The sequence below is a fragment of the Lactuca saligna genome, chromosome 5 (assembly GCF_052625555.1).
Source record: "Lactuca saligna cultivar CGN05327 chromosome 5, ASM5262555v1, whole genome shotgun sequence".
NCBI classification, from domain to species: domain Eukaryota; kingdom Viridiplantae; phylum Streptophyta; class Magnoliopsida; order Asterales; family Asteraceae; genus Lactuca; species Lactuca saligna.
Window position 1 is genome coordinate 65,877,114 of NC_136421.1, and position 72,089 is coordinate 65,949,202.

At 35.0% G+C, this 72,089-nt stretch overlaps 1 protein-coding gene across 2 annotated transcripts; it reads left to right on the top strand.

The window, feature by feature from the left end:
* Positions 1-7,567: 7,567 nt before the first annotated feature.
* On the top strand, positions 7,568-12,714 carry LOC144998601 (ATP binding/leucine-tRNA ligases/aminoacyl-tRNA ligase). Of its 2 annotated transcripts, none has more exons than XM_078958342.1 (5): positions 7,568-7,727; positions 8,474-9,719; positions 9,791-11,816; positions 11,972-12,033; positions 12,463-12,714. In XM_078958342.1, exons 2-4 carry the CDS (start codon positions 8,496-8,498, stop codon positions 11,980-11,982), a joined length of 3,261 nt encoding a protein of 1,086 aa, XP_078814468.1. In that variant the 5' UTR covers positions 7,568-7,727; positions 8,474-8,495; the 3' UTR covers positions 11,983-12,033; positions 12,463-12,714. The 2 variants fall into 2 exon arrangements, with proteins under 2 accessions (XP_078814468.1, XP_078814467.1); XM_078958341.1 differs by having other exon boundaries at positions 12,480-12,714.
* The last annotated feature ends 59,375 nt before the right edge of the window (positions 12,715-72,089 follow it).

Here is a 72,089-nt window from a genome sequence, read left to right on the forward strand (position 1 = left end):
AAAATTTCGATCCTAGCAAGTCTCCTTGGTAGATCTCGAGTTTAGTGACTTCTAAGGTGCATGATCACAAGTTGGAATAGATTTAGAAGAGATTTTTGATGAAATGAAGTAGCCAGATCATGGATTAGTCATCAACTTACCTTAGATGATGTGTTTGTGGGAAAAACCTCCTTGAAAAGCTCTTGATTCTCGAAACTTTTGAAGAAGGAGGAAGGAGATGTCCTTTAAGACTTAGAGAGAATGAAATGGATTTTTGTGAGTGTGTGTGTGTTGTGTTCGGCCGAGAGCAAGAAGAGAGAGGAGAGGAGGTGACCTTTGAAGTGCTATGCATGGAGATATGGGATGAGTTGCATGGATATCCAAAAGGCAATAATGAAGTGGCAAGACAAAGTCAACTCTCATCTTATCCTTGGGTTTGGGCCTTGGACCGAGATTTTTGGAAGGAAAAAGGGAAAATTTGGGCTTTAATGCCCACAAGCCCATGTGTATATTAAGTTGGGTGAGTTTTAACCTAAAAAAAATTATAATATGATTCTTACACTTTGTTGGGCTAGTTTAGGTTAATCATGGTTCAAAATTTTGAATTTATTTCATTCTAGGCCCAATATAGCCCAAAATGTTGAAACAAATAGATGTGGGTCCAATTAGAGCCCATTTAAGAGTTCTAAACCCAAGATAGTCAAATTGGAAGTTTATTGGTCCATTAGGCCCAATAAGGAAGTTCTAGTCCAAATTGGACCTAAATAAGAACTTCTAGGGTTTCCAATTGCTTGTTGACTATTTGTAATGCTTGTATGGTGTATTTGATTGAAATTTTGTTGTCGCAATCATAGGTGTTACACATGTTCTTAAGCTTTTGATTCACTTTAGCTTGAGTGTATAGTTTACAAGACACAAAATTTCCAGTTGTGACAGATAAAATCCATCGTAATGTCCTCACATTTCCACAGCGGAATATCCAACGGCTGCATCTTGTTGTGCGGCCTCTGGTGCTCGGCCTTGACCTTCCTGCAAGTCAAGCACCGCTCCACGTACCATGCTACATCCCACTTCATGCAGGGCCACCAATAGTCCAAGCGAAGATCCCTATATATCTTCGTCGCCCCGGGATGAATGGAGAATCAAGATTTGTGCGCCTCTTCCATCAGAACCTGGCGCACACCCCCGTGGTACGGCACCCACACCCTATGGTGTAGTGTCAGTAATCCCCGACTGTCATGGTCGAAGGAGGAAACCTGCACCACAATCCGCTCGCTCTTCCGATGTTCCTCTTTCATGGCCTCCTGTTGGGCCTCCCGAATCCGCTCCAATAGCGGAGTCACCACTGTCATCCTCATACATATATCTTTGATCGGCACTGCCTTGTGGCTAAGCGCGTAGGCCACCACATTGGCCTTTCCCGGGTGGTAGATGATCTCACAGTCATAATCCTTTACCACATCAAGCCACCGACGCTGCCTCATATTCAGATTTGAGCCAAAAAGGCTCTAAAATGGCTCTTTTGTTGCATGGGGCCTTCCTTGGGTGCAAAAGCAACCCAAATCTATCTTGTGACTCTTCCAAAGTGCTAGATCCGAAGTATTGACCCTCAACGATGTTTGCAAATCATGGTTGGTCACCTCATATGGCTTAAAAGCCCTAAATCTTCCCCAAAAAGGGATATAACAAACAAGCAAGCAAGGTACATACTTTATACCTTTCAAAGGCTGCAAATGATGAACCAAACTCGAATCCTTTCTATGCTCTTCCTTCTTCCTTGAGGTCAAAACCCACAAAAATAACTCAAAAGCCTTAGTTATTGCACCAAAACACTTAGGGTTTGCTATGGAGAGTCTTTGGGAGCATTAGGGACGATTGATGGCTGAAAGAGATGATTAAATAGGGTGCAAACCCTCAGATTAGGGTTTTGTCCAGTCAGAGCCTACTTGTCGAGTTTGGCCGCCGACTCGACGAGTCCATCACTTAAGTCCCATGTACAAACCCACTCCTACTCGATGAGTTGGGCCTTCAACTCGCCGAGTCCCAGGCCAAAAATGCAAAATAAAACAAAATAAATTACATACCGAGAACCGAGTGCTACAGTCCCCTTGGGTTATGAGTTATCGCTCATAGAAAATCCCTCTCCTCGCGACGAAGACAACATCGTCACTCGGTCTATAAAAGAGTAACCAAAGGGCTTATGTGGGTAGCCGATGAAAATACACCGCTCACTATGAGGTTCGAGCTTGTCGTGTGTCTCTTGTCTTATGAAAGTCTCGCAACCCAAAACCTTGATATGTGACAACAAGGGATCTTTCCCTGTCAACATCTCGTGAGGTGTTTTGGCAACCTTCTTCGTAGGGACTAAGTTAAGGATATATGCCTTAGTCTCTAAGGCATACCCCCATAATGAGATAGGTAGCGAAGCAAGACTCATCATGGAACGAACTATGTCTAGCAAGGTTCAATTACGCCTCTTAGCCACACCATTCAACTGCGGTATCCTACGTGGCGTCAATTGAGAAACGATCCCGCCCAATTGATTCTCCACTTCTTGTTTAAACTCTTTGAACTTTTCAAATGTTTCTGATTTGTGCCTGGTTAAATAGATATACCCATATCTACTATAATCATCGGTAAAAGTCACATAGAAGCGACTTGCATCCCTTGTGGTGGATCTAAAGGGCCCACACACGTCGATGTGTATGATATCTAATAAACCCTCACCCCTTTGAAAAGTGTCAATGAAGGGTGACTTGGTCATCTTTCCAAGTAAACAAGACTCGCACACGTCATCGTCCCTAAGGCCGAATGACTCTCTATCCTTTTGGAGTTGGGCTATGTGTTTCTTGTTGATATGACCAAGACGACAATACCACAAGCATTCTTTATCCAAACCATTGATGAATCAATACATAACACATCATTTCCTAAGTTATCTACAACCATCACACTTTCATATATTCCATTACAAGGCAATGCTTCAAAATAAAAGACACCATTAAGATAAACATTAACATAACCCTTTTCATTATCAAATGAATATCTAAAACCTTGTATATATAAACCATGAAACAAAATGATGTTTCTTGCCATATCTGGCGAATAGTAGCAATTATTTAAATCTAATCCTAATCCACTACTGGGCATTAAAGAGTAAACTCTGATCTTGGTGACAGGCGAGGATCTTCTGTTCCCCATGGTCAAATTTATTTTCCCATGCTCCACATCCCTATCTCTTCTTAGGCCCTGCAAATCAGAACAAATGTGAAAACCACATCCTGTATTAAGTACCCAAGAAATGTCATGTGATGAATCATTAGATTTAATAGTGTAAATACCTGCGTAGGATGGCTTGAAAACAGAAGTACCTGAAACATAAACTGAAAACAAAAGTACCTGAAACATAAACTGAAAACAAACTACAAGCATAAAGTTTAATGAGTTCCCCAACATACTACATACCAATCATACAAATGGGCCCAACCATGGGGTTCATTCCAACCCAAAAGAGAAGCAAGTATGGGCCCCGCCCCGGGGTATATTTCAACTCAAATATATCACAATGGGCCCCGTCATGGGGTGTATTTCAACCCGCACATATCATAGTGGTCCCCGCCCTAGGGTATATTTCAACTCGTCATGTCATATTGGGCCCTGCCCTAGGGTATATTTCAACCCGATCACAACATGTATCACACAATAACTAGCATGTTACATAACCAGAAATGGGTCGGCCTTGGTGCCTTCGACCCATATACATGGTGCGAAGACTCACCTCGCACTTATGAATCCCAAAACATGGGCCAAGCCGAAGACTAAAGATATGAGGCCCACTCTACTGAGTACGCGGGCGAGCGTACTTAGCTGTACGCTAAGCGTACATGATTTAGGGCTTGTACGCCCAACGTACTCCTCCTGAACAACCACCTTTCACATTCAACCCTTAATCCCTTAATACATTGGTCTAAAACATAGATCTGACTTCCTTAAGCTGGATAATCATGTAAAGTTGCTAACTTTACATTCATGCATGACTAAATGAAGCTCTTAAAGCTCAAAAGGACTTATTAGGTGACTTAACACATGTATGTGACCTTAAACCTCATAAAGCTTGCATCTTTATGCATAAAAACCTCATAACAACTTAGATCCAAAGGAATAAGTCCTCCAAACAACTTAACTCATCAATCAACCCAAAAGGGACCCAAAAGCATGAAAATCAAGACAAGAAGACATCTAAGCATTAACAAGTCAAGATTTAAACTTGATACCTCCAGGAGCTTGCAAAGTGATGAATGATTATGGATATTTAAATTCCCCACCAAGCTATGAACCTTCCTCCTTCCTCAATCTCTTAAGAAAAAGCAAAGCAACATCAAATTATACTCAAGAGCTCAAATGCATAACAATGGAGGCTAAAGGACGATTCCTAGGGTTTTGGGGGCTTGGAGGCTGGTAAAGAGGCCAACCCTAATGACTTAAGGTGTTTATATAGGGTACAACACCCTCAAATATGGTTTCCACTCACTTATCGTAAACCTCGTGTACCCCTCGTATGCCCAATGTACGAGGCCTCTCCTAATCTACCATTCATAGTACGCTAAGCGTATGCCACATTATGCCTCGCGTACTCCCCTCCGCAACAGTACTCCACACGTATTCCATAGGTACGCCCCACATACTAGAGCTCTCTCATAAACCCTAAAACACTCTGAAGCCCATAACTTATTCGTTACAAATTCAATTCCGACAATCCTTATATCCATGAAAAGGTAATGAGAAGCTCTACGCTTACACCAACTCATACCTGCCATAAAATTTCCTGAACAAGAATCCAATTTCCATAAAACTTGAACTGACACTCTACCGAAATACCCACTTGACTCCAAAACACAAACCGAACACCCAAGTCATCCAAAATACATCACCCGCCTCCAAATGAGAAACAATTTAGAATAGGACGTTACACAATCATCCTAACGTAACAATTTATATAGGAATACAATATTTAAAGTAAAAAAAACATGCTCAACATGGAAAAAAGGCAAATTATATGGGAGATCCTTTTAAATTATATTTATTTTAGATGATAAATTTAAACTAAGTTTGATTTTTGCTATTAAAATTATATTTATTTTAAATGTATGATATTAAAATTATAATGGATCTAAATGATATTATCGACAACATGACCAAATAACCTAACTTTTTTTTAAACTATTTTATTTGTCGCCGTTATTAAATGGGACAACCGTGAGTTCGAATCTTAGAGTGTCTAAGTAAATCTAATCTATTTTTAAACGAACACCAAATTTCATATATTTTCACGACAAGAATTGAACCTTCAATCTTAAAGAGGAAGGACAACACCTAATACCGTTGAGTAAAAAACCTTTGATAGATTAGGTAATATTTGAAAAAATAAAATAAAATAAAATTTTGAGGTTATATTTTTTTAAACTATATCCATAAATATTAATCTCATTACCTAATAAAAGAGTAACACATTTGCCACGTGTCAATCAATTAGAGCTTCAAATTAATTATTTACCACTTGTCATTCTAAGGTTTTTCCTCATTAATTAAATCTCTATTCTAATTCAAATAAAAGATAAAAAAATAAAGGGATAATGACTTAGGAGGGTAATAACGTTTCATGTTTTTCTATTTTAGGTCCCTAACGTATTTTTTGTGCGTATTACACCATTAAGGTTATTATAACCGTTTACAAATAATCATTTTAACAGGAAGAAGTCGGTAAAATGATTATTTATAAACGGTTATAACAACCTTAACGGTGTAATATACACAAAAAATACGTTGGGGACCTAATATGGACAAATGGGAAACGTTATTACCCTACTAAGTCATTATCCCATGAAACTATAAACCCCTATAGTAAATTTTTACTTTTTAAATAAGAAACTTGTAGGTCTTGAGGTTGGTAGTTTGGATGTTTTTAACCTCGGTCTTCTTTATAAATGGAAGTGGCGGTTTCTTAATGAAAAAGGAGCTCTTCGGGTTAAAATTGTCAAATTTTGTCACGAGGAAGGTGGTGGTTTTTCGGAAGATTTGAGAATAGGAATTGGAGGGGGTGTTTGGCAAAAGATTGTAGGATCCATTAATCACCTCCATGAGAATGGTTGTATTCATTATAGTTACATGTATAGAGTGGTGGGGGTGAGACTCAAACAAGGTTCTAGAAGGATGTTTGGTGCTTGGATATTCCTCTTAGGGAGCGGTTCGGGAGGCTCTTTGCTTTGGCCTTTAATCAAGATGCTCGAGTAAGTGAATAATGGGATCCGGAGGGATGTAATTTTCATTGGCGTCGGGGGATTAGAGGAGGGGCCAATGAAAATTACATCCCTCCAGATCCCATTATTCACTTACTCGATCATCTTAATTAAAGGCTAAAGCAAAGAGCCTCCCGAACCGCTCCCTAAGGGGAATATTCAAGCACCAAATATCCTTCTACAAGATAATCAAATTGGGTCGATTCAACCCCTCCTCTAATCCCCCGACGCTAATGAAAATTACATCCCTCCGGATCCCATTATTCACTTATTTGAGCATCTTGATTAAAGGCCAAAGCAAAGAGCCTCCCGAACCACTCCCTAAGAGGAATATCCAAGCACCAAACATCCTTCTAGAACCTTATTTGAGTCTCACCCTCCACCACTCTATACATGTAATTAGAAGGAATACAACCATTCTCATGGAGGTGATTAATGGATCCTACAATCTTTTGCCAAACACCCCATCCAATTCTTATTCTCGAATCTTCCGAAAAACCACCACCTTCCTCATGACAAAATTTGACAATTTTAACCCGAAAAGCTCCCTTGTCATTAAGAAACCGCCACTTCCATTTATAAAGAAGACCGAGGTTAAAAACATCCAAACTATCAACCCCAAAACCTATAAGTTTCTTATTTAAAAAGTAAAAATTTATTATAGGGGTTTATAGTTTCATGGGATAATGACTTAGGAGAGTAATAACGTTTCCCGTTTGTCTATATTAGGTCCCCAACGTATTTTTTGTGTATATTACACCATTAAGGTTGTTATAACCATTTATAAATAATTCTTTTACCGGCTTCTTCCTGTTAAAAAGACTATTTGTAAACGATTATAATAACCTTAATGGTGTAATACGCACAAAAAATACGTTAGGGACCTCAAATGGACAAACAATAAACGTTATTACCCTCCTAAGTCATTATCCCAAAGATAAAAGAATAATTTTAATCTCCTTTTGACATGTGTCATCATAGACATCCTAATTAATATATATATATATTTTTTTTGTCATGTGTCATCTATTAAACCTATTAATTAATGCATACCACTTGTCAATCTATTAATTTTCTATTTCAAATTTTAAAATTTTCATTTTAATTACAATAAATTAATAACAATGGAATAAAAATTAAAATAAAATTAATACAAATTATAAGGTGATATAATTCACATATTTATTTAAATTAACGATTATAGTTGATTAATAATTTTATTTTCTAAATATTAAAGTTTGTAATAAGAAAAAAGTTTAACAGCATATAAAAAAAATTAGATGGTGCTTTGTAGAATTTCCGCCTAAAACCCTATGTGCTTCCCACATACACAGACAAAAAAGCAGCGAAGTCCGAGTAAACCCTAGTTACAAGTGTGGCGTTGAGACGCCTTCTTTCCTTACATCCAATTCGCCTTATCCGCAACATTCAATCGTCGATTATTCACCGGAGGTAAACCCTTAGTTTTCTTACTTCCAGCTTCTGTACTCTTTTACTGAAGTTGCTGTAGAACAATGCTCCGATTTCACGATGTCGGAAGTTAAAATTGGTTCGATTTATGATATCGAAATCTTGTTTGTACGTCAAAGTCGTTGTTTTGTGATTATCGGATGCATTTGATTAATAGACGGATAGTTTCATAGCTGGCTGGTCAAAGGTTGGAATTTCATCTTGCGTAAGGAGGTTGCATTAGATCTCTTTTATACTGAGGATTTAAACTACAAATTTGTTAACTGGTTCTATGTTATATCAAATCTAATTGATCTTTTGAAAGTTTATTATTATAAAACATTCAGCTTTTATTGCAGTTTATATACTGCCAAGTTTGATTAAACTGTGAAGTCTAATTTTACATAGTGGTTGTGACTGGCTTTCCTTAAAAGCGAGATAATATATCCTAATCTCAATTACTTTCAGTGGCATTCTGTCTTGTGCATTTCCTGCAATTGTTTCGCCTTTTTATGCAACAAAGCAGCTTTCAATGTCTCATGTCTTCAAATTTCTTCATACAAAATCATGAGCCAATTTCAGTTATGCCAATTTTGTTGATCTGGATTTAGCTTGTCTTGACAATGCTAGGTCATTCTATTGGTTATCTGTTCTCTTTTTTCTGTGATTGATTGTTTGTTTATCTGTTCTCCTTTTCTCTGATCATTCATTTTTTATAGATATTTCTAACATGTTCTTTCTGTCTACAGTTTCTGTCAAATTAGCTGTGAGATGGCAGACACCAATGATGGTAGAAGCTTCAAGAGAAGAGACCAGCTTTTAGAAATGGAACATGAAGTCCGAAAATGGTGGGATGAATGTCAAGTTTTCAATGCAGAAGCTAATGAGCAACCTCCCAAAGAAGGGGATAAGTTTTTTGGAACATTCCCATTTCCATATATGAACGGGTATCTCCATCTAGGCCATGCATTTTCCCTCTCTAAGCTTGAATTCGCTGCTGCATATCACAGATTAAGGGGCGCTAATGTCCTTTTACCCTTTGGTTTCCATTGTACTGGAATGCCAATCAAAGCCTCAGCTGATAAACTTCGTAGGGAAATCGAAAGATTCGGTAATCCACCTTCTTTCCCTTCAGAAACAGATGAGATAATCATCGAACCAGAAGTCAAACCTGAAGATAACAACTCTCAACCTGATAAATTCAAAGGCAAAAAGTCAAAAGCAGCATCAAAAACCGGTAAAGAAACTTACCAATGGGAGATAATGCGTGGGTATGGTTTATCAGACACCGAAATAGCCACATTTCAAGATCCTGTTCAATGGCTTCGATTCTTTCCACCATTAGCTGTTGAAGATCTTAAAGCTTTTGGACTCGGTGCTGATTGGAGAAGATCTTTCATCACCACAGACATCAACCCTTATTTTGATTCTTTCGTGAGGTGGCAAATGAGAAAACTGAAATCAATGGGAAAGATTGTTAAAGACTTAAGGTACACGATCTACTCACCTTTAGATGGACAACCATGTGCAGATCATGATCGTGCATCAGGTGAAGGTGTAATCCCTCAAGAATACACCCTCATTAAAATGGAAGTGGTCCCACCATTTCCCACCAAATTCGGGTTTCTAGAAGGAAAGAAAGTCTACTTAGCTGCTGCAACCCTTAGACCTGAGACCATGTATGGTCAAACAAATGCATGGGTATTACCAGATGGGAAATATGGAGCTTTTGAGATTAATGATTCTGAGGTGTTTATTTTAACTGAACGCGCAGCTCGTAATTTAGCTTATCAGCATTTATCGCGGGTCCCGGAAAAGCATACATGTCTTGTGGAGTTGACTGGTCAAGATCTTATTGGATTACCTTTAAAATCACCACTTTCATTTAATGAGATCATATATTGTCTTCCTATGTTATCAGTTCTTACTGATAAAGGTACTGGAATTGTCACCAGTGTTCCTAGTGATTCCCCTGATGATTTCATGGCTTTACAGGTAATAATATTTCTTTCATGTTAAATTGAATTATCGGTTATTCAAATATTTACATTTTGTTGTTTTCTCAGGATTTGAAATCAAAAGCTCCATTCAGGGCTAAATTCGGAATAAAAGACGAATGGGTCCTACCTTTTGAAGTCATCCCAATCATCTCCCACCCTGAATTCGGTGACAAATCCGCTGAAAAAATCTGCACAGACATGAAAATAAAATCCCAAAACGAACGTGAAAAACTCGATGCAGCCAAAAAAGTAATCTACAAAGGCGGCTTCTACGAAGGCACAATGATTGCAGGAGAACATTCCGGATTACGTGTCCAAGACGCCAAAACCTTAATCCGCACAAAACTTCTAGAAGCCAACCAAGCCGTCGTCTACAGTGAACCCGAGAAAAAAGTCATGTCAAGATCCGGTGATGAATGTGTTGTCGCTTTGACCGATCAATGGTATTTGACTTATGGCGAGTCCACCTGGCGAAAATTAGCTGAAGAATGTTTGGAGAAGATGAATTTATATTCGGATGAAACTAGACACGGGTTCGAACACACGCTGAGCTGGCTCAACCAGTGGGCGTGTTCTAGAAGCTTCGGTCTCGGGACCCGCATTCCTTGGGATGAAGAGTTTTTAGTTGAATCTTTATCCGATTCCACTATCTACATGGCGTATTATACCGTATGCCATTTGTTACAAAAAGGAGAGCTTTTCGGATCCGATACTTCATCTGTAAACCCCCAACAACTCACCGACGAGATTTGGGATTACTTATTCCTTTCCGGTCCGGAACCGGAATCGTCAATTCCGTCGACGTTACTCCGAACGATGAAACGGGAATTCGAATATTGGTACCCGGTCGACCTTCGTGTATCCGGTAAAGATCTTATCCAAAACCATCTCACCTTCGCGATTTACAACCACACCGCGATATTCCCAAAACGCCACTGGCCTCGAGGATTCCGATGTAATGGTCACATCATGTTGAATTCCGAAAAAATGTCGAAATCAACGGGGAATTTTCGAACTTTAAAGCAAGCGATTGAGGAGTTTTCCGCTGATGCGACGAGGTTTTCTCTTGCGGATGCGGGAGACGGAATGGATGATGCGAATTTCGTGTTTGAAACCGCGAATGCTGCGATTCTACGGTTGACTAAAGAGCGGGTGTGGATGGAGGAGGTTCTAGGGTCGGAATCGTCATTACGCGTGGGACCGGGTTCGTGTTACGCGGATCGGGTTTTCGCTAACGAGATTAATTTTGCGATAAAAACGACGGAGAAAAATTACGGTGATTATATGTTTCGTGAAGCTTTAAAATCAGGGTTTTATGATTTGCAAGCTGCTAGAGATGAGTATAGGTTTTCGTGTGGGTCTTATGGGATGAATAGGGATCTTTTGTGGAGGTTTATGGATGTTCAGACACGTCTTATTGCTCCTATTTGTCCACATTATTCTGAATATGTGTGGAAGAAGCTTTTGAAGAAAGAAGGGTTTGTTATTAAAGCTGGATGGCCTGAAGCTGAAAACCCTGATTTGACTCTTCAGATGGCTAACAGATACTTACAGGAGTCTATTTCAAATTTCCGGAAGCTTCTTGTGAAGCAATCTTCTGGTGGATCAAAGAAAGGGAAAACTAATACAACAACTCCTCAAAGCAAACCAACTATTGGTCTTATATATGTAAATGAACAATACGATGGTTGGAAGAAAGAGTGTTTGAATATTCTTAGAAGCAAATTTGATGTCCAAAAACGTCAGTTTGCACCGGATCAAGAGATACTACAGGCCTTACAGCAAAGTGTGATTGGCCAAGAGGGAAACTTTAAGCAGACACAGAAGCTTTGTATGCCGTTCATGAGGTTTAAGAAGGATGAGGTGATGACACTTGGCGTCCAGGCATTGGATTTAAGGTTGCCGTTTGGGGAAATCGAGGTTCTTGAAGAGAATCTGGAGTTGGTGAAAAGACAGATTGGACTTGAACATGTGGAGATTTTGTCTGCTAGTGATGGAGATTCTGTTGCTAAAGCTGGACGCCATGGGAATTTGTTAAAACAAACTCCACCTTCTCCAGGCTCTCCTACCTCTATTTTCTTAACCAAGGAAGGTATGTGATATATATATATATATATATATATATATATATATATATATATATATATATATATATATATATATATATATATATTTGTGTGTGTGTGTGTGTGTTTTTTTAACATTCTACTTTCATTTTTATCATTGGTTATTTATGTTTCTATTTAGATATGGCTTGAAGAACTAGCGTTAAGATAATGAAGAGTAATGGGACCCACCGGTTAGCTAAGGTGATAAATTAATTGTCCACTGTCATTTATTTCAATTTTATTTTAATATTTCTCTAGAATAGTTTTTCTTTTTTGGTGTTAAAGTTTTATTCCACTTCATCTTTTTTCTTTCTTGAGTGAATTACTGAAATCGTCCCTATGGTTTGGTCAAAATTACACGTTTGGTCCCTAACATTTTTTTGCACTCGGATTGTCCCTATGGTTTGATTTTGTTATGTTTTTCGTCCCTTACATACATAAAGTTAGGGACTAAACGTGTAATTTTGTGCAAACCACAGAGACAAAAAAATGCAATAAAATCAAACCACAAGGATGATGAGTGCCAAAAAAATTAGGGCCTAAACTTGCAATTTTGACCAAACTATAGGGACGATTTCATTAATTTACTCTTGTTTCTTTTTGGAATGTGAGTTTTTAAACTTCATTTAGTTTCTCTCTATATGCAGGCAGCAAAGAATTAGAAGAAACAATGGTTTTAATTTGTTATTTTTGCCAAGCTGTTGTGAATCAGTGAGATCTTTTATCAAAATACCCAAGATACAATGTTTTTTTTTTTTTTTTTCCCCTTCTACTGTTGCTTTGTTACGATTATGGTTGATTGTTTTGCTTTTTTACCTTCAGTTATACACATGATTTACGTTGTCTTTCTTTAGATAAATTTTCTTATTTTTTTCCTCCTAATTGTTTATGTTTCTCCTGTTTTGGAGTTGCTAAAAGTATTGTAGAAACAAAGATCGTATTACCAATTTACCATAATCTATTTAGGTTGGGTTTTAGGGAAAATGCTTTTGTTTTTACCTATTACGAGGTAGGATATTGAAGAGGCTACACATATGTAGTATTATACTTTCAAACATTTTTACTAGTACTTTATACTTTGAGAAATAAGTCATTATAAAAATGAAAATTGCTCTTATTTTTGGCGTTGAAAATATAATTTGTTTGACGCTACATCTAATGTAATCAAATCCATATCAATTATGCCAAATGAGTGATGATAGATGTGTATTGCAGTTCTTTTCAATGTCACTATCTTCTTTTTGAAAAGTTGCATAGTTCTTTTCAATATCACTAGAACTTGAAATTACAACAAACATTCATATTCACTGTTAGGAAAATGACATCATCTTTATTTTTTTTCTTTCACTTGACCATGAACATCCAATGAAATCTTTCTCATCTTCTTTTTCTTTCTTCCTTTTGGGACATCATTGGCATGATTTTCCATTCTCATATTTATGACAAGTACCTTTAGGTTTGTTGTATTTGAAGACCCATATTTATTCTTTTCATTTCTTTCTATTTGGGAACACTCTTCTCCTTGTTATTTTCCTGGTCAACACTAGCTTGGAGAGCTAATGTTTTATCTTTCTTGCCATGCTTCATTTTGTTATGATTTAGAAAAATATCATAGACCTTTAAGATCCAAATAGGCTCTTCAAGTTTATGTTGAAATCTTTTATTCCTTTTAGAGATGTGAATTTGGGAATCCATTCAGATGGAATGCATTGTGTTATCTTTTGCAAATCTACGTAAGCTCTTTTGATTAGTCACAATAAAGTTAAATATTTTGAACATAGAATTTATGTTCTCATTGGGAAGCATGTTAATGGTTTTATATTCATGCATGAGAATACAAATCTTACTACTCTTAACTTGGTCAATTCCTTCATGGGTATTTAGTAGACATGTCCAAATCTCATTTGTGTTTCATAACAAAAAACAAAAAGCATGATTTATTTTATTTTATGTTAAAATGACCAAGATTATTTTTTAACTTCAAAAATTTGACCAATATGAGAACTTATCATTTTTGATTCTTTCAAAAAGATGTTTAGTTAGAACATAATCTCCATGGCTAATGTTACAAACATGTAACAAACTGTTTAAATTGTTCAAAAAAAACAATTAAACTCAGAACTGTTATCAAAATGTAATTTACTGTTATTTAGTTCAAAATATACAATAATCACATCCTATATGTCGTTTAACTTGTAATTGAAAGGTTAATATCATAAAGGAGTTATTGACTACTTAAAATATGCATGCATTTACCACTTCAAACAACATTCACTACCACCACCTCATTACTGGTCACCACCACCAATACAAACCTAATGAAGTAGGTGAATTTCGTTCTTCGACATCCCTTCGTATTTGCTTAATTATCATAAGTGATGTATACATGTTTGTAAGAATTTGTAGAACTTTTAAATATAACAAGTTTGATCTTTCAAACATAATCTATATTGTCACTATTTTGTTTTTTGTTTTTTTTTTTTAATTATTGTAAACTGTTCATTATCCATTTACAATATTAGCCGTTCAATTGACCAATTGAATGTTTTTAATAGAAGTATAGTGACTTACATTTTGATAACATTTTTCAATCAAAGTTTGTTTTTGAATAGTTTAATAGTTAGTTACTCATTTATATAATTAATGCTAATTTTCCCAACTCTTTCTCTTTTACCTGATTTTACATAACTTTGAGAAAGATAACCGAATCAGATAGATTATAAGGGTGTTTTATGAGTCATTTTATAAGAATAAAAGATCTTTTTAAAACTCAAAGTTTTATAGAAATAACACTACACTTGTTTACTTTTTTCTATTATAACATCAAATTTTGAAAACCTACCCAACTTAGAATTGTTAAAAAAATGCAGTAATTTTCATTACTATAGTTCACGGATTTTTAAATTATAATATCATATTGAAAAAATAAGTTTATGATGCTTTAACGGGTACATTTTGTAAAAGAAAAAAAATATTAAGGTACAATGTTGTTATAGCGAAAAATAAAATAAAAGTAAGATGCTATAAAACATAAATATTTTTTTTATTTACTACATTTAACCCATTAATTTGTTGCTATATGTATTTATTATAAAAGTCGATGTCACGGTATATGATCATAAAATATGAAGTTGTGAGCACAAGAAGATGCAAACAATGAGAAATTGGACATGACAATATGTTAGAACAATTAGGGTTTGTAGTGGAGATCTGAATACCAACTTGGATCGTATGAACACTTTTCGAACTGATATTTCTACCGTACGCCTAGGTTACAATAAATTCAGCCTAGAATAATAAAAAATGATACTTACGATTCTAGGCACAGAAATCGTAAGCCAAATTGCTAGAAATATTCCGTGAGTGTTTGAAGAAAAACAAGAGCTAATTTTCGTGTGTCCTTTCTAAGAGGAAGAACTGTTTATATATAATAAAAGAGATTAAAATTTCATTAGAGTTGAGCCGTCATGAGTTCCTTTGGAAGCAAGTCAGGGTAATCCGAATTTTAATGAAGATTTAGGATCTCTAAAATTAATGAGTTTCGTTAGTTTTACCATAATCACCCTCAAAAATATTAATTTTCCACTATGCTCCCATATGTAAAATTTAGATGGAGCGTTGCGCCTCGACCCCACCCACTGACCTGACAGCGAGACCCCAGCCAGGGGCTCTGCCCCTTGGACCCCGCTAGAGGCACTGCCCCTAGATCCCGCCAAAAGGGCGCCACCCCTTTGGAAACCTTGGACTCAGGGGCGCTGTCCATGAATTGTCATCGAATTGGCTTCTAATTCGATCTTATACATGTGTGCACTTCATACAAACACCGTACATATATTAGAGTACACATTATGAAGCCCCTTAGCTCACATGTTAGTTCCAGTTATATAAAATAACACTAAAATCACCAACACAACATATATGTAAGAGATGATTTCTTTTTCCTAATCCATTCATCAAAATAACCTTACACAACTTATTGAATTCAATCCTTATTTTATACTATATAAATGCAATCGCATGACCCGTATGTTCAATTTTACTATAAAAAATGGAATAACGATCCATGGGCCATTAATTTACAGTCAGTTTATAGTTAAGTATGTCTTTTATTTCAATCTGTGAAATGCTATATTGTAGCAATTTTTGAATTTTGGTTTATTGAAAAAAATTTATAAATGTTATAACATAGAATTGAAACCTCAAAAGCTATTTGGAATCTTGATAAAAGGAATATCAACAAGCTTCTTGAGTCTATACTATAGGTTCTGCAAAGTAAACAAAAAACGACTTCGAGAAAAAGGAGGGATTTCGTACGAATATTTCTGAGGACAAGGAATTTCTCGGTATTACCTACACATTCCCGAGGAAACACTTAGGAATAACCACAAACGCGCTTTCCTCGGAAATAACTCGGAAGTTCCTACACTTTTCCTAGGATCTTTATAAATACCCAACTTTTCTCGGTATTTCCTTAGTCATATTTTTTTAACAATTTTTTTCTTGTAACAAAAAATATCATATCGAGTTTAAGTAGAGAATACACTAATTGTTCCTGTATTTTTCCTACGAATATTGTACTTATTACACTTTCCTCTGTATTCATTTGATATTTCCTACGAACTCGCTTATAAATGATCAATTTATATCGACACTTGTGTTACTTAAACGAATTAAACCATGGCTAGTTAATTAATAAATGACATAAATGCGTTTGACATCACTATAAACATTACTCAAAACTTTTGTTTATCATTCTAAACTCTATATATTGTATGCGTATAGTATAATATATATATATATATATATATATATATATATATATATATATTGGTAAGATAAATATATTCAAGCAAAGTTATACCAGATAAAGAACTAAAAATGATGTTTATACCCAGAAAGGTGAAAAAGCAAGTTATAATCCTATGAAATCCTTTGGAATTTCCTATGCATTTCCAAGACAATAGTGCCAATATTGGCTTGCGTAGGAAATCCCTAGGAAGTTTCCTCACTTTCCAAGAGATTTCCTAGGAGCAGAATCCGTCTTTTTGAATTTGACGTTGAAACATTTATTTTTTCGTTTAATATTTTGTACAACTTTGTAACAACGTAAATTTTCAAAATAATTTTTTATTTTTAAAACATTCATTCATTCATAAAATAATGTCAAACACATTGTATCAAATGTTATTGTCACAAAACATCTCCCCAGAATCTCTACAAAAACTCCAATGCGTGTGTACGAATCATGTCGGTGCCTTTCCGCACTCATCATTAGTACCTGAAACACATAACACAATATCTGTAAGCATGAATGCTTAGTGAGTTCCCCAAAATACCACATATAGCACATATGCCACTCGAGGCTATAATATGACCCTCCGATCGATGTGTCTCAGCGGGACCCTCCAGTCCCGTAGCTCGTTGGACCCTATGGTCCGGTCATAGCTCGTTGGACCCTCCGGTCCGGTCTATATCATCATACAACATACAAATATCACATAGCACATAATTTCATACATAACACATAAGACCCTCTGGTCATCGCATAGTACCACTCTAGGTAATATATAGTGAGAAGACTCATCTCGGTGTCTCGGTAAGTGTCTGACTCGGTAGAAATGTGACCTAGCCTCCGCCTAATCACATAAGGTAAATACTCTCGTAAATACAACTGAACTCAACCCTAAAAGTCAACAAGGTCAATGGTCAAACTTTGACCCGACTCGTCGAGTGTACTAGGGCAACTCGGCGAGTCTACACGTGTCCACTGACTCTCTTAGACCCTCTCTTGGCATGTCGAATACTTCCCTCAGCTCGACGAGTTCCACCTGGCATGAATCGCAGGGCCACCCCGACTCAACTCGCCGAGTCTCAAGAACAACTCGGCGAGTTCCAATCTTGAACTCAGACCCCTGACTCTCCCTGACTCATCGAGTCATTTCCCCCAACTCGACAGTCCACTCACTGAGTGATTAACGGGCAACCTTCATACTACTCGCCGAGTGTGATCTTTGGACTCGGCGAGTTCATGCCATGCACAAACTCAAAACAACTTCTGAGGTCAGATCTGTTCTATACAATCATAGATCTAGCCTCCCCAAGCATGTTAATCACGTAAAGTTCGGACCTTGACACACATATAACAACTAAATGGTCCAAAATGGTGATTTAACCCCAAAAATAACATTTCAAGCCCAAGACTCCCAAAATGACTCATAAAGCTCCAAGGGTTAAGGTCTCTGGACCTCTTTGGGTCCAAATCCAGAACACAACTCGAGAAGGGACCAACTACTCCACTTAATCAACCTCTAAAAGGGTTAGAAAACCCTAACACTAAGAATCAACACCAAAAATTGAAGAAGGTTCGAGAATAATACCTCAATACAGTCTCTAGGAGCTCAAAGACCACCAAAATCGCACCTCCTTCAGCCTCTTCTTGCCTTGAACACTTCCTTCTTGCAAAAACACCCACAAAAGCTCAAGATTGCCTCTCCTTCCTTACAAACGCTCTAGATCTCTTTAGGGTTTCTCTCTGGGGGTTTGGTGGCCGCAAATGATGGCCATAAGACCCTCTAAATAGGTCTCAAACCCTGGAAATTAGGGTTTCATTAAACAGCGTGGACTCGCCGAGTCTAGCTATGAACTCGCATCCAAATCCGCGACCATACTCGACGAGTCTACACGCCAACTCGCCGAGTCTCCCCTCAACACCCAAAAATAAAGAACAAACATCATACCTGGGAATCCGGGTGTTACAAACTTTATTATACATGAATTGCTTTTAGTTTACAAAGTTATGCATGATATATACATACATAAGTGTCCACACCACCATTACACATTACTCAAATCATTTGTTTATCATTATATATTCTATATATTGTTTGTGTACATATGTATGTGTATAATACAGATTTTGGTAAGACAAAAGTATTTCATGTATAATAATGTTTCACAAAATATGGAACGAAAAAAATAACATTTGAACCTATAAGAATGAAAAAACGAATTTAATTTCTAGAAAATCTCTTGGAACTTTAAATGCATTTCCTAGAAATTTGTGATGAATAATGTATTTCCTCGGAAATCCATCTTAAGTTTCCACATATTTCCTAGGGATTTCCTAGAAACATAATCCATTTTCTACTATTCAAAGTTGAAGTCGAAAAAGTTAATTTTCGGATTATTTTTTCAAATCTTTCATTTTTAAGGGAAAAAAGTTAAAACCAAGAAAAAACGACTTGAATCAAATCGTTTGTTACTAAACTACATCATTTAGTTATTAACCAAAAAATGACTTGATTTGAACATAAAATAAGAGGTGAATTCGAAAAAGTTAATTTTAGGATTGTTTTCTAAATCTTCAATTTTAGGGGAAAAACCCAGAAAAACTTGAACCAAATTGTTTGTTACTAAACTACATCATTTAGTTATTAATCGATATTAAGAAAGTCGGGCCGGGCGTTTAGTTACCAACAAAACACTCTTAGTTATAAGAAAACCAAAAAAACCCTGAATACCTAATCATTTAAAGTCATAACAAATTAATCATGTTGAAAAAAAAACTGGACCATTTGTGACACTCATATTATACTATTATAGAATGATGTAGATTTGTCATTAGAATATGACCCTCGATTAGGACCATCTCTTGTCATAGTCTTCTAACTTCTCATCCTAAGAACAATTATCACATACAGGTGTGTGGATGGATGAAAAAAATTCAAGACATGATAAACTTAAAAACAATATATATATATATATATATATATATATATATATATATATATATATATATATATATATATATATATATATATATATATATATATATATATATATATATATATATATATAGATAAACTAATTAAGTGTAACAAATAACTAGCTATCTTTTTTGCACATATAAAATTTTCTTAAGAAACAATGCCCTTTTTTTTTAATATATATATATATATATATATATATATATATATATATATATATATATATATATATATATATATATATATATATATATATATATATATATATATATATATATATATATATATATATGTTCAAAGTTAAAACTAAATTTTATCTCTACATCAACTTCAATAATGGCAAGCATATTTTATGCATAAAAAGATTACAGATGCAGGTTTAGTACATGAGAAACTATCTATTCATTCTCGAACCTAGTTTAATTGTTTAAACATAAGAACTATAAGTTCAAGACTTAATAACTAATATAATAATATTTACATTTTTTTTGTTTATTGTATATGTTAACATCGAATATATAAGAAAATCAATAAAAAAGTAGGGTTTCAGGTGTGTCCCAACATCACATGTTCTTTGTTTTGTGAGGTTGGAATGTCTTTGTTACCTCTTCATTTTGATGTCACTAGTCACTACTTTCTTAACCATCACCTCGCGACTACAAAAAAGAACATACCGATTAAACGAATTTAATAATATGTAAAATAAGTTCAAGTTACAATGTGTAAAATTTGTAAAGGTCAGATAGATGGACAATATTCATCTTTTTTTCTTTCAGTTTTATGAAAGAGTTCATCTATTTAAAATAGTAACTTCCATTTCTTTTATATATATATATATATATATATATATATATATATATATATATATATATATATATATATATATATATATATATATATATATATATATATATGAAGTTAAAAGTATTTAAAGATATTTTACATGACTTCTAGTTTAACATGTTTGATATACTTAGGCTTGAGGGAATCGGAGGTGCTAAGCCTCGTCACCTCCCTCGTTAAGAAAATGTTACACCACCCTTCATCATTCGCTAAACAATTTGCCAAGAGTGTCTGGCTAAAGAGGTAGTGAGAGGAGAGAGAAAATGGCTAGTTGAGTTTTGATTGGTTGTTGCTTTTTAATTTTTTTTTTCAAAATAAACCCTATTAAAAACCATCACTTTGTACAATTTTACAACTTAGATGCAATCATTTTCTTCAATTGTGTCTTCAAAAAATACTATGTGGCTTCAAAAATCCGAAATGATAATGTGCTAATAGTGCTACCACTCCCTGCAGCCTTACATTTCCCTTTTAACCAATTTGTCTTTTCTTACCTCAATTTTTTGTTATGTTGCTGTTAAAAGACCATTTGAATCGACTTATTTTTGTACATATTGGTTAAAATTGACAACTCTAATTTCAATATCCAACCTTTTTTTACGATCAAAGTGTTGGATTAGGTATCTAAGCCCATAACTATAATGGTATGTACTTGAATTGATAGCAACACAGTCCTTTTGGGTTGCCCTCAAACCTAGCAATCAGACAAGGAAATTATGAAAGGAGAGATATTAATTTATTATAAGATTAATAAATTAATATAAATGAATTTGTTAATATGATAAAAGATGAATATATTAATAAGAAATCATTATGTTTAATTAATTGTTAGCCAGAAATTAATTGGAATTAATTTTGGGGCTAAACAAATTAATTATAAAGTGCAGGGACTAGTTTGCAATTAACTGATAGTTGAATGGAAGGTTCCAGAACCCCCTTGGAAGGAGGTGGACGAAAAACCTAGGGGAAACCCTAGAGAATTCGTCCAAGGGGTCCAAGATAAGGCCCTTGGGTTTTGCTTAAGGCCTAAGCAAATGATAACTAGGGTTTCCCCTAAACCCTAGATCCTTCAACTATTTAAGGAGCCTCCTGGTTCACATTTGAGGACACTGATTTCTTTGGAAGAAAACCCTGGCCGAATTTGCATACTCCCTCCCCTTTCTCCTCTATTTTCCTTCTTGCTAGTTTGGGTGTGATTCCATTAGAGGCATTACACTTGTGGTGCTAAGCTTCCAAGAAGATCAAGATTAAGATCAAGGGAATTGTCAATTGTTTGCTATAACAATTGAAAGGTATGTAACTCCTAACCCTATTTTGTTAATTTCGAAATTAGCCTCTCTCCTCTAGGGTTCTTGTTTTGCAATTCAAAGTTGTATGTTCAATTGTTAAAACATAGATCCAAAGTAGGTTGCATGTAAACTTAGGAATTGTTTTCTAGTTTATTTGTTTTACCTAAAACCCATCAGTGGTAGGTTGCATGTAAACTTAGGAATTGTTTTCTAGTTTATTTGTTTTACCTAAAACCCATCAGTGGTATCAGAGCCATTGTTTGTTTTAAATTGAATTGCTATAATTGTTGAATTGCAAATTAGGGTTTATAGCTATTAAACCCTAAAGGCCATTTTTCGATTTTTAGGGTTGTGGATCAAAGGTTTTTTCGAAAACCCTAGCCTCCAAAGAACCCTAATCGAAATTAGGGTTAGGGTTTTGAAAACCCTAGCCTCCTCCCTTGTGAATTTCGAAAATATGCTAGATCTTTAGGGCTTCTTGTTTTGGATAATTGTTACTTGATTAGATTAATTGGATAATTATCCTTATCCTAATTTTTGAAATTTAGAGGGATAAGGATTAGGATTAAATTAATTGTTTAATTTAATTAGATAATCCTTACAAGATTTAATAAATTAATTAAAAGTTAATTAATAGATAAATATTAAATCTAATTAATTGGTTTATTTAAATTTAAAATTTAATAGTTTAAATTTCGAAATTTATATAAACCCTTGGAGTTTTAACATGTTTTAAAACACACCTTATATATATATATATATATATATATATATATATATATATATATATATATATATATATATATATATATATATATATATTATAATTAAAAGTCTAATATTATATATGTATAAGATTATGGTCAGTCAAATCGCTAGTATGCCTCATTCACGAAGCTAATCTATAAGGGGGGTATAAGGAAACTGCCTATAAAATGGTAGTTGAATGGGTGTCCACTCTCACCCACCGCTTCCTTGATTAGTGGAGGGTCGTTAGCAGAACGAATTTGATAGGATAACTACTTCTCATTGATGTGCACGAAAGTACCCATTAATTTTAATATTTATAACCTAACAAACTTAGACTAACTATGCACTTATAGGCAGTGTACCTAGTCAGATTACAGTATAGCTTAGGTAAGTCGGGTGTCGATCACAGGGAACGGTGGATTAATTTAATACATTTGATTATAGGTTACAGGTTACACGAAAAGAATAAAGAAATAAATCTCAAACTAACAATTAATTAACTACCCTCGATAAACTAACAGGAAAGCAAATCTCTTCAGGTACTTTGGTTTAGACAAATTACACCTTAAAAACATAGACAATTGCATACACAAATTCATTTATTCATGTTCACCGATTCCTAAAATGATTAGATTCGCGTTCACTATAACTAATCCTTTAGCAAGCAAGTCAATTCAAACAGTGATCAGTTGGTTAAACTAACGTGCTTCCTAGTGTTCAGTTCGTATCGAGCAAGACTTGTAAATATAGTTAATCAAATTAGACATTCAATTAACCTCTTGTTGATGATCATCAAACAAGGCTCACACATTAACTTACTTACTCCCAAGTTAATCCTAGTTTCACATTCGTTATTCCTAGACTTATAATCTCGATGGTCATCAAAATCATAAGAGACAAGCAATCACACAGATGTTCATACAACTCAATTCACTTAACAATTAATAGCAAATAATTATCATTAATACGTAAGGATCTTTTAACAAGCTTGGCAAGATAAATTAAACAAAAAAAAACTATTTAATATAGCAATTAGTCTAATAATCAAAGCTTCATTCAATCATAAACACAAAGTAAAAGGTTTTTACACCCAAGTCAGAAACTAAATACAGAATAGTAACACAATGGAATGCTAAACATGGTCACGTTAACAGCCCATATGATTACCGACACGTATCCGCTCTCCAACCCTTCTGATCTCCGCTCCCGTTAGTTTAACGGCCTTCCGGCCACCTCCTAGACCCTCAAAACGGCAACTATGAAGTTTTCTTGTTGCACAAGTCGAAGTGGAATATCATAGATTATTAAAATTGGTGGAATGATATGGGGTATTTATAGTTGAAGGGATATGAAATTAATATGGAATATTAGAGTTGTATTAGAATAAGGAAACTAATGGTGGCTTAGGGATTAAGCAAATAAAAATAAGGTAAGTGATGCTTGGGGAATAAGTAACTTGGAGGAAATTTCCGTCCAGCTTTTATGCTTCATCTTCAAGTCCGATTTTGGATAATATAATTGTCGAATTATCTAAAAGTCCCTCTCACATAAGTCGTTGGAAATTTCGTCTAGTTTTCAGAACATTTTGAATCTCGTCAATTGGACTTACGAGTCATTAGATATACCCGAAACACTGAAGAGGGGTCAATCTGCCAGCAATATCCTTTTTGCATCTTTTCAGCTCCATTATCTTTCTTTTGCATTCCATCTCCCATTTTAACTGTAATTAAATATTTCAAAGCATATTAAGTTTATTTTGGTTCTAAATAATAATAATAAATGCTAAAATATTAAGATATGTTATACATAAATATATATAAAAATACACATATCACTCATTAAAAGTATAATGCTATTAAAGAAAGTACTAGAACGTTATTTTTAAAATCCCAACTCTAGTTACTTTACGGAAAATGTGAAAAGTATGCTAATCCATGAAATTGCACATTATGCTTTATTCATCGTTAGTGGAGCGTGTGTAGTTAACCAGCACACTAAAAGGCACTAATAAAGAGTAGTAATGGGTATCTTATAATTATCATTTTGATGGAGCGTGTGTGATAACTCAAACTAAAAAAAATGTCTAAATATATATAATTTGACTATATTATTAAAATAATATAATGGTGATTAAGTAGGAGTAAATAGAGAAATTATGGAATTTTAATTCCAAAACCCATCACTTTGATTAGTGTCATAAATTTGGACTTTTGGGTTAACTAGAAAGGTTACAAACTTGGGCATTATAAAAGGCATGGGAAATGAAGTGTAATGCCCACAAAAAAGTGCAAGAAAGGTTGGGGAAACAAAAGAGAAATCGGGGTTTGAATTTCGTGAAGGTTTTCAAAGCTATTTTAGAAATTAAGGGTGCATGTCTGCGGGTAGCGTGACGACATCCGGTTAAGACTAATGCCATCAAGGTGAGTTTTTTTCGTGTTCTGTGGTTGCTCGCACATAAATGTTTATCATATGGTTTATTATGTGGTTTATGTTTATTTATTGATAGTATGCTTTATGATATGTATGGTTGCGTACGACTATTATTTTGGATTTGTTGTCTACTATGTGTGTGTGTGTGTGTGTGTGTTTGGGACTTGTTTAGTGGGAACGGGTGGGGTGTTTAATCGCCGTGAGCATGACGGATGTGTGTGATCAGCGGGGATGGGAATTGAGATTTATACTCATTTCCTTGGATATTTAAAATACTTAAGTACAATGGATGATAAGTTGTCTCAAGGAGAAGAGAAATGAATCTTTGGTTCTTTCTCTGGATAATTAATCGTTCCCCTAAATTATGTCATCGGGTGATATATTTGTTGTATGATTTATTGAATATATATGATAAAACTGTTTGTTTTTAAGTGATGAACATGTATGTGCAACACAAACTCACTAGGCCCTAGGCTTACCCATTTAGATAATTTAAATGTGCGCAACCAGGAAACTATTTAGCAAGTGGCAGGAAAAAAAGTTCAAGGAGAAGGTTTGATCCAGAAGTCGACAGAGGAATTCCGCAAAGACATAACACCCGACGTTGTTTAGTTGAAGACTTTGTTTTATTTTATTTTGTTTCCGCTGTAGGTTAGTCTATAAGTAAGTGCTTAATTGATCTTGGGAGATGTTGGAACGATTATTTGTTATATAATCTATATATGAAAATTGGGGTGTTACAAGTTGGTATCGGAGTGTGGTTTAAGCAAATTAGGTGTTTTCGTAAACACTTAAGCTTAGACAGAAGGAGCGAGAAGTAACCTAACAACTAATTTAGACCATATCTTACTAGTAGGCATCATATCCTCAGGGATATCAGAGAGGCTTACTAAGGTAACACTAGATCGGGAAGACATTCTAATTTGGAGCCGATGTTTCTGCACCCAAAGAAGAACTAAAGACTCCCGTAAACCCTATTTCCAGTTGTTAGTGCGGTTAGGTTTGAGGTAGAGGTAGGTGTAAGGGAAGAGGTCTAGGAGTCATCGTAGCACTGGTGTGAGCACAATTGGTGAAATTGAGCTCTAACTCCAATCGAGGTTGTGGTCCGGGTCAAGATTGCGGACAAGGTCGTGCAACAAATATGGTTACGCGAGAATAATTAATTGACGAGATTGATCAAGATATGCAATCTACATTGTCGAATGTAAATGTTCAGGACCGAGATGCACTATAGAATGTGAACGGTGGTAACAAGGTTGATGAAGAGGAAGGCTATGTATATGGTATGTTACTACAATTTCTGACCCTAGTGTTGCACTACGATTACGGAAAGATGTAAACGAAAAATGATGAGGTAATTGTTACAAGACGTTCATGACTTGTAAACCACAAACGTGTCGCGGGGAAGTTGACTAATCGTATCATCAATGTGGATCACGGAGATAGAGGAAACATTAGATACCGGTAAGTGTGGAAATAAGGACAATGTGGTTTATGTCGTGACGATGTTTAAAAATGAGGCTTTATACTGATAGGGAGGGTAAAAGCAATTAGGGTGTCGCATATAACTAATAGGATCTCATGGGATGAGTTTGCAAGAATCGTTAGAGAGATGTTTTGTCCTCGAACGACGATCTAGCAGTTAGAGGAAGCATTCTTGAGACTGGAACAAGGAAATGTGACAGTGATATACTATACTAGCACCGATAAGGATGAAGGAATTTGTTTAGCAGTTGGAGGATTTGCTTGATAAAGTTTTTATTCGATATAGTACATCACCATGGGGTGCACTAGTAGTGCTCGTCACGAAAAAAAGGGGACGATATATATGCGCATGGATTACCAAAAGTCAAAGAAGGTGTAAGATCGTTACGAATTACGGAAGATTAATGTTGTCACTTATTCACTAAGTCGTATGTAAGGAAGGAACTAAGTGAGATTTATTTGATGATGATTGATGTAACCTTTGGTGTATTGGGTGGAACGAAGAGGAGAAGTGGAAATTTTTTTAGAATTGTTTTCCTAATATATGATGACACGTTTAATGAGGACATGGGTGTATGATAGTCGGGAACATAACTAGTGTGGTGTGACCGGAGGGAGATAGGAAATTGAGACGTTACTCACTTCCTTGGATATTTAAATGCTTGAGCACAACGGACGGGTTGTGCCAAGTGGGAAGGGAAGCGGACCATTGGTTCTTTCTCTGGATATATAAAATGCTCCCTTAAACTGTGTCATCGGGTGAAATATACTTGTGGGAAAAGTTATTAATGAGATCATTCGCTTGTCTATTTATGATTAGAGCCTTAATTTTATATCATCATTTCAGAAGAGTTTACAACGGGAAATGGATTATCTGTTCATGAAGTTAATGAATGTGGAGATATAACTCATGAAAGCACAATGAAAGTAATGACATAGGGAAACGTATGAGATAATAAGACTAAATACCCTTATTTGTTTTTTAGTTCAAATTCCGAGGATGGAATTTTTCGAAGGGGGGAAGTTTGTGATAACTCAAACTAAAAAAAATATCTAAATATATATAATTTGACTATATTATTAAAATAATATAATGGTGATTAAGTAGGAGTAAATAGAGAAATTATGGAATTTTAATTCCAAAACCCATCACTTTGATTAGTGTCATAAATTTGGACTTTTGGGTTAACTAGAAAGGTTACAAACTTGGGCATTATAAAAGGCATGGGAAATGGAGTGTAATGCCCACAAAAAAGTGCAAGAAAGGTTGGGGAAACAAAAGAGAAATTGGGGTTTGAAGTTCGTGAAGGTTTTCAAAGCTATTTTAGAAATTAAGGGTGCATGTCTGCGGGTAGCGTGACGACATCCGGTTAAGACTAACGCCATCAAGGTGAGTTTTTTTCGTGTTCTGTGGTTGCTCGCACATAAATGTTTATCATATGGTTTATTATGTGGTTTATGTTTATTTATTGATAGTATGCTTTATGATATGTATGGTTGCGTACGACTATTATTTTGGATTTGTTGTCTACTATGTGTGTGTGTGTGTGTGTGTGTTTGGGACTTGTTTAGTGGGAACGGGTGGGGTGTTTAATCGCCGTGAGCATGACGGATGTGTGTGATCGGCGGGGATGGGAATTAAGATTTATACTCATTTCTTTGGATATTTAAAATACTTGAGTACAATGGATGATAAGTTGTCTCAAGGAGAAGGGAAATGAATCTTTGGTTCTTTCTCTGGATAATTAATCGTTCCCCTAAATTATGTCATCGGGTGATATATTTTTTGTATGATTTATTGAATATATATGATAAAACCGTTTGTTTTTAAGTGATGAACATGTATGTGAAACACGAACTCACTAGGCCCTAGGCTTACCCATTTAGATACTTTAAATGTGCGCAACCAGGAAACTATTTAGCAAGTGGTAGGAAAAAAAGTTCAAGGAGAAGGTTTGATCCAGAAGTTGACAGACGAATTCCGTAAAGACGTAACACCCGACGTTGTTTAGTTGAAGACTTTGTTTTATTTTATTTTGTTTCCGCTGTAGGTTAGTCTATAAGTAAGTGCTTAATTGATCTTGGGAGATGTTGGAACGATTATTTGTTATATAATCTATATATGAAAATTGGGGTGTTACAGTGTGTGGTTTACCGGCACATCAATAGTTAATGATAATGACAATAAGGTTACCAAACACATTTGAATGGTTATTCACATCTAGTTTGAGATCCTCGGTATCCCAGTCACAAATAGTAGAGCATAATCCGAGATTAAAACATGCCATTAAATAGTTTTAATGTATCTCAAAAGAATTAGGAATTTCACTTCGTTTATTTTGTCTAATGGTGGAATTGGTGAATCGTCATTCACCTACCTTTATGAGATTTGAACTTGGATCTCGGCATCCCATTTCTAAGTTGTAAATCGTCATAGTTGGGTCCTAACCTTGATATGATATCTTTGGGTTATTATATTGAGGTGTCTTGAAATCTAACTAAAACTACCTTTCTTTTTAGATGTCTACTCCTGGAAACACTTCTGCTTCTTCATCTTACAGCCACAACTTCTCTTTACTCAACATTTGCACCAAAGTCGTTATGGATGGCTCTAACTATAACGATTGGATGCGTAACGTCGAGATGGCTCTTAGATTCGAGGACAAAGAGTATTTCCTTGAAAAGGATCTCAAAGAACTTGATGAGTCCAAAGCCACCCCCGAAGAGTATGCTGCTTACAAGAAGCACTATGATGATGCTACCAAAGTGGCATGCATCATGGTCGCAACCATGTCCCTAGAACTGCAAAGGTACTATGAGGACTACTGGCCTTTTGAGATGAATAAGGACCTTATGGATAAGTACCATAAGCGAGCTTGTCAAGAAAAGTTTGAAGTAGTCAAGTCACTCATGGCTTGCAAGATGAAAGAGGGGGAGTCGGTTGTGTCTCATGTGCAAAGAATGCAACGCTACATAGAGCGTTTGGTCAAGCTCAACATTCTTTTTGATGAGGAATTGGCCATTGACATTGTGACAACCCGAAATTTCCATTCTATACAAACAATATCACTTCAATAGAAGTTATAACAGTCATAGTCAACTTTCAGACTTTTTCGTATAAGTTGGAGTAATTCAGGGTTTACACTTCAGTAAATATCAGGAGAGTGGATGCACTATGGTTTTGTACAACAATGTTATTCCAACACCATGTTATATTAGAAATCATTTCAAGAATAAAAATATTTTCTGTCGAAAATATCTCAGGACTATAAATAGATTTCTGAACCAAATTCATTCATTATTACAATTTCCAACTAGAGAAAAGCCATTTTCTCTCTCACGGATCTTCGGGTTTTCATCCCAAATCGTGAGTACACTTCTCTAGTTGTCTTATAATGCTTATTATGTAGTTATAACATGATTTAAGTGACTAAATCACTAGATTTAGGAGTTTACTCCCCAAGGTGTTCTTGGGCGGTAAACTCCCGAAACGAAGCCTAGACTGTCCCCCGTGATATACTACTGCCTTGGACTTGTATAGGAGTGTGTTAGGGACATGAAATGAAGCAAAAACAACCCAAGTTTGGGAGTTCACGGCCCAAGAATGTCTTAGGCCGTAAACTCCAAATGGTGCTTTTAAGGCACCTAAGGCCTTAGACTTTTACCTAGACTAGTTCCCAATAAATCAAGGGCCTTAAACACATAAGAATCACATTTCAAAGTGATTTTACGGCCATGACATGGTTCATGGGCCATAAACTCATAAAAAGGGCACCGAAGTGTGTCAAGGGTCTTCATATGCTTGGAATAAAAGCCTAGAACCTATACCACTTGAGCATGAGACTTGAAAACACCAAAAACAAACATCCTTAAGAGTTTACGGCCGTAAACTCTAAGGGAATTGGTCTTGAGGCCGTAAACTCCTCAAAGGAGTGTTTCTAGGTCTTAAACCCTTCCAAGAATTTAACCACCAAGTTGGAATAATTCTAGGAATCATTTGGAACTTCAAAACACACAATACACCCATGGTTGGGAGTTTACGGCCGTAAACTCAAGAGTTTACAACCGTAAACTCCATGTGTGTTGGTATTTGAAGAGTAAACACTCATACAAGGTCCTTTGGAACTTTAAACCCCTTTAGCCTTGTCCCACAACAACTTAGATGCAACCATTAGGACTTATAACACTTATACAAAGTGTTTACATGTTCTAGAGTGTCCCAACTTATCTAATTAGTTATTATTTGGCTAATTAGTTATATATATGCTCATTATATGATAACTAGGCTCGTGCATGTGAACAAGTCTCCGTTTGCCACCTAGCACAGTATCCGACACTTCAATCCAATCCACTCACCACAAGTGAGTTCATACCCCTTTAATTAACCTTTGAAATACTTTTAAATGCTTTTATTGGGGGAATACAAGTTGAATACTTATAGTTATTACATCAATAACATGTGATTAATAACTATAAAACCAATGATTTTTCTACTATTCAAACTGTTTATCAAAGCTGTTTTACTTCCAACTGTTTTACAAACTATTTTACTTATCAAACACTTTTACTTAAACTTTGTTATGCTTATTATAAATTGCATGCCCGTATATGTATAGTTATATAATCAATGTTTAAAAGGCTTAGGAAGGCCGCACGCCTTATTTCCTTTTCCTCGATTTGGATGTGGTCGGGTGGGATATCGGGTAGCCGTCTGAAGGTCGTTTCAATATTAATTATATATCATGTGTACATGTATGGTCATAAAAGTTCTTCCATGTTAATACCTACTAGTTACATCATTTGTAAGTTACCATCGGGGTAACATAGGATCATACACATACTATTGTTAGATCAATGAGTCAGTTCATTCATGAGTCAATACTTATTACTATGAGAACATATACAACTATACTATGAGGACATATACAACTATACTAGAAGGATAACATATACAACTATACTAGAAAGAGAACATATATAACTATACTAGAAAGAGAACATATACAACTATACTATGAGAACATATACAACGATACTAGAACGAGTAACAAAACATTACAGACACATATATACATTGACAGAATTGTGATCCACTGTATCGGAGCATGCCTTAAATGTCATGGCCCGAGTTGTTGCCAGAGTCTCTTGGAGGGAGAGCGTGAGTTTGCGTATAGATCTATACTGGATTGACTATCCTACACCTTGCTGCTAGCTACAGCCGGACCTGCAGGTCTGCTGGTGCCAAACGTCATATCATTTTACAACCTACATTTGTCGTTGTTTATCCAGTCGATAGTATGGTACAACTAATCACATGATACCTTAATATAAATCCGGTTTAAGGTAGTTAGTACAACAGTAGTTCCTATAATACAACACTACAGTACTACAATAATTTACCCATTACATATACTTAGTGATTATTTCACTTAAACATTTATGTACAGACTATATTTTGTTAATGATAGTTACACTTGGGGAAATTACACACTTTTACAACAAACGAATCATACAAAACAGTTAAGCCTTGGTAGAAGGCTACTTTAATAGAAAATATAGGTTTTTCTGAGAGATTCAAACTTTTACAAACACTTACAAACATTTACATACATTTTACAAACTTAAACTTGAGACATGTTCAAACGTTTTGATAACAAACACCGATACTAAAATACTTATGAACTCACCAGCTTTATGCTGATAAACTCTTTCAAAATAACTTGTATTCTCAGGTCATCAGTAGACAGGTACCGAGGCCAGCTTTTGAGAAGATGGAGCGCATCCAAGACTCATCTTATTATTTTGAATTACATTATTTTTGGTGTCTATAATTGTACAGAACACGCTTGTATTAAAATTATATATTTAATGCAATGGATGATGTTGTTAGCTTGTTTACTTTTATTGTGTTGTGATACTTTACATGACGTCCTCCGCCCCAGAACGTTTCCGCCATTATAGGTTTTGGGGTGTGACAGACATGGTCTTGAACTCGTTGCCTGATTGTTATGGTCAGTTTATCTTAACTTACCATTTGAACAACACTGAGCAGACATTGGCCCAATTGCACAACTTGTTGCAGACTACTGAAGCAAGGATGAAGGGTAAAAGTATAGCCTCCACTTCTGCAAGTGCTCCTGTTCAAGCTATTGGATAGGGAACGGGGAAAAGAGGAAAGGTCCTCCTAAGCAAAACTGGAAGGAAAAGGTCCAAGTAGGGTCATCTAGCAATAGCCCGAAAGCCAAGCCCAATGCTTCCATTCCCCATGTCTCTGATCCAAAAGAAGTTGTTTGCTTTTACTGCAATCAAAAAGGAAATTGGAAGAGAACCTGCCCACAATATCTGCAGGACATCAAAGATGGCGAAGTTAAGTCATCTTCGGCAGGTATTTACACTATTTCTTCTAATAACTCATTATCTCCTCGTTCATGGGTCCTTGATACAGGATGTGGTTTTCACATCTGTTCTGATTTGCAGGGGCTAAGGGAAAGCGAGGAGATAGAGCGAGGTATGATAAACTTGATCATGGGAAACAAGAAGTCTTCACCAGTAACCAAGATCGGAGTTTATCAACTTTTGCTTAATAATGATGTTAGATTAGATTTGTTGAATTGTTGTTATTCGTCTGAGATAACGAGAAACATTATTTCATTTCATGCATTGTTCAGACAATGTTTTAAATACTCTTTTAATGATTTGAATGGTTCAATTTTTGTTTATAAGAATGGTGTTTTTGTGTTTGAAGCTTTACCTTGTGATGGCGTGTATGAAACAATGACTTGTGTTGATAGCTTAGGAAATAGTGTGTTTAATATTGACTTGTCTAATAGTGTAGACAAGGCATGCTTGTGACATTGTCGTCTTGGACACATTAACAAGAAATGCATAGTCCAACTCCAAAAGGATGGAGTCTTGGAATCATTTGACCTAAAATCAGAAGATTTGTGTGAATCTTGTCTTTTGGGAAAGATGACAAAATAACCATTCATAGGGTCTTGTGAAAGAGGTGAAGGTCTGTTGGATCTCATACACACAGATGTGTGTGGTCCCTTCAGATCAACCACAAGAGATGCTAATCGATTTTATGTGACTTTCACTGATGATTATAGTAGATATGGTTATTTATACTTAATCAAACATAAGTCATAAACCTTTGAAAGGTTCAAAGAGTGTAAACATGAGGTCGAAAATCAATTAGGCAGGAAAATAAAGGTACTTAGATCCGATAGAGGCGGATAGTATCTTAGCATTGAGTTCAATGACTATCTAAAGGAATGTGGGATAGTCTCACAATTGACTCCTCCTAGGACACCACAGTTAAATGGTGTAACCGAGAGGCGTAATCGAACCTTGTTAGACATGGTTCGTTCTCCGATGAGTCGTGCTCCACTTCCAATTCATTTCTAGGGCTATGCCTTAGAAACAGCCGCCCACATCCAAAATCTTGTCCCAACAAAGAAGGTTGCCAAAACACCTCACGAAATGTGGACGGGGAAAGTTCCCTTGTTAGCACATATTAAAGTCTGGGGTTGTGAAGCTTACGTAAGATGAGAGACTCATGACAAGCTAGCAGCAAGGAGTGAGAAATGTGTTTTCATTGGTTACCCAAAACAGTCTTTTGGATATTTGTTCTACAGACCTAGTGAGAACGTTGTGTTTGTAGCTTGAAGAGGAGTCTTTCTAGAAAGAGAGCTCATATCTAAAGAGGACAGTGGGAGTACCATTGACCTTGAAGAAATTCAAGAGTCAACCAATGAAGGAACCTTAGATGACCCTAGCACTCAACCAGAGGAAACAGTTCCTATTGAACCAGTTGATAAATCATTACCTCTTCGTAGATCCACTAGGGTGAGTGTGCCACCTGAGTTGTATGGTTTTCATATCACTTCAAACGGTGACACATTCATCAGTGATAGGACACTGGTGAATTTAGATGAACCAATCTCCTACAAGGAAGCAATGGCGGGCCCAGAGGCTTCTAAGTGGAAAGAGGCAATGGAAAGCGAGATAAAATCCATGTATGACAACCAAGTTTGGAATTTGGTTGATAATGCACCAGATCGTAAGATAGTTGGTTATAAATGGATCTTCAAGAAGAAGACATACATGGATGGGAATGTACACACATTCAAGGCTAGACTGGTTGCGAAAGGTTTCACTCAAACCCTAGGGGTTGACTATGATGAAACTGTTGGGTTTTGAGCATTCTAACACTCCTATGGTGTACATGCAACCCTATAACCCTTGGATCTATGTTTTCTCTATAATACATGCAAATAAGAACTTTCCAAGGCTTTAATCCTAACTAGCATATTATGAAGCACTTATACTACAAAGTACTAGTTAGATGCAATACCTTTTGATGTCTTCAAGCTTTAAGAGCTTAGCCCCAATAGTGTGGAAGCCTCAAGTGGAATCACAAATCACCAAAACACCTTGGAAGACTTTAGAGAATATGGATACTTGGTTCTCTCTAGTGAAATTGGCTAGCCCTTTTTAGTGTACCACACTAGTGCCAATTTCACCAACCAAGGACATCTTTATATAGTGTGGAGGATTAGGGTTAAACCCTAATACCCATGACCTTTCATTTCCTAGGATCCATGGGTTAAACACTCCATGGACTATCCATGAAAGCTTAGCCCAACCTAAATGAACTTGGCCCATTCCATATATATAAGAGTCCATATTTAATTAGTTCCTTTTGATCACTTAATTAATTATAAATTAATTCTTGATCAATACTAATTAAATAATATGATTCCATAGTAATATATTAGAACTTATAATATATTAATATTAATCATAAACATACTATTCTCAAAAGATTATCCATATAAATTGTGTCGGTGAAGTGCAACCCAAATGGACCATGCCGGGTCGGGTCAAGTACATACCAAATATAGTTATGGACTTAGACATTAATCCAACAGAAACTTTCTCACCAATAGCCAAGATCAAATCTATCAGGATATTGCTCGCCATAGCTGCCTTTCATGACTATGAAATCTGGCAGATGGATGTTAAGACTGCCTTCCTTAATGGGAAGCTGGCTGAGGATGTTTACATGAATCAGCCAGAGGGTTTTGTCGATGCAAAATTTCCCAATAGAGTGTGTAAGCTTGAGAAATCCATTTATGGATTGAAACAAGCATCTCGCAGCTGGAATCTTTGTTTCCATGAGAAAGTAAAAGAGTTTGGTTTATCTAGAAGTGAAGATGAGTTTTATGTGTATATCAAGGCTAGTGGGAGTATAGTAACTTTTCTGGTGTTATATGTCGATGACATATTACTCATTGGTAACGACGTTCCAACCTTGAACGAAGTTAAGTCTCGGCTTGGAAAGTGTTTTGCCATGAAAGACCTTGGAGAAGCTGCTTATATTCTTGGGATTAGGATATTGAGAGATAGAAAGAAGAGACTAATTGGACTTAGTCAGAGCACATACTTGGATAAGGTACTAAAGAGGTTTAGTATGGAAAGTTCCAAGAAGGGAGAGCTACCTATCCAGAGCAACACAAAATTGAGTAAGACTCAATGCCCTAGTACAAACGAGGAAATAGCAGACATGAGTCGTGTACCTTATGCTTCCGCTCTCGGATTGATCATGTACACTATGACATGTACTCACCCTGATGTGGCCTTTGCTTTGAGCATGGTCAGTCGCTATCAGGGAAACCCGGGTAAAGCTCATTAGACAGTAGTAAAGAATATACTCAAGTATTTGCGAAGAACGAAGGACTGGGTCCTTGTACTTGGTGGCAATGATACTTTGAGAGTAGATGGTTACAGTGATGCCAGTTTTCAAACGGATAGAGATAACTTCTATTCTTAATCTGGCTGGGTATTTCTACTGAATGGAGGAGCAGTTACTTGGAAAAGTTCCAAGCAAGATACGGTGGCTGATTCTACTTATGAATCAGAGTACATAGCAGCAAGTGAAGCGTCTAAAGAAGCAGTTTGGTTGATGAACTTCATCAGGGATCTCGGAGTTGTTCCAACCATCCAGGGGCCTATGGAACTATTCTTCGATAATGAGGGAGTGGTTGCCTTAACTAAGGAACCCAGAGACCATGGTAAAACCAGACATATCGACAGAAAGTACCATTTCATCAGGTATAGAGTAGAAGAAGGCCATCTTGTTGTAAATAGGGTATCATCTGAAGATAACCCAACAGACCCCCTCACAAAGGGTCTGAGTAGGATTAAGCATATTCAACATGCTCGGAGCATAGGTCTGAAAGATGATATTAGTTTTAGTAGTTAGATTAGTTTTGTCTTGAAACTTGTAACAAAGTAAATGTAATTGACTTTTGGTGATTAAATAATAAAGTATTATTTATGGGTTTACTACCTTTTGTCAATTGTTTATTATTATGTTTCATATTTTGCATGTTTTACTTCCCGAATAATATGATTGTTCAAACTCCACAGTCACTCGTACTTTTGGAAGTAAGTAGTGAATTAAGACTGTCATGAATTGGATTGCAGATTGTCTAAGGATAAGACATGGCAATAGAATTGCTGCAATGTTCATGAGTACTCAGAGAGTGAGATCTGAGTATTGGATAAACCCACGCTCAGAGTATTACTTCATGGAATGCATCACGAGTAATACTGAGACGATAATATCTATAATCTTGGAACAGAGATATATGAGTTGTAATTTGCAAGTCGGCTATACATTGGTAATACGAAAACGCATCAGTAACTTGGTGTTATAAAACGTATTGTCATGTATGGTTTGATGAGTAAAAGATACAAGCATATGAGTCAATGTTTATTTTTTCCTTTTGCCCTAATGGGAAAAGCGATATATGTGGGCCCCTCGATGATTTGCTGTTGACTTATGTGCTGGGCCCAGCCAGGACTAAATTGATGTGTTCAATTAGAAGTCCTACATCATCACAAATCAGGAATCGGGAAACATAGATTCTGGACAAAAGAGGTTGATTACATTCCATGTCTTTTGTCTAGGGATATCTAGCAGAACGAAGGATTATATGATCACTTATCTTAGGACACGTAACTGACTGGGTCAGAGTTCGGCAGCAACTTTTTGGAAGCTACAATTTGTTGGTCAAACTTAGAAGGCATACTAGCAATTATAGTTACAGACTTATCCAAGTGGGAGACTGTTGGATTAGGTGTCTAAGCCCATAAATATAATTGGTATGTACTTGAATTGATAGCAACACAGTCCTTTTGGGTTGCCTTCAAACCTAGCAACCAGATAAGGAAATTATGAAATGAGAGATATTAATTTATTATAAGATTAATAAATTAATATAAATGAATTTATTAATATGTTAAAAGATTAATATATTAATAAGAAATCATTATGTTTAATTAATTGTTAGCCAGAAATTAATTGGAATTAATTTTAGGGCTAAAAGAATTAATTATAAAGTGCAGGGACTAGTTTGCAGTTAACTGATAGTTGAATGGAAGGTTCTAGAACCCCCTTGGAAGAAGTGGACGAAAAAACTAGGGGAAACCCTAGAGAATTCGTCCAAGGGGTCCAAGATAAGGCCCTTGGGTTTTGCTTAGGCCCAAAACAAAGGATAACTAGGGTTTCCCCTAAACCCTAGATCCTTCAACTATTTAAGGAGCCTCCTGGTTCACATTTAAGGACACTGATTTCTTTGGAAGAAAACCCTGGCCGAATTTGCATACTCCCTCCCTTATCTCCTCTATTTTCCTTCTTGCTAGTTTGGGTGTGATTCCATTAGAGGCATTACACTTGTGGTGCTAAGCTTCCAAGAAGATCAAGATCAAGATCAAGATCAAGGGAATTGTCAATTGTTTGCTATAACAATTGAAAGGTATGTAACTCCTAACCCTAGTTTTTTAATTTTGAAATTAGTCTCTCTCCTCTAGGGTTCTTGTTTTGCAATTCAAAGTTGTATGTTCAATAGTTAAAACATAGATCCAAAGTAGGTTGCATGTAAACTTAGGAATTGTTTTCTAGTTTATTTGTTTTACCTAAAACCCATCACAAAGTATAATTTTGAATCACTGAAATGTCTTTTTTTAGTAAGCTAAAGGTAAGAAAATTAACCAACATAATCAAAACTAGAAAGGTGTCCCCCCCTTCGGGGGGTGTTGGAAGGTGTTACTTTTGAATGGTAGGCACACTAAAGTACATTGCTATTCTCTGCAATTCGCCTGTACATTTCTATTTCTTAAGCTGTACATTGCTATTTCTTAATTTGATTACTATAAATGAAAGAGGTTTTCAAAGAATATTGGTTCTAACAATTTTGATTTAAGAAAATTTTGAAAGCTTGTACTTTGACATGAATAACATTCATAATTGGTTTCCATTCCTCCACTTGTTCCCCTGTTCATGTAAACTCCCATCTTTTTTTTTTGTTTCTAATGATAGGTCTATCAGGACTCAGTTGTTGATGGTGATGTCCGTACTTCCTCACTTGTCCCTCCATCAAAACCATGGAGGTTTCCATGTTCAACCATGATCGATCAAAAGCAAATAGAAGTGACCCACTTCAATTTCTGAAGTTATTTTGCATCAATCCTCTGCAGGGCGACGAAATCGTACCCCAAAACGAAGGAATAGATAAAAATAAAGAGAAACAACAGAAACGGGTAACTGGAATGTTGGGATCAGTAGCCAAGAATAATATTACAATTTGGACATGGAACAAAATTTTGAATTTTTTTGTCCCTAAATCATTTTTCGGTCATCCACCCTTTTTCCTATGGGCCCTTATGCAATAGACAATTATCCCCCCCTTCCCACCTCATGAGTAAAGTTAAGAAAAAAATGTGATCGGCCTTCACCTAATCTTGCAGCTCCCTGTTTTCTACTCCAACGAACATATACATACCTAATGACAACTTCTCCTTGATACTATTATAGACAGTCATGCATGATCTGTTTCAAACAAATTACAAAAGCTAAAATTATATAACTGATAGTATCAGATTAAAAGAATGTCTTTACTACATACATGTTTACATTTTAAAAGATTAACATTTTACTCACCTTGCATTTAGAAAATTGGGATGACTTCAGCTGCAAAAAAGAAGATAGAACTACATAGAACCCTAAAGGTAGTCAAAATGACATATATACCCTTGTTGGGCATCATCACATATAAGGCATCAAACCCCCATAACAGATCATTTAATTTAAAGAAATTGAACTGTGTTACCTAATGGATTAATAGACTTGCAAAATATCTTAAAGATTTTAAAAGGGGGTCAAATAGAGTAAAAACATGATATTGAATCTTTTTACTTACGCATCAGTAAAAAATATCATATTTTCCATTTCACCCACAATCGTTTTTTCTTTAAAAAGATTGCAAATTTTGATCGATTTTTTAAAATTAAGACAATTTTGTAATATGCATAAATTTTATTTTTCCATTTCACCACAAATTAGTAAAAAAAAAGATCATTTTTAACAAAAAAAAAAAGTTTGAAAGAGTAAATATATGATCTTGAACCAAGCCCTTCAAAAAGACTACAACATTTTTTTTATCACACATCAAAGATTACAAAAAAAATCATCATTTCTTCATTTTACAACAAATTCATAAGAAAATATAAAGATTTTTATGTTGAAAGTTTCTTATTTGCCTGCAAATAATCAATAATAGAAAAGTAAATGTAGTACATGTGAGCAACAACAAATCGAACCTAAAATAGCGACCATGAAGGGTACTTCTCTCTGCAACTCTATCTCCATATACCCGACCTTTATGCAAAAAAAAAGAAGAAGAAGATGAGTACATACAAAGGAACAAAAATACAACAATAAAAAGTTAGTAATAAATGTCGATTAAAAAAACATCTGTTGATTTTTCTTTCATATATGTTCAACGTTTCTTGGAATTCAATAGATATGATAAACACTTACACATCTCTGTTTGTGATTCATCCATTCGAACTTGCATCTCTTCGTCTGATAACAAACTTGTTGCTTCTGAGGATTGTGCATTGGCTAATTTATCTTGTCATCTGGTAGAACCTAAAACAACAAACACCAACCATGTTCAAGAATGAGTTTATATAATAATCAAATACAACTTTCAATACTATCATCATATTCTTTAAAAGAGCCAACAATAAGAAACAATAAATCACAAGATAACTTACTTTTGGCACCGATGTGTGCTCCACCGTTTCCATTCCCTTAATTTAAAAGAAATGCAATTATAAAGTTTTTTCTTTACAAATCATTAAATGAAAATAATGGATTGATGGATGAAGTTAATAATTTATACCCACGCTCCTCGTGGGGCGGAGGTTGCTGTTTTAGTTTGAGGTTGGTAAGACAAAGCGATTTTACAAATTTACCCCTCATCTTCCCTACAACTGTCCTGTCAGGTATTCCCACTTGCATTAGGTCGAAAAAGTCAACATACGTGCAGAGTTTGAAAATATGTTAATTTGAAAGTACAATGATATACTTTTTGGTGATATTAATTATAATTCTATATAAGTCACTTCCAAATCCAAACTTTTTTTGCAACAGAGTTTAGTATATTACAGAGCATAGTGATGATCAAAATTTCCATTTAGTTATAAAATCAATGGCATGTGAAACCCAAAAGTAAGTAAAATGTTGATCTTAACCTGACATTCAGTGTTAGATTTCATTATAAAATCAATGGCATGTGAAACCCAAAAGTAAGTAAAATGTTGATCTTAACCTGACATTCAGTGTTAGATTTCATCCTTTGATGAATTCCCAACTTTTCTTTTTCTTTCCTAAATAAAATTAAAAAACATCAAGATATATAAAAAATGAGTAAAACAATGAAGGTAATAGAAAAAAATGGGAGTTAATTCAAATGAAGTGGACCGTATTCAATATGATGTGGTATATCTTTAATTCTTGGATCAATTGCCACTTTAAGAAACACCAAAACCTTCACTGCAATAGTTTGGTGAACATATTGGTGAACATAACATATCTTAATTGGTGAACATAACATATCTTAATTTCATTTCAATATTACATGTTTGCAGAATATATTGGTGAACATAACATATCTTAATTGGTTTCATTGAGGTAATCCATCGAACAACTTTTGTGCATTTTGAAGATCAGATATCTGTTGTTACTTACCTTTTCCAGCCTACAAACCACATAATTTAAACCAATAATGATAAAAAAATAAAATAAGTATTATGGTATAAGATGTAATTAGATTTAGGAACGCTGCTTTTTTACCTCATGGTAAGAAGAAATTGAAATCCAATGGGGATGGAATCGATTTTCATCGACTGAAGACAAACCTTTAAGCCATCGATTTCTGGACGTCCTCAGGCAGCATCGTGTTGAGACGTATGACCACCGTGGCTGACCCAGAAGCCTCAAATCCATCAGACCCAATAATCCAATATGGGTTTTCATAGATTCTATTCGACGACGATGGTGGTACGTGGCGGTGACGGGAGGTCGATGGTGCTGCGTTGCATATAAATTGACGGTGGTGGTGAGTTGCATCATAGAAGGAGGCAGTGGAACGCATATTTGAGCAATAGCAGAGGGTTTTGGAGAACCTTCTTCGTTAGCAAGAATCGAACAAAATGAGGGTAGAGTAGGGCTTCATCACAAGAAAAATAAAATAAATTGAATAAATTAACCTGCAATTTTGTTCATAGATCGATTTCTACAGGGGGTAGAGTAGGGCTTATTTCTTGATCTTTTTCTCACCAGTGTCGATGTGTTATCTTCATCCCAGATGCGTCAATAAAACCCCAAAATTGAACGACTGAGTCATCTATTTAACCTCAATTCTTAATCGGTAGAAGAAATCTTTGAAAGAGGATGGCGTTAGTGGTGGTGACGGTGTTGAGATGAGGTGGTGAAGAGAGAAGGTGGAGGAGTAAGGTTTTCTTGGAAGAGTGGTTATTGATTATCATCTACTGAGAGAGGGTTAACAAAAGATCGAGACGAAGGCGGTCGGTCTGCGCTGTTGGATGAAAGAAGGTAGGGGCGGTGACCATGTACACAAATCTGAACCTCATTGGATGAGAAATCGGTGGGTATGGTAAAGTTAGATCATAACAACACATGTATATAAATAATAAAAAATTGACATAAACTACCCCTAAAAGAAAGGAGACACAATTGCAACCACATTCATAATGAAGGGGCCATTTTAAACAACCCCTAAAAGAAAAGAGACACAATTGCAACCACATTCATTCATAATGAAGGGACCATTTCTGCCGGACATTTTTAATGAATATATATTAATAATCGAGGGACCATTTATGTCAATCCCTTAGCCACTTTACTGTAGCTAAGGGAACACAATTTTAATATATATATATATATATATATATATATATATATATATATATATATATATATATATATATATTAAATTTCTCTTCCCTTAACTACAGCTTTTTGGCAAAAATGCCATTCTTTTATATTAGTTCCTAGCTTTTTTTGGCAAAAATGGTCCTTCTTTTATATTAGTTTTGTGATATTGTGCATATTTGTTTTATGGTCATTTTGACACTTTTGGTCCTTACAGTCAAAACTTTTACATTTATTCATAAAAAACAGAAAAAACGGCCGGGAGCAAAGCCCGGGTTTTTCATCCTTGCATTTTTTATGTCTGTTATTTTCTTCTTTTGGTATATTTTTCTATATTGGTCCTTATATTTATTTTCTTTTTCGTTTTTTCATGCTCTCACCAAAGTTAATTAAAACAGTCAATAACGTCTATTAATCTATAAACAAAAACGACACTCAAATCAGACGCACACGGATCTTGCGGAGCATGAGCAACTTATCTAGTTGGTGATTGAAAAAGGTCATTTTGGATTAGAATATTTATTTTTTGTACATTGCAAAATAAATAAATAAATAAAACGTTTTTTTAAGGGTGAAAATGATATACTTTATAATGTTTGATAATCTGTGGACAAGTTAAGTGATTATATTAAATATATAAAATGGGTGTTAGTTTAAAATGCGTGAAAAAAACTAATTATGACATTTTTAGTGGTTAACTCTTCATTAAAAAAAAATTAAAACATATTTCCATCAACTTTTCTTAATCTAAAAACTTTCATTATAAACCATTCAAAAATTAACCTATAAAACGTTTTTATCTAATTTTTTTTTTTCAAGAGTAACTTCCAATATATATATATATATATATATATATATATATATATATATATATATATATATATATATATATAAACTTTCATTATGAACCATTCAAAAATTAACCTTTAAAACGTTTTTTTGTAATTTTTTTTTCAAGAGTAACTTCCATTATATATATATATATATATATATATATATATATATATATATATATATATATATATATATATATATATATATATATATATATATATATATATATATATATATATATATATATGGGTTCTTTTGAGAACCAAAGATTTGTGAAAACTTACGAACACATAATCAGCTCATCATTTTTCAGCACCAAAAACACCAATTTTTTCTAAATCGTATGTTTAAATCATATCTAGACTCAAAAAAAGTTTGACAATTTGTTTTTTTGTAAGACTGTTGATGAACACAATCAACATTCATATGGATAGTTGATTGTGCATACATGCAAATTTCGAAAATAAAAAAAAATTGTCAAATTTTTTTCTTTAACCTGAATATGGCTTACACACACAAGTTGAAGAGGATAACCTAATTACATTAAAAGGGTGTTTGGAATTACTTTTTAACCTAAAAAGTTCTTTTTGACAAAAAGACTTTGACTTTTGGCTTTTTACAAAAGAAGATTTTAAAAAGTGTTTGATTTATCTTTTGAAAAACTAAAAGTAAAAACTCAAAAGTCATAAAAAGTCACTAATTCAAAACTTTTGAACCTAACTCTTTTTTTTTGCCAAAAATTTATTCTAACATGACTTTTTAAATTGCCAAACATCTTTTTCAACTTTTTTTTTGGAAAGGGAGCTTCCCTAACGAGGGTTTCCGAGCCAGCTTTCGCGCACCGACTAATCCCCCGCTGCAAACATAAAGCTTTGCCTCATACCCTGGAGTCACTGCAGGCGAACCTCCATGACCACAAGGGCTGAGTGGTGCCAGGATTTGAACATGGGTCAATAGGTTATCCACCATATCTTCTACATGCCTTACCAAGTCACCACAACCCAAGTGGTTTTTTTTTTTTTGACTTTTAGTTTTTTGAAAAAGCCAAAATTCCTAAAAGTTATTCTCAAACACTTTCTAAATTAATAACATTCGAATAAAATTAAAATAAAATCAATACAAATTATAAGGAGATATAATTTCATTTATTTATTTAAATCAATGATTATAATTTTATATAATTAATAAAATATTTCTTAATTAATAATTTTTTATAATAATTGATTAATAATTTTGAATTTTAATATGAACATTTAATTAATTTTGTAACCGTGGTTCCCACAGGTTATATATATATATATATATATATATATATATATATATATATATATATATATATATAATTTTTTATAATAATTGATTAATAATTTTGAATTTTAATATGAACGTTTAATTAATTTTGTAACCGTGGTTCCCACAGGTTATATATATATATATATATATATATATATATATATATATATATATATATATATATATATATGATTTAGTTTTTTTGGAAACGGCGGAGTTTATATTTAAACGGGAGTACACGGGAACGTTAGACACGGGTCGGATCATAAGTCGGGCTGCCCGGAATCGCTAGGGGTGTTCGTTTGGATGGACATGTTTGATCTGATCCAATCAAGTAATCCAAATTGGTTTCGGTTTTCAAAACATGGATCCGAATTGTCCAAACTAAACTCAAATCCGATCCGATTCATTTACAATTCGGTTTTCAAAAACCGAAACATTTTACCCAACTTTACACAAGAAGCAAAAACAAATAATTTAGTTGTGATTTGAAATTTATAAACAACTAATAATAAGATATATTATAGTTAAATATTTTATAGATACAAAACTTTCGAGAGAAAATGCATATTAAATTTTCTTTTATCGGGTGAAACGTTTTGAACCTATTTGAAAAAATAAATTACAAATTAATAAATAATTACAGATATATATTATAAATAAATAAATAATAAATGTTTATTCGGTTTTTTTGGACTATTCGGTCCTTATTTTATAAACCAAAACCAATCCGAAATCCAAAATAATAATTCGGTTTTGTTGAAAACCAATCCAAAAATTCGAATATCCGAACCAAATAGTCCAATCCAAATTGTCCGATCAGTTAATTCGGTTTTATCCGAATAGTGATCAGCCCTAGAAATCGCCGCTATCTCCCCCACACCTAATTTCACCACTTTGGTACGAGCAAGGCTCGGACCCACCACCTCTAGGAGAAAACCCCACAAGGGGAAAACCTGGGTGCATCGCCTAGCTAAGCTAGAGATCATTTGCATATATATATATATATATATATATATATATATATATATATATATATATATATATATATATATATAGACTTCATTTTGATTAAAAAAACATAATTTTTTTTTTCACGCTTAGCTTCTTCCTATTGCTTTTGAACTCATATGATTGTTTCTTTTGTAATTCATCTCCAACATCTATGTATTTCGAATATGTTTTTTATTAAACCTCTACTAGAAACTTAATAACTTTCTTCGACACCTAGCTTGTGTATACTTGCATTGTTTGTTTTTTTGTTTTTTTTTTTTGATGGATTATGCGAAGCGATTTATCGAGTTTCTAATGAACAATTGCAATCTTTCATTATAGTTTTCTGTAATAAATTTTAATATACTTAACTACATGTAGTTGATAAAATATTTTTATATACGGTTTGTGGTGCAAAAATTAAACTTATAAAACTCCATGAAAAATATATACAAAGCCAATTATAAGGTCTAGTAGAGGATACAAGAAATATGATAAAGATATTTGATTTAATTTTGTTAAAATTATGTAGTTTTTGATGGTTTTATATCTAATATTAGGTACATAATAGTCATGTATTCCCTAAGTCTATCTATATATATATATATATATATATATATATATATATATATATATATATATATATATATATATATATATATATATATATATATATATATATATATATATATATATATATATGAAGTTGAAAATATTTATAGATATTTTATATGACTTCTAGTTTAATTCGTTTGATATACTTACATTTCCCTTTTAGTCGGTTTGTTTTTTCTTAACCAGTTTTTGATATGTTGCTGTCAAAATACCCCTTGAATCGATTTATTTTTATACATATCGGTTAAAATTGACAACTCTAATTTCCATATCTAATATTTTCTTACCATCAAAGGATAAGTATGTTGTAATAATTGTTGATGGAAAAAGGTCATTTTGGATTAGAATATTTATTTTGTACATTGCAAATTAAATAAATAAAACGTTCTTTTTTCTTTTAGTGTGAAAATGATATATAAATTTTGATAATCCGTGGACAAATGAAGTAATTATAGTAAATATATAAAATGGATGTTTGTTTAAAATGTGTGAAAAAAAGCTAATTATGACATTTTTAGTATTAACCCTTCATTTTTTTAAAAAAATTTAAAACATATTTCCATCAAATTTTCTTAATCTAAAAACTTTCTTTATAAACCATTCCAAAATTAATCTTTAAAACGTTTTTTTTCTAAAAATTAACTAATGCATCTTTATATTATTTATATTAACTATTTTCATATGTTTTTCAGTTTAAAAATAATGATAGTTGATTTAAAAAAAAAAAAAGACAAAATTACATAAATGATCCTTGTGGTTGACACAGTTGACCACTCTGGTCCTTATGAGAAATTATGTGCATAGATAGTCTATGTGGTTTCAAAATCTTGCAAAAACAGTTATTCTGGCAAACGGTGTTAACCTTTTCCGTAAGTCCCTTGTGCAATGACATATTTGCCCTTCCTGGTGTAGGAACCATTTATGTAATTTGCTTCGGGTCACGAGGACCATTTATGTAACTGTCTTATTTAATTTATTTATAATTCTGTGATTTAGAATTTTTTTTTGACGTTTTTATTTTCAAATATATTCTTAATGTTTTTTTTAATATTTTTCCGCTTACAATTTTTTAATATTTTGTTCATATAATTTTTTCTATTTTTTTGACGTTTTGTTTGAATACATTTTCTAATAATTCTTTTGACTTTTTGTTTGAATAATTTCTTCTAATTTTTTTGACGTTTTTTTTCAAATATATTTTTTTAATGTTTTTTTAAAATTTTTTTGTTTATATTTCTTAAAGATTTCATAGTCGTTATAATCATAATTCATAACTTAATTTATTTCAAATCATATTTTCCTTCTTTTTGTTATTTTAATATAGATAATGTTATATAATTATTATTTTTTAATTCAAATATATAACTATATAGCACATATAAGGTTGTATAATTATTATTTTTTTTAAGCTTTTTATAAACATTTAAAAGGAAATATAAAAAGTTTATTAAATGTGAATATAATTAATATAAATAGGTTAATCGGAACATATAGGCTAATCGGAATCCAAAACTGATGTCAAGTTATACATAGGTTAATCAAAATTTGTATAACTTGAAAACAAAAAAAAATTCTAGAGGATTTAAATAACTCAAAAATACTAAAGTTAAGTCTAATGTGAAATGACATGGTCACCCTCGTCAAGATTACATGACAGTCTTAGGTTAACCTATGTGTACTTAATTTATATTAGTCATATTCACGTTTAACAATTTTTTTTATATTTTTTTTACAAAAAATGTTTATGAAAGCTTTACAAAAATAATAATTATACAACCTTATATGTGTTATATAATTATATATGAATTATAAAATAATACTTTGAAAACCTAATCTATATTAAAAGAACATAAAAAGGAAAATATGATTGTAAGTGAATTAAATTATGAATTATGATTACGGTGACCATGAAATCTTTAACAAATATAAACAAACAAAATGTAAAAATAAATAAATAAATAAATAAAACATTAAAAAATATTCGAACAAATAGTAAAAAAAAATTAAAAGAAATTATTCAAACAAAAAGTAATATTAATAAATGTGTTCAAACAAAATGTCACAAATATTAAAAAAAAAATTTATACGAACTAAAATATCGAAAAATGTAAGCAAAAATATATAAAAAACATTCAAGAATATATTTAAACAAAATGTCAAAAAAAATCTAAATCATAGAAATATAAATAAATTAAATAATAATAATAATAATAATAATAAATAATAGATGAAGTTACATAAGTGGTCCCTGTGGCTAAAACAAAGTACATAAATGGTCCATATGATACGAAGGGAAAATCTATCATATCATAAGGAACTTAACTGAAAAAGTTAACACCGTTAGTTAAAATGACTGTTTTTGCAAGATTTTAAAACCATATGGACCATCTATGTAGGAAATTTGTCATAAAGACCATAATTGATCAATTGTGTCAACCACAAAGACCATGTAATTTTGTCTAAAAAAACTACTAAATAAGATGTTAGGATAAAGTTTTCTTTATCTTGTTATTTGTATGATTTTGGGAATTTTTTATTAACGACATAGGCTTTATAAAATATATTTAAGTTATTTTTTATATTTTGTCAAACAGATTAAGTAATAATAATAAAAGCTTGATACCAAAGGGCTTCTAGCCCAACAATATCTGGTGTTGCCCTCCTCCTTTGAGGTTGAGGGTTCAAGTTTCACCGGACATAGATGAAATAATTTAAGTGCAGTGTATTTGCCCTCCTCCTTTGAGGTTGAGGGTTCAAGTTTCACCGGACATAGATGAAATAATTTAAGTGCAGTGTATTTGCCGTTTCAAAAAAAATAAATATCAATAAAAGCTTGATATCTAAATATAACTAAGATGTAAAATAAATTATTACGAAATATAAAAACTAAAATGATCAAAAACTAGAATAAAGTTATAAGATTAAAGAATATTAAATGGTTAGAATTATTAAAAAACTCATCTTTCAACAATGATAAAAAGTTTTTTTTAAAATCTTTTTAAATAATAATTAAAAAAAACTATTATTAAAGGAACTTTTATCAAAATTAAAGTTACAGATATAAGTATATGTCCACATAAAGTAAATTTTAACGCACTTAGATTTTGAGGTAGGATTTGGTTTTGATTTGAGATTAAGATTTCGGTTTCAAGGTTTTAGATTTCGGTTTCAAACAATTGGTTTATGTTAAAGTGGTGGTGGTGGTTAATGGTTTATGTTAAAGTGGTGGTGGTGGTGTTTGATGGCAAAGGCAGTAGCGGTGGTGTTTGACGGTAGAGATGACGGCGGTGGGTATGACAACGAGATTTAGTGGTGTTTTGGCAGCGGATGTGTTAGTGTGAATTAGGGAGAGAAGGGTGTGGGATGGTAGGACCCACATGTTTAATTAATCAGTTTTTTTTTGTTTTAAATATTAAAAATAAAATAAATAAAGTTATATATAACACCATAAATTTTCAAAAAGAAATTTCATTTTAAAAATACATACTTTTTATAACAATTTGTATAAAAATCTCGTTTATTCAATTTACAAAACACAACCCCGTTAATAATCCAGGATCCTCAAAACATAACTCTTTCTCTGGTGTGTACAAAGCTCAGTGAGTTCCCCAAAATACCGCGTACAACAATTTGTCACTCAGTGAGAAGACTCACCTCGTATGATGTCTAGCATACTCTCGTTCTCGATATCCCCGATCTAGCCTCCTATCAAAATGATAATATCTCTTATCAATACTCTCTTTATGTTCTCATCCCAAAAGAATGGGTAGAAGACCATTCCACCCCTCCATGGCCTCTCTTGAATCAGCTAGACCAAGACCCTAAGGTCAACGGAAGTCAACTCCAGGCAACGATCCAACTTTGACCAGACTCGTCGAGTGCACTCGGGTGACTCAGCAAGTCCATGCGTGTCCTCTGAATCCTCCTAAAGCCTCAATCGACTCGTCGAGTTAACCTTTCACTCGACGGGTTACCACTGATCACGAATCGTGGAGCAACCCGATCCGACTCGTCGAGTCCTCTAATGGACTCGGCGAGTTTCCTCCATGACAATGCTCCATCGACCTTCTGAGGTCAGATCTGTTTCTCTAACTTATAGATCTGACCTTCTCACACCCAAAAGTCATGTAAAGGTCCCATCTACTAACCATTCGAAAACAAGTAGAGATTTATACCGTAAACAACAGCTTTGGATGGAATAGCAGTAGATATGAGCCCCTCCAACAATTTAGCATGAACACTCTCTTTCTTCCTTGTAAGAATGCACCAAAAATGATGAAAAGTAGCTCCCTCTTTCTCTCTATGCTCTCTGGATCAATTAGGGTCTCTAAAGGGAAGTGTGGCTTCAAATGAAGGCCATAAGGACCTTTAAATAGGTCACAAACCCGGACAATTAGGGTTGTCCTCAGCATTGCTGACTCGGTGAGTCAGATACCCAACTTGTCGAGTCCATTCATTAAACACGTCACCAAAACGCGACCCTACTCAACGAGTTAAAACACCAACTCGTCGAGTCACTCCTCACATCTCGAAATGAATACTCAAAATATTATTCCTGGAAATCCGGATGTTACAATTCTCCCCCACTTGAATTAGATTTCGACCTCGAAATCGCTCCTCAACCACATAGACAGAAAACCAAACACCCGAAAAGCACCACTGAAAGGATCTCACACTAAAACGATATCTTACTCCATGGATACCTGAGCCCAAACAGGAACTCCTAAATTCGGAACAAAACCGACCCCTCTGCCGCTAAGATACCCCTTATGACATTCCACATCTGGAACTCTAGTGGTCTGGTCCGCCGCCATACCGTCCACTCAAGATATCATCACGTTATTCACTCCTTGAATAACATACCCCAATAATTCACTGCCCCTATGATTCTCAGAAGATAAGTCCAACAATCAGCTACCGATCACCCATGCCAGACATACCAAACGATCCCAAATACACTTCCATAGACGAAAGGGTCACATTCTACCAGAGACCCATCCACTGGACTGCTGTCAGAATCCGTCCGAACATTGAACCCTCAACACCCTGTCCTCAGACACAAGGAAATAATCAAGCTCGCTCAGAAGTGTCCTCTGACATCTAGAATCATATGCCACAAAGCGTCTCACTGACTTCCTTCTCATAACAACTATCTCGGCCTATTGTCACACACCAGACACGAAGCTCGCTTTACCGCAAACGATTACTATAATCCCCAACTAAAATCGTCTCACCCTCGACCTCAATCGATAACTACCCATTAGTCTCATGAATCTCGCGGTCTTTCTCACACCATCAAACCGACCCACCCAGTTCCAAGACACTAGATGAAAACAATACCCCTTCCAAAAAGAAATCCATCTCTAAATCCGGAATCTCAATCCATTTACTTGATACACCACTAGAATTAAACTCAACCCGAGAGTCTGGCCCGACGCGAAATTGGAACCACCCATCCTAATAAAGCACCCAACTCATGACTCATGACTCGCAACCCACTCGTACATCACTTCTTCGATCCCTTCCCATTACAGTCTCCACAACGTAACTCAGGATATAATGCTTCCCGACCATTATGGAGACCTCCGTCTCTTTCCTGATCTGGCCACCGGGCTCTTGGATACTCAATGCAATAAAGCTACTCAAGCCTACTTAATGCAATAAGGCTACTCAAGACTAAGAACTCTCCTGAGTCATGCCCTGACTAACAAATAACACGGTTCCTTGCAGCACCACGACACCCTCTCACCGACTAGTGAGTACTACGGCTCCCCGCAGTATCACAACACTTTCTCACTGACTGGTGAGTACTACGACTCCTCGTAGTATCACCACACCCTCTCTCACTGACTGGTGAGTACTACGGCTCCCCATAGTATCACCACACCTTTTTATGCTGCAATCAACCTTCTTAAATAACCTCACTTGTTGTCACTATTCGAAGGGCTCCCACTGGAATCATAGATACTTGATACTCCACTTACTATCTCGTAACTCAAGCCTCAAAATAACTCGATAATCAAGGCATCATGTTGGGATACCCTGGTACACCATCACCGAACCTCACAAAGTCTTTTCTCACCCACCGATCTCCTGTATATGGTATCATACCCTGATACCGCAAAGCATCCTTTCAAAGTCTCTCAACTAATCTTCCTCTCGCACCACTCGTAACTCCGAAATATTCCAACTCTCAATTGAAACACGGAGGAGTCGTCAGCGACTCAGAACACGTAGACAACAATACGAAACTTCCTCCTCTATTGCTCAAAACTCATGCAAGAATACTCATAACGACCCTGAAGTTGGTTGCCCACTCAACTTCTTCCCTTCCCATACTGCATATAATAGCCCATACCTTGAACCAGAAATTCTCAACCGCCGAACTAACCTTACAAGCCAACCACCTCGAATTCACCATTATAACCTTGAAGGATTCCTAACCACCACAAGGTCTCCGACCAACAGCCACTTTCTGTGGAGACACTCATCCTTTCTCAAACACGTACCACCTGCACTATCTTGCTCTGCACCTCGCCTTGACCACCAATAACCCTGGTCTCAGGAATCCGCACCGCATGTCTCTATATCCAGTTCTCTAACCGCTCTTCAACAAATCTCTGATCTCCTCAAAAAGTACCCGGTTCTCCCCCACTCAGGGTTCGAACCATCACCAATTGGTTCACCAACAATCTATCCCACATAATGTTTTTACCAGTAACATCACACCTACTCTTGAAAGGTGATATGCAATGCTCGATGATCTCCCTGATGGAGATCAAGCAACTCCAAATACCCCAAATCTCAGATGAAATCCTCAGAAACTTCTCATCATGACTGCCTCTAGTCATTCAGAGTCTCGTACCATCCCACTACCGGACATCTCAACTGTCCAATAGTAACCCTGACTCTCAGTCTGAAAATAATGAACTAACATACTCCTCATCCTTAACTCCTTAACCAACGTCCCATCACGTGAATTATCATAAGAGTAGAGACCTCCTTTCCACACTCGATACCCATCATAGACAATAAGAGCCACCGCTCCGATATACTCCTCTTGCTCGTCCGTTTCTGCAGCTAACACATGCCCTACTATGCTCAAATAGGGTGTATCCTGGTCCTTGACCATCTCAGTCCCCACTGACAACCTGCTCATGCTATATCCTTACCTCTCGGCAGACATACTGCCTAGATACTTCGATGAAAGATCGTAACCAAAGCTACCCCACAGGGCTCACTCCCAACCTCGGAGACCGAAAATCTCAATACCTCTCCTGTTTCCCACAGGAACAGAAATAACACCGCTCAGGTCACAGAAAATGACATCTCCACTATCGTCCGGTCGCTCAGCCCAAGTTGTATTCTCCCAGAACGCACCAACCCTACTCATCTCTGAGTCTTGCGACTCCAACTGTCATCTCACCAACAATCCTTTGGAGCTAACTCGATTTCCCTTTCAAGGGATGCTCCAGTAAAACTCTTTCATCATGGCCCTCTGGCCCCATACTCTTTCACATCTGATCTCAGTCTAGACAATCACCATAGAATAACCGGTAAACCAAGAAGCACTAACCGCCACGTGTCCTGGTACTCAAACCATGTGACCGCCTCTCGATCTGCTATGAATCATGGTACCTGAACCATGTTACCTCCTCTTAATCTTCTACGATCATGGTACTAGAACCATGTTCTCTCTTCTCAATCCGCCTCAAATCATGGTACTCGAACCATGACATCACCTCTCGATCTGCTACAAATCATGGTACCCGAACCATGACATCACCTCTCGATCTGCTACAAATCATGGTACTCGAACCATGACATCACCTCTCGATATGCTACTTAGATCATCAGGAATACTCCCTACACCGAGTATGGGTCCTCTGCTTTTAGTAGTACGAGCCCATACTGTTGGATTAATGTCTAAGTCCATAACTATAATTGGTAAGACTTGACCCGACCCGACATGGTCCATTTGGGTTGCATACCATCATGCACTTGGATAGACTAAATGAGAGAAATAAGACACTTATGGTTATTAATATATTATAAGTTCTAGTATATTAATAATAAGAATAATGAGATTATTTAATTAGTATTGATCAAGAATTAATCTAGGATTAATTGAGTGATCAAAAGAAGACTAATTAAATATATGGGTTGATTGTGTAAATCATCCATACTTGTATAGTGGGCTAATGCTCCATGGATTATCTAGTTGGGCCAAAACCCATATGATGCTCCATGGTGTATTTGAACCCATGGATCCAAGGAAATGGAAAGTCATGACAATTAGGGTTTACCCTAATTGTATAACTATATAAGCATCTTATTCTTGAGGAAAATCGGCCACTAGAGAGACTAGTATCATTCTAGAGAGGGCTAGCCGGATTTCATGAAGTGTAGAATTTTCTCTAAGTTATTCTAAGTGTTTTGATGATTGTGAACCATTTGAGGTGTCACACTTGGGGCATTAGGCACTCAAGCTTCATGAAGACATTCTACATCAAAGAGGTATGTATTCTATCTTGTTATATTGATATTTTTGTATGCTAGATTAGGATAATACCTTGGATGTTCATATTTGCATGTATAATAGAGAAAACATAGATCCAAGGTATTTAGGGTTGCATGTACACTTAGGAGTGTTAGAATGCTCATAACCCAACAGTGGTATCAGAGCCTAGGCTTGTTTTCTTGTTATACCTGCAATAGAAGCTGAAAAATCGAAATTGGTGATGTCAGCCCAGCAGACTCGCCGAGTCCATGAAGGGACTCGACGAGTCCAAGGCAAAATGCATCCAAATCGCCGAGTTATGTTCATGCACTCGACGAGTTGGACCCCAGACAACATATTTTCGAGGTTTTTGGCTAGAAATGGACTAGGAACATTACCCTAAGTTGTTTTTGAACTTATAAACTTGTTTTTTTAATGTGATAATGTTCATGCTAATTCATTTTCAAAGATAATTGTCAATAGATTCATGTTTTGTATTAGTTTAAAGGTTAGACTAATTACATGAAAAAGTTTGATTTGAATTATCTTGTTCTTATGAGTTGCTTAGATTAATAGAAAAGTTAATTGAAATAGTTGTTTTCAATCCATTTTAATCTAAGAGTTGAGTATAAAATGTGTTTGTGTAACTTGTCCTCAAGTTACATGAAGAGTCACATTAAAGACTCATAAAACTCATAAAATTGGCAAAGGTTACAAAAATGAAGAGTCTAGTTCTAATTAATTGGAGTTATGACTCCATAATTTGTCCTCAAGTTATGGAGGACCAAGAGTCTCTTCATTAAATAAAAAATAATAATAAAAAAAGTGTAACCTTAATTAATTCCATAAGTTATAAAAAAATAAGGAAAAGTGAATTCTTTTATTAGTTTAAAGTCTTCCATAAGTTATGGAACTTGAAGAGTTTTTGGATTAAAACTACTTTAAACACATAAGTTATGGAATTAATTAGTTTTGAATAGTTTCAAAACTTGCCCTCAAGTTTTGGAATTTGTAAAGTTTTCTCATATGAATACTTTTATTCCAAGTTAGCCCTTAGAATTTTAAAAGTTAAAATTCAACCCTTATACTTTATAATATTATAAGTTAATAATATATATATATATATATATATATATATATATATATATATATATATATATATGTATGTATAAGAGTAAAGTCGGTCTTACCGCTAGTACGCCTCATTCACGAAGCCGATCTATAAGGTGGGTATAAGGTTGTTGCCTATAAAATGGCAGCTTAATGGGTGTCCACTCTCACCCACCGCTTGCTTGACTGGTGGAGGGTCGTTAGCCGAACGGGTTTGACAGGACTATAATTCTCCCTTCATTAAAAGTATTAATGATAAATACTAAGTAACTAAACTCTTATAAATACCCAATCTTAGTTACTTAGGAAAATGTGAATAAGGTGCTAATCCATGAAATTACACTTTGCACTTTGTTTAAGTCGGTTAGTGGAGCGTGTGTGGTTAACCGGCACACTAACTCGTATTTAACAAGGTAGGTAAAGGGTGACTTAATATTTATCATAGTATCGATGGAGCGTGTGTGGTTAACTGGCACATCGATTGAGGGGTAATTTATTAAGGGTACCAAGTAATTTGCATGGTTACTTCACACCTTGTTTTGTGATCCTCGGCATCCCAGTCACAAAACCTGAAGGGCACGCTCGAGATTGAAACATGCCATTGAACAGTTCAATGAATCTCAAAAGATCTAGGAGTTTCAAAAACCAATTAAAACCTAATAATATATTTCGTTTATTTTGGTGGAAATTGGTGAATCGTCATTCACCTACCTTCAAATTGTTTTATAGCTTGGATTACGGCATACCTCTTCTAAGTTATAAAATAGTTTGTTGGGTCCTAGCCTTAATATTTCATATTGGGTGTCGTATTAAGGACTTAAGATCAACTATCTTGAATATCTCCCAAAACATGTCTGGTTTAGACATTTATGATCTTCCTAAATCTCTTGAAACAAGCTTTCCTAAATGAAGATGATGTCCCATGGAAATCATACTTCTTTCACCTCCTCCAATTATTCTCCCTAACCCACAAGTTCTTAAAAAAGGTTTAAGATCATTCAAGCCCTATTGGCAAGGTAAGGTCTAGGTGTGGTCACATCTTGGAGATGTAGTCACATATTGACAAGCCGGGAGAGTTGGGTGTCAAAGTCTAGAGAAAGTTGGTGGTTCAATCACTTTCTAAGTCACATAGTGAGTTCTTTTGGAACACCTATGAAACAGACTATGACAAGACCCTTAATGATCTTATCTATTTGTTAAGATCAACTTCCTTAAAACTTGATGGACATTGACAATAGTGACACAGGAAATCCAGAAAAGCATTCTCTTCCCAATGGAAAGGGATTGACCATAGTCAACTAGGTTGACCAAATGGTAAAGAGAAAAGACTAAGTCTGTAATAGTCCCGTGTACCATTATCAAAGGGTCCATATGTTTATATTGCCAAAGTAAGGGTCATTAGTTGCGAAGCTGCCAAATTTACCTAAGGATGTTAAAGTCAATAAGATTGACTCTACTTCAGGTAAAGTCCACTAATCTAACTCTGTTAAGTTTCTATTCTGAGATTCCTGATAAATGATGTGACTGGGTCACATGGTAATGTTTTAAGAATCAAAGAAAAGTAAAGGAACTTAAAAAAAGAATATGCTGAATCTGATCGCATAGATGGATTTCTATCGCGTAGTTTGAAAAATCAGATTCTTGAGCTACTTCTTAGGAGTTATGAGATATTGCTTAGGAATAGATAACAACAAGTTTTCATATGGATTGTAAGGATAAGTTTTTCCGCATAGTTTTAAAATAAAAGAAAATTTTTTGATTTTATTTATTTTAAAATATCCTTACAATGGCATTTGAGGAAAAATTGTTGCTTATATGATTCCATTAATAGCAAGAGTGGAAATATGTAATTGATTATTTCATTTGTGGTAATGTCTAAATTTACCAAATAAGGAATGATTCTCATCACCCAAGTCTCAATTGGACCGGAACTTGGAATCATGCAAGTTGTATAGCATTATGAATGAGAACCTTCAAGTATTGGAAAAATTAAGACTAATTACTCGTTCACATGGATGTGTGAGTCAAGTAATGGACTAAGGGATCGAGTACATAGTCATGTGCACTGATTTAGTCCACCATAAAAGATATAAGGCTATTCGTCATAGTTTACTAAAGCTAAGTAAATATGATTATACTTACAAGCTTAAGTGTAACTCTGAGACATTGGAAAAGGTTCCAATGCATGGCAGAGCGGATAAGAAGAATCAAATTAGGCAGAAGGATAAAAGTTTCTCAAATCTGAAAAGATGGGAGAGTACTTTAGTGTCAGCTTTGTGATCATCTCAATGATTAAGAAACCATATCAAAATTAGTTCTCTAAGGAAGTCTTAGTGCATTCTTATGACTAAGAAGAAGGGATCTTGAATTGTTGAAATGGTTAAATCAAGAAGATGAGTCATACTTCGTTCCAATACAAGTCTTAGAGTCATACTCCAAGATTGTAATTTGAGTGACATGTCTTTAAGAAGGTTTAAAACACGTGTCAAATGTAAGAGTAAAAGTGTCCTACTCTTGTTCATTTGAAGTTGGTAAGTTGTGATGTTTTGGATAAAACAAAGACCAACTTAGGCCAATTGTGTGAAGTGTTTGTCTTGATTGATTTCCGCACTATCTCTTGGATGTTTGACAAGGGAGTCTTATAGGTCAAGAGGACAGTGGGAGTCTTAAAGGTCTTGAAAGTCTCATGAACTAATCAAGAATAAAACCTGAAGTTCTTTACTAGCACACGCCTTAAGGTTTATAGCCTATCGTGTTGACATATTCTGTGCCCATTCCAATCAAAGTTGGCTTTGCATATGAGTTCTTAGAGTTCTCAATTGGTTGCACAACAACTTGGAAGCAATGGTAGGCCATTGAGCTGCCAGGTGGCAAGAAATTAAGATTGAGTTCAGTCCATATGAGTTTGGATTTGTCATTATCCTTGTCTTGTGACTATGGTTTTGACAATTCACATGGATAAGAACACATACACCATTAAATCTAAGTGTCATAAGGTTTCTCTCCGATTCATGAAAATGATGGTGAGGAAACACTTTCACTAAGTAGATTTTAGCTAGATAGCAATTGTGATGTTTGCATTCTCAAAGTCGTTAGTGGAGCGTGTGTGGTTTACCGGCACACTAACCTGGACTTGTGAGAAGTGGCAAAAAGGTCTAAGCATTATGATTACGGCATCCCTCTTCATAATTGTTTAGACACACAAGTGTGCTATCTAAAGGAAGGTGTATGTTTTTGATAAAGTCTTATCAAAACAATCTAGTATCAGAATTCTGAACTTTGGTAATAAAGTCAATAAAGTATTGATTTCTAGAAGTCGAGCTTTCTGAGTACATGTCAAAGCTAGTGGGAGCATAAGTGTTATGCTAATAATCATCATGTTAGTGGGAGCATGATAATTATGATAAGTATTGCAAGTTAGCAATGTTAATTATAGAAAACAAAAGTTTCAACTGGGAAAGAGTTGTTTTGCTATAATTAAGGGAGAGGAAATTATACTTCATCTCAAATCTATAAGCTTAGATCGTGAGGTTTTAATCATTTAGTCAAGGAAATATATATGAATTTCATGTTGGAATGGCTCAACATAAGGAAATTCTGTATATGGGTCCATTATTTGCGTTCTAAAATTCGATTATGATTACGGCATCCCTTTTCATAATCTGAAATATGAGAACTTGGCAAATAGAAATGGAAATGTTATAGCAAAAGACTGGTTTAGTCTTTATGTGAGACATCATGAATCGTGTCCCATATGCTTCGGATATAGGATCGATTACATGTGCTATATTCATCCTTTCTAAAAGTTTCCAAATGCTTGGGGCATTAAGAAGGGAAAAGGTTTAGAACTGGATATGACTAATAGGATTAAACCATTGTCGAGGACAATCTAAGGTTTACCAAAGATTTGTTGCTTAAGGACAGTTGGAAGTATAGCGATAATTCGGGAAGGAGCATATTGACATAATCTGTAAGGAGGCAACTCTTGTTCAGAAGTGATAGTCAAAATGAATCTGGAAATGTTTCAAAGTTAGAATTTTCAATCTGTTTGAGATTAGGAAACTTAATGCAAGAAGGATGTTTCTAAGGAGCTGATCTCCTTTGGAATACTCTGTAATGATTGTTGCCAAGTCTTTCTGAATTTGTGTATAATCGTTACAAGAGGATCAATGCATATAAAGTTTAGAATCTAACAGATTTCAGTAAATGACATGAATTTGGAATTCTTGTATTTACAGTAAGGATTTAGGAGTGTGAAAAGAGAATCATTGAAGTTATGTTCAAGTGATCTAGTTCACAAAGTAAAGATCATAGAAAAACATAGTATGCATACTTGGTGTATGACATGACTAGTGTTTAGAAAACATAGTGTACATGCTTGGAGCATGGGACAACTATTGTTTTAAATTCAAGAATATAGTTGATAGCTGAAACAGTATACAATGAATAATGTGTAATCATATGGTGATAAATAAAAGGTGTTTTATTTATGTTCATAGGTTTTGATACCATATTGGATTCAATTATTCTTGTGTTTCATTTTGCATGTTTTGACTTCCAGAATAAACTAGGTTATTCTTCCGAAATGACTAAGTTATTCAAACCATCCACAGTCGGTCATATGTTGGAAGTAGATATGAATCAAGACTGACATGGGTTGGCTTGTAGAGGTCTAAGATGTTGGACAAAGGGCTACAACACTCATGAGTGCTCATAAGTTCTGAGTATTGGATTCAACCCGCGCTCATTGGAATCACTTCATGGATTTTATCACGAGTGATCATGAGACGATAATATCTTATATTCTTCAAACCTAGAGATATGAGTTGTTACTATGAGTTGATAGTACATTGATTACACGAAACCGCATTTGGTAACTTGGTGCTATAAAACGTGTCTTTGTGTATGATTCAACAAGTAGTAGAACAAGCCATATGAGTTGAAGTTTATCCATTCCTTTTACCTTCGGGATAAAAGCGATATCTGTGGGCCCCTCGATGATTTGATGATGACAAATGGAAGTGCTCGGCCGGGCCAGGACTGATTTGATTTGTTCAATTAGTCAGTCGTCATAAATCGGAAATCGGGAAACAACTAATGGACAGAGAGAATGATTATAATCCATGTCTCAGTCCATATGATATCTAGAATGGAGGAATATATGATCCCTTATCTAATGGACAAGTCGTTGACAAAGGTCAGAGTTCATCTACAAGGTCAGAGTTCGACAGAAGCTTTTGAGAGCTACGATTACCAGTTGGTTCCTGAAGTCATACGCAATAATAGTTTTAGACTTATCCAAGTGGGAGACTGTTGGATTAATGTCTAAGTCCATAACTATAATTGGTAAGACTTGACCCGACCCGGCATGGTCCATTTGGGTTGCATACCATCATGCACTTGGATAGACTAAATGAGAGAAATAAGACACTTATGGTTATTAATATATTATAAGTTCTAGTATATTAATAATAAGAATAATGAGATTATTTAATTAGTATTGATCAAGAATTAATCTAGGATTAATTGAGTGATCAAAAGAAGACTAATTAAATATATGGGTTGATTGTGTAAATCATCCATACTTGTATAGTGGGCTAATGCTCCATGGATTATCTAGTTGGGCCAAAACCCATATGATGCTCCATGGTGTATTTGAACCCATGGATCCAAGGAAATGGAAAGTCATGACAATTAGGGTTTACCCTAATTGTATAACTATATAAGCATCTTATTCTTGAGGAAAATCGGCCACTAGAGAGACTAGTATCATTCTAGAGAGGGCTAGCCGGATTTCATGAAGTGTAGAATTCTCTCTAAGTTATTCTAAGTGTTTTGATGATTGTGAACCATTTGAGGTGTCACACTTGGGGCACTAGGCACTCAAGCTTCATGAAGACATTCTACATCAAAGAGGTATGTATTCTATCTTGTTATATTGATAGTTTTGTATGCTAGATTAGGATAATACCTTGGATGTTCATATTTGCATGTATAATAGAGAAAACATAGATCCAAGGTATTTAGGGTTGCATGTACACTTAGGAGTGTTAGAATGCTCATAACCCAACACATACTACCTGCCACATCTACCCATACTCTCTACACAGACCACCCCAGAGTCCCTAAGTAGCTGTTCAACCTTCTCAATCACCAATCCTGACAGGCGTGCTCGCTTCCCACCAAAATGCTCTACTCTATCAGCGTACTCATCTGACTAAGTTCACTTCCTAGGCTCTTCCTAGGTTCTCACACTTCTCCGCCATCAGCTGCTGAGAAACTCCTTATGGTATCAGTCATCTACCTCCTGAATATTGTCACATTCACTTGGTAGCTGACTCCCATCATCAGGAGTCTCACAAAGCACGAAGCAAGCAACATTCGGGCATCGAATAAACATGCAAAACCCACTCTAGGTGATAACTCCACTTGCTCTACTCACACTCAAAAGATATCACCGAGCTCAACAACTCCACTTGCTCTACTCACACTCAAAAGATATCACCGAACTCAACAACTCTCTCAGTAGGTTCCGCAATGATCATCTAGGTATCTCTCATAGATTACTCCTCTACTCAAATCCCTCTCTAAAAGGATTCTTGCTGGATACTCTTACTCAGCACATACTCGAAAGCTCATCACAGATAACAACAACTCCTAGGCTAAGGCATAACAAATCAATCAAACCCTAGTCCTAAAATATGAAATACCTAGCCTATCCCTAGCATGCATAATACCTCATAACATATCTCATAATATAAAAGTAAGGGTATTTTGGGAAATCACCGTTCGGGCTCTTGCTGATTGTACACACTGCACTTCCTCGTTTTCTCTTAGAAAATCTTGTTCGCTCTAGAAAAATCATTTCTTTGAATTTTTTTCTCAAATCCTCAGTCTGAGTCCAGATTTACCCGAAGGTGCATCCGAATCCCTCAAACCAAGGCTCTGATACCAACTTGTAACACCGTAAATTTTCAAAAAAAAAAAATTCATTTAAAAAACGCATACTTTTCATAACAATTTGTATAAAAATCTCGTTTATTCAATTTACAAAACACAACCCCATTAATAATTCAGGATCCTCAAAATATAACTCTTTCTCTGGTGTGTACAATCAAGCCGGTGTCGTCCCGCGATCCTGAGAAACCTGAAACACATAACACATTACACGGTAAGCACAAAGCTTAGTGAGTTCCCCAAAATACTATTAGATTAGCATCTAAGTCCATAACTATTTTGGTATGTACTTGACCCGATGGTGCATGGTCCTTTTGGGTTGCCTTCACCAAAGCAACTTGATAGGATGAATTATGGAGAGAGAGGAGTAATTATGATTTATTGATATATTATGAGAATAATATATTAAAGGAGAAATCATGTTGTTTAATTAATATTAGTCAATAATTAATAAGAATTAATTTTGTGGCTAAAAGATATTAACTAAATAAAGGGGACTAGAACTGTCAATTGTGTGATAGTTGAATATTGAGCTAATGGACTCCATAGAGGATGGAGTGGACGAATTCTATGGGGAAACCCATTAGAAATCGTCCAAAGCCTCTAAGGAGGGAGTCCATGGGCTGCTTAGGGCCTAAACAGTCAAATTAGGGTTTCCTTGTTACATAACCCTAATAGCCTCACTATTTAAGGATCCATAGAGCACCAAAAACGTGGACAAGAGTTTCCTTAGGGTTTCCACACGTTTTTTGGGTGCCTCCTCTCTTCTCATTCTTCATCCTCTTGCTCTTGGTGTTTGTAAGCCATTAGAGGAGTGACACTTGTGACTCTAAGCTTTCTAAAGCCATTACAAGGAGGATTTGAGATTGTTATTGCTACATAACAAACAATGTATGATCTAAACCCTAATTCATATATTAATATCGATTATCATATGCTAGATCTAGGGTTTAGAGTCTTGGATGAATTGCATGTATAATAGAGAAACCTAGATCCAAGCATTAGGGTTTACATGAGCACATAGGATGTTTTTATGGCTAAAACCCTTCAGTGGTATCAAAGCCAGGTTGTTTGTTTGATGTATTTGATGCTATTATGGATTATCCTTACTTAAAAATCGAAAATTAGGGTTTCTGGGGGCTGGACTCGCCGAGTCCATGCCTGACTCGACGAGCCAGCTGGTATGAAAGAGGGAAAATTGGGATTTTGTGCTTCTTTGGTTGTTGGATAGTTACCAAAACGTTTTTTTATTGATATAAATCAGGTTTTTATGATATTGGGTGATTATCTTTGCCAAAATTAAAGATAACTTCATATTAGTTAAATAATTATTTCTTTATATGATTAGATTTAATTATTTGAATTATTTGGTGAATTATCTTGCAAAAATTTGGACTAGGTCAAATTAGATAACCATCAATTAATTGTTAATTGCCTTATTTGAATTTTGTGATCTAGAATATTCTTGATAAAGTTTGGAAAATTTTCAAATTAATCCCTTTAGGTTTTATAGTTTAAATTTGAACTTAAAGGTTTTGTTTTTGAAATTTAAATAAGTTAAACCTTAATGTTTTGAAATGTTTCAAAACTTGCCCTCAAGTTTTGGAATTTAATAGTTGATTAAAAGTTTAATTTTGAAAATTGTTAAATTCTAAAACCCTAGTATTTTGAAAAGTTCAAATTACACCCTTATGGTTTTATTAATTAATTAAAGTGTATAATTAAAATAGATTTAATAAACCCATAAAGTTTTGGTTTACATTTAATTAAATTAAAAGTATAAATTAATAGACCACCTAATATTTTAAAAGTGTAAAATACACCCTATACTATATATAACATTAAAAGTCTAGTATTATATATGTACGAGTAAAGTATCAGTCTTACCGTTAGTAGGCCTCATTCACGAAGCTAGTCTATAAGGGGTGTTTAAGGAAATTGCCTATAAAATGACGATTGAATGGTCATTTACTCTTACCCACCACACTCTTAACTAGTGGAGGGTCATTAGCCGAACGGGTAGGATAGGGCAAACCCTTTCCATTAAAAGTATAATCAAGTATAAAGTAACTAAATGTTTTATACAAAATTCCCAATCTTAGTTACTTTAGGAAAAGTGAATTTGATGCAATTCCATGAAATTACACTTTGTACCCTTACGAAGACGTTAGTGGAGCGTATGTGGTTAACTGGCACACTAAATGGTTCTAAGCAAAGGTAGCAAAGGGTGACTCAATATTTGTCATAGTTCGGTGGAGCGTGTGTGGTTAACCGGCACATCGAATAGGTAACTATAACGTTGGGGGCACCATGTAAGTTTGCATGGTTATTCACACCCTGTTTTGTGATCCTCGGCATCCCAGTCATAAATCGAGGGGCATATCGAGATTTAAACATGCCATTGAAAAGTTCAATGAATCTCAAAGGATCTAGGAGTTTTTCAATACATTTAAAACCTAATCTCTTTTTCGTTTTTCATGGTGGAAAATTAGTGAATCGTCATTCACTTACCTTCAAATATTCTGCAATTTTGGTTACGGCATCCCTCTCCCAAGTTGTGGAATATTGTGTTGGGTCCTAGACTTAATATCTCATTTGGGTGATTTATTAAGGACTCAATCAATCAACTAACTTGAATTTTCTCCTGTTTTGTAGATTTCAAAGTATGACAAGTATGGCCTTCCCAAATCCCGTGGAATAAGCTTTCCACATGAAGATGATATTCCATGATTCGATCGAGGAACACGAGATCATGCTTCACTTCCTCCACCTCCTCATGTTGTTCTCCCTAACCCACAAGTTCAAAGGATTGAAAAGTTCAAACTCACTTAAGCCCTTTTGGCAAGTAAACATGAAGAAGGAAAGTCAGTGTGTGCATACATGCTACAAATGAAGTCACACATTGATAGGTTAAGAATGTTGGGATCCGTTGTCTGTGAGGAGCTGGATGTTGACTGGGTTCTTTAGTCACTCCTGACTCATATAGTGAGTTCGTAAGAGAGTACTATATGATGAACCATGACGTGACCCTCATCGATCTCACCTATATGCTTATTGCTGCTGAATCAGCAATGATTTGGTGCACTGGAAAAGCAAGGTTGATTCGTGGATCTACCTTCCAGACCTCTATGGATATAGGCAATGGCAACGAAAGGTATGCCATGGTCAAAAAGTTTGATCATAAGAGAAAGGCAAAGTCTGAAGTAGTTCCGTGTGCTGTTCCAAAAGAGTCAATTTGCTTTTACTGCCAAGAGAAGGGGAATTGGAGACGAAGCTGCCCAGTATACCTGAGAGATCTAAGAGATGGGAGAGTCAAGATGTTTGGCTCTACTTCAGGTAAAAATCCACTATCCAACTCCATTAAGTTCCTATTCATTGTTTCTTAATACATAATGTGATAAGAGTACATTTGAATGTTTTGAAGGATCAATGAAAAAAAGAGGAAGCTTGATGGAAGAGAAAGATGAGTCTGATCACGAAGAAATCGATCACGATCGCATGGATTCAAAGATCAGATTTTAAGCTTAGAAAGTTATGATAGAGTTGATAGGAATATTTAATTACATAGATTTTTCAGTTGATTTTGCATTGTAAGGACATGTTTTCTGCTACTTTTATGAATAAATAAATTTTGATTTATCTTATTTATGTATATCCTTGCAATGAAATCTTTGTGAAAAATTGATGTTTGTGTATTTTCTATAAATGGATGTGATTCTTAGTTATGTTATTTATGGTAGTGTCAAAATTTTCTAAGTAAGGAAAGATTCCCATCACCCAATTTTCAGTTGGACAGAAACTTGGAATCATATGATTTGAATCATGTGATGTATGGAAATCTTGTACTTAGGAAATTAAGACTAATTCCTTGATCACACGAGTATGAGAGTCAAGAGAATGACTAAAGGAATAGAATGTTGTGCACTAGTCAAGTCCACCACAAATAACAACAAGACTATTCGTCATAATTTACTAAGAGTTTAGTTAATGTGGTTATGCTTACAAGATTAAGTAGAATTCTGAATCATTGAAAAGGTTTCAATGAATGGCAGAACGAAAAAGAAGAATCAATTACGCAGAAAGATTAAAGTTTCTCCAATCTAAGAAGAAGGGAGAGTACTTTTGTATCGGTTTTATGATCATCTCAATGATTAAGAACCATATCACAATTGATCCTCTAAGGACATCTTAGTGCACTGGTATGGCTAAGAAGAGGAATCAGAAATTGTTGAAATGGTTAAATCAATAGGATGAGTCATACTTCATTCCAAAATCAAGTTTTAGAATCGTATTCCAAGATTGTGAATTGAGTGACACACACTCATCAAATGTGAAGTAGAAAATTGTTTTCCCACTCTTACACATTTGAATTTGGTATGTTGTGATGTCTTGAAGAAGCCAAAGACCAACTAAGACCAAATGTGTGTAATGTTTTGTGTTGATATAGACACACACTAACTCTTGGATATTTGTTTATCAAGAAATGTTCTTGATAAGAGAATCTAATATGTCAAGAGGTCAGTGGGAGTCTGAAGATCTTGAAAGGATTCAAGAACTAATCAAGAGTAAACACTAGCGTACGACTTGAGGTTTGTAACCTATCGTGTTGACAAAATTCTATTTCTGTGCCAATCCAGTTGAGTGATTATGCATATGAGTTCTACGAGTTCTCAATAGAATGCATAAGGCAAGCACCTTATTCAATGAAAGTACATTGACTAGAATAGGTGAGCTACTTGATAACTTGGAAGCAATGGTGGGACCCTTGATGGCAAGAAAATAAGAATGAACAAAGTTCTGTCCATAAGAGTTTGAATTTGTCACAAACATTATCTTTCGATTATGGTAATGGCAAATTCACATGGATAGAAACACATACACCATAAAATCTAAGTGTAATAAGGTTTCTCTCCTTCATGAAAATGATTGTGAGGAAACACTTTCACTAAGAGAGATTTTGAGGAGATGGTGATTATGTAAATTGCATTCTCAAATTCTATTATGATTACGACATCCCTTTTCATAGTTCGAATTGTGAGATTTGACAATTAGTCTGAACATTTGGGACTTAGTAAAATAAGTTTTGAACACACATGTGAGCTGTCTAAGGAAAGGTGTGTGATTTTGAGAAGCTTAGATAAAGGCTTATCGAAGCATATTGTATTAGAAACAATGAACTTTGGAAATCAATAAGCATTGATTCCTAGAAGTTTAGCTGGTTCCTAAATACGTGTCAAAGCTAGTGGGAGCATAAATGTTATGCTGGAATGGATATGATCATCATGTTAGTGGGAGCATGATTATTTAGTATTGCAAGTTGGAAAAATTAATTATAGAAAAACAAAAGTTTCACTTTGCAATGTTGCAGGGGTTGAAAAGTTGTTTTTTGCTATAATTAAGGGAGAGAATGTTATACTTTGTTTCTAATCTAAAAGCTTAGATCGAGAAATTTTAATTGAATTTAGTCAAGGGTATATTTATTATTTGCATTCTCAAAGTTCGATTATGATTACGACATACCTCTTCGTAGTTCGAATTTTTGAGAACACGGCAAATAGAAATATTATAGTAAGAAACTTGTAAAGTATCACGTTTTTCATTATGAATTGTATCCCATACGCTTCGGGTATAGGATCAATTGCATATGCTATAATATTCGACCGTTCTAAAATTTTCCAAATGCCTAGGGCATTTAGAGGGAAAAAGCAAATAGAATCGGTTTTGACTAAAATAATTATATAATTGCCAAGGACAATCTAAGGTTCGCCAAGGGTTGGTCGCTTGTGGATAGTTAGAAGTATAGTCATGGATATACCATATTGACATAATTGTGAATAGATAAGACTCTATTTAGAATAAGTTGTCATATGGAAAATATGGAAATGTTTCCATATTGGGAGTTGGATATCGAGAATCAATGTCTAGATTAGAAACTTTTATGCAAGAAGGATGTTCAAAGGAATGTACTTTGAGTGAAAGACATCATACCTATAGAATTGTTTATGATAGAGATTGGCCAAGTCTTGATGATTTTGAGCTATGACTTTACGAAAGGATCATTGCATTAAATGTTAGAATCTAGCATATTCTATAAGTGACAAGAATTTGATATTCTTATACTTATGATAGGGATTGGGAGTTATGAAATGAGTATGATTAGAAATGTGTTCATTTGATCTATTTCACAAAGTAAGGATCATAGGTAAACATAGTGTGCATGCTAAGAGCATGGGACAATTGTTGTTATAATTCAAGTAAGAAGTTGATTACCCGAAACAACAAATAATGAGTAATCAATATGGTGATTAAATAAAATGTTTTATTTATACCCAAAGTTTGGGGCTATATGGGATTAGTATTATTCTTGTGTTTCACTTTGCATGTTTTGACTTCCCGAATAATAAGATTATTCAAACTCTCCACAGTCGCTCATTCTTTGGAAGTAGGAATAAAAGAAGACTGTCATGAATCTGACTGTAGATTATCTAAAGTGTTTTAGACATAGCAAAAGTTTGTTGCAGGGTTCATGAGTGCTACTATAAGATTAGAGTATTGGATTAAACCCACGCTCACTTGGATCACTTCATGGATTTTATCATGAGTGATTGGTGAGATGATAATATCTTATATTCTTGAAACCAAGATGTGTGAGTTGTATCTTGTGAGTCAGTTACACATTGATAATATGTAAATGCACTAGTAACCTGGTGTTATAAAACGTATTGTTGTGTGTGATTCGATGAGTGAATACAAGCAAGCATTGAGTCGAAGTTTATCCGTTCCTTTTATCCAAAGTGGGATAAAAGCGATATCTGTGGGCCCCTCGATGATTTAGTGATGACACCTAAGCGCTTGGCCAAGCCGAGACTAATTTGATGTGTTCAATTGTAGTCTGTTGTCAGTCGTCATAAATCGGAAATCAGGAAACAACACATAGACAGAGAGAATGATTTAAATCCATGTCTCAGTCTATACAATATCTGGAATGGAAGAATATATGATCCCTTATCTAAAGTACGTGTATCTGATAAGATCAGAGTTGACAGCGACTTTTGAAAGCTACGATTGCAGATCAGGATCTGAAGTCATACGCATAATAGTTATTAGACTTATCCAAGTGGGAGACTGTTGGATTAGTGTCTAAGTCCATAACTATTTTGGTATGTACTTGACTCGATGGTGCATGGTCCTTTTGGGTTGCCTTCACCAAAGCAGATTGATAGGATGAATTATGGAGAGAGAGGAGTAATTATGATTTATTAATATATTTTGAGAATAATATATTAAAGGAGAAATCATAATGTTTAATTAATATTAGTCAATAATTAATAAGAATTAATTTTGTGGCTAAAAGAGATTAATTAAATAAAGGGGACTAGAACTGTCAATTGAGTGATAGTTGAATATTGAGCTAATGGACTCCATAGAGGATGGAGTGGACGAATTCTATGGGAAAACCCATTAGAAATCGTCCAAAGTCTCTAAGGAGGGAGTCCATGGGCTGCTTAGGGCCTAAGCAGTCAAATTAGGGTTTCCTTGTTAGATAACCCTAATAGCCTTACTATTTAAGAATCCATAGAGCACCAAAAGCGTGGAAAAGAGTTTCCTTAGGGTTTCCACACGTTTTTTGGGTGCCTCCTCTCTTCTCATTCTTCATCCTCTTGCTCTTGGTGTTTGTAAGCCATTAGAGGAGTGACACTTGTGACTCTAAGCTTTCTAAAGCCATTACAAGGAGGATTTGAGATTGTTATTGCTACATAACAAACAAGGTATGATCTAAACCCTAATTCATATATTAATATCGATTATCATAAGCTAGATCTAGGGTTTAAAGTCTTGGATGAATTGCATGTACAATAGAGAAACCTAGATCCAAGCATTAGGGTTTGTATGAGCACATAGGATGTTCTTATGGCTAAAACCCTTCAAATACCACGTACAACAATTTTCCACTCAAGGCTATACTCTGTAAGACCCTCCGGTCTAGTCTGGTTGTGAGTCTTTCGGCCTCATGGATCGTTGGACCCTTTGGTACGGTATATAAACTCCACATAGCATAAATCACAAAGACATAATGCATAGAATACCACATACAACAGAATAACATAATACTCAATGTAAGCACATAAGACCTTCCAGTCACACATAATTACCGCTCAAGGTAAAGTATAGTGAGAAGACTCAACTCGTATGATGTCTAGCATACTCTCGTTCTCGATATCCATGATTTAGCCTCCTCCTATAAAAATGATAATATCTCTTATCAGTACTCTCTTTATGTTCTCATCCTAAAAGAGTGGGTAGAAGACCAGTCCACCCCTCCATGGCCTCTCTTGAATCAACTAGACCAAAACCCTAAGGTCAATGGAAGTCAACTCTAGTCAACGGTCCAACTTTGACCACACTCGTCGAGTGCACTCGGGTGACTCAGCGAGTCCATGCGTGTCCTTTGAATCCTCCTAAGGCCTCACTCGACTCGTCGAGTTAACCTTTCACTCGACGGGTTACCACTAATCAGGAATTGTGGAGCAACCCGATCCGACTCGTCGATTCCTCTCATGGACTCGGTGAGTTTCCTCCATGGGAATGCTCCATCGACCTTCTGAGGTCAGATCTGTTTCTCTAACTTATAGATCTGACTTGTAGCACCCAAAATTCACGTAAAGGTCCCATCTTTATGCTCATGCATCACACATATGGCTCTATTTGATGAAATAACTCTTAAAATGGTAACCTAGACTCAAAATTCTTATGGGACTGCATAACGCTGGATGATTGGGACTCTCTGGTCCTCTCAAGGTCCAGATTTAATGTCTATGCCTCAAGGGGACTTCACTTTCATCATAACTCAACTTAAAAGAGGGTAAAGAATCCCTAAATTCATGAGATCTACTAACCATACGAAAACAAGTAGAGATTTATACCTTAAACAACAACTTTGGATGGAATAGCAGTAGATCTGAGCCCCTACAACAATTTAGCTTGAACACTCTCCTTCTTCCTTGCAAGAATGCACCAAAAATGATGAAACTTAGCTCCCTCTTTCTCTCTATGCTCTCTGGATCAATTAGGGTCTCTCAAGG

Bases quoted from the DNA above. Each gene is read 5' to 3' on its own strand.
- LOC144998601 (XM_078958342.1), top strand. From the start codon at position 8,496: ATGGCAGACACCAATGATGGTAGAAGCTTCAAGAGAAGAGACCAGCTT. The intron at 9,720-9,790 runs GTAATAATATTT...TTGTTTTCTCAG, and splicing joins ATGATTTCATGGCTTTACAG to GATTTGAAATCAAAAGCTCC.